Raw genomic sequence first — 72,089 nt, 5'->3', positions numbered from 1 at the left:
CCCGTTTCGATGGCGGGCAGGTGCCATGGGTTTCCTAGTAGTGCATTGAACTCGCTCTCCCCTTCTCCCTGTTCTTAGTCTCATCTCTGTTTCTCAGACTGGTTGTATTTCTGTTCTAAGTAATGGAAAGGGGGTTAGCCCGGTTAAAAAAAATTGCATCATGTTTTCTTACTGTTATTTGTAATGTGTTTATCCATAACAATGATTTTTGGAGTAATTCTAATGCCTTTTCTCTCATAATTTGCAAGGTACACACCAAAAGGGAGAATTTCGGCAGCTGTAAATCTGGACCTGGAAAAGCTACGTCAGGCTACCTATTCTGCACAACTCCGAACAAGATGAAACTTCACGGAGATTTTTTATGGAATATTTAAGAATTATTGGAGCAAATAACTACTAGAGGGGGCCCACCAGGTGGGCACAACCCACCTGGGCGCGCCAGGGAGCCCAGGCGCGCCCTGGTGGGTTGTGCTCAGCCAGGCCCACCTGTGGTGCCCATCTTCTGGTACATAGGTCATTTTGACCTAGAAAAATTAAGGAGAGGACTTTTGGGACGAAGCGCCGCCACCTCGAGGCGGAACTTGGGCAAGAGCACTTTTGCCCTCCGACGGAGCGATTCCGCCGGGGGAACTTCCCTCCCGTAGGGGGAAATCACTGTCCTCATCATCACCAACAACTCTCCCATCTTGGGGAGGGCAATCTCCATCAACATCTCCAACAACACCATCTCATCTCAAACCCTAGTTCATCTCTTGTGTTCAATCTTGTTATCGGAACTATAGATTGGTGCTTGTGGGTGACTAGTAGTGTTGATTACATCTTGTAGTTGACTACTATATGGTTTATTTGGTGGAAGATTATATGTTCAGATCCAATATGCTATTTAATACTCCTCTGATCATGAGCATGTTTATCATTTGTGAGTAGTTACTTTTGTTCTTGAGGTCACGGGAGAAATCATGTTGCAAGTAATCATGTGAACTTGATATATGTTCGATATTTTGATAGTATGTATGTTGTGATTCCCTTAGTGGTGTCATGTGAACGTCGACTACTTGACACTTCACCATATTTGGGCCTAAGGGAATGCATTGTGGAGTAGCAATTAGATGATGGGTTGCGAGAGTGACAGGAGCTTAAACCTCAGTTTATGTGTGACGCCCGGATAATTATGCTACAGTAACCCTACGCTAACGATGCCACGTCACCTCTGTTAGTGTTGATAATCTCGCGTCAGTTCAAAACCGGATCAAAATTCAAATTCAAAATATGGCAAACAACAAAAGTTTTCAAAAAAATTAAAACTAAAATGTTCGGGTTGTTTCAAATAAATCATAAGAAATTATGGTGGAGAGACCAAGCTTTGATAAAATGTTTAAAGGCTCTAAAGTAATTAAAACAGCAGCTATGACAATTAATTAAATGCCTTTTGAAAATAATAATAATGCAAACTAGTTTAATCAGGTGTCAAACTTTTTGGGGCAGTAGAATAAATTATAACATTAATTTAGGAGTTGTATTTATATTTTATAAAACAGAAATTAAAAGAATAAAATAGAAAAGAAAATAGATAAAGAAAAGAAAACAGAAAAGAAACAAAAAAAAGGGAAAGACAAAGCCCCCCTCCCCCTGGGCCATTCGGCCCAACTGGCCACCCAGGCCACCAGGAGGCCCACCCCGCACTCCCCATATCCCCCACCCCCCGAAACCCTACCCAACCACCCTCTCCCCTCGCTCTCTTCCCCCCCTCTCCCTGATCTGGACGCGCCGCTCCCGATCTCGTCGTCATCGCCGACGGCCGGCGCCGCCTCGCCGAGCCTGACCGCCCGGTGCCGCCCGCGCCCCTGGCGCCGCCGGCGCTCGTCCGGCGCCACCCGACGCCCACCTCATCGGTCGCTGGACTGCCCCGCCCCGCCTCTCTCGCCGGGCCGACCCGAACCTCACCGCCGTCCGCCTCGTCCTCCTCCCCGTCGGCGCCATCGCGCCTCGCCGCCAAACTCCCCTGCAACGGGGGTGAGAACCCCATTCCCCCTGCTTCCCTTTCCCCGCTGTCCGCACATCCACCGTCGTGCGTCGCCGCGCCCCTGTGCACTTCGCCGGGCCGCCGCCCACGCCGTACGCGCCCTTCCCGCGCGCGGCCCGCTACTGCACTGCCGCTGCTGTTTTCCGCGGCATCGCCCGCCGCTGACGTCGCAGCCCGACCGCCACCGGCCCACGAGCCCCGCCGAGGCCACGGCCTCGCCCCGCCGTGCCGGGCTATGGCCACCGCCGGCGCCCCCTGTTGCCCCGTTCGGGTGCACGGGCGCCCACGCCCACACCCCGTGCCCGTTAACCCTGTTGGCCACATGGGCCTATGACATAGGGGCCCACGCCCCAGAACGTTTAATAAAAAAATACTAATAAAAATAATAACTTAATTAATAAAATTAATAAATAAATAAATAAAGAAATAAAAATAAAAATAAAAACAATTAATTAATTAGTTAATTAATTAAGTTAATTAACCCTGTTTAAATTAATCTAATTAATTAGTTAATTTAATTAAACATTAATTAATTAGATAAACCCTAATTAACCTAAACAGAGAATGACAGGTGGGTCCCATTGGACCCACATGTCAGTTTGACTTAGTCAACCCCTGTTGACTGCTGATGTCAGCATGACAGCATGCTGATGTCATAAATCCAATTTCGAATTAAGTTAAATGATTAATTAAATTCCAGAAATTAGTAAATCTTTAGAAAATCATATCTTTTAAACCGTAGCTCAGATGGAAATACTTTCTACATGAAAGTTGCTCAGAACGACGAGACGAATCCGAATATGCAGTCCGCTCGTCCGCCAGACGTCCCTAGCATAGCAAACTTGCAACTTTCCCCCTCCGTTTCATCTGTCCGAAAAATGCAAACTTCGGGAAAACTTTCCCGGATGTTTCCCCCCTTTGCCGATATCACCTACTACCGCGTTAGGGCACACCTAGCACCGCGTATTGTCATGTTACGCTTTGTGTTGTTCTGATTGCTCTGTTGTTTATTGTGTTCCCCCTCCGTTAATTCTTTCCGGTAGACCCCGAGACTACCGGCGACCCCCAGTTCGACTACGGATTTGACGACCCCTACTTGCCAGAGCAACTAGGCAAGCCCCCCCCCCCCCTTGATCACCAGATATCGCCTATTCTTCTCTATACTGCTTGCATTAGAGTAGTGTAGCACGTTACTGCTTTCCGTTAATCCTATCCTGATGCATAGCCTGTCATTGTTGCTACAGTTGTTACCCTTACCTGCTATCCTACTGCTTAGTATAGGATGCTAGTGTTCCATCAGTGGCCCTACACTCTTGTCCGTCTGCCATGCTATACTACTGGGCCGTGATCACTTCGGAGGTGATCACGGGTATATACTATATACATTATATACATGACACATGTGGTGACTAAAGTCGGGTCGGCTCGAGGAGTACCCGCAAGTGATTCTGATGAGGGGGCTGAAAGGACAGGTGGCTCCACCCCGGTAGAGGTGGGCCTGGGTTCCTGACGGCCCCCGACTGTTACTTTGTGGCGGAGCGACAGGGCAGGTTGAGACCACCTAGGAGAGAGGTGGGCCTGGCCCTGGTCGGCGTTCGCGGATAAATAACACGCTTAACGAGTTCTGGGTATTTGATCTGAGTCTGGCCATTTGGTCTATACGCACTAACCATCTACGCGGGAGTAGTTATGGGTATCCCGGCGTCGTGGTATCAGCCGAAGCCTTCGTGACGTCAGCGACTGAGTGGCGCGCGCCGGATTGGACTGGAACGCCACTAGGCTAGGTCTGCTTCCGGCCGCGTACGCAACGTGCAGGTGTGCATAGGGCGATGGGCCCAGACCCCTGCGCGCATAGGGTTAGACCGGCGTGCTGACCTCTCTGTTGTGCTTAGGTGGGGCTGCGACGTGTTGATCTTACGAGGCCGGGCATGACCCAGGAAAGTGTGTCCGGCCAAATGGGATCGAGCGTGTTGGGTTATGTGGTGCACCCCTGCAGGGAAGTTTATCTATTCGAATAGCCGTGTCCCTCGGTAAAAGGACGACCCGGAGTTGTACCTTGACCTTATGACAACTAGAACTGGATACTTAATAAAACACACCCTTCCAAGTGCCAGATATAACCCGGTGATCGCTCTCTAACAGGGCGACGAGGAGGGGATCGCCGGGTAGGATTATGCTATGCGATGCTACTTGGAGGACTTCAATCTACTCTCTTCTACATGCTGCAAGATGGAGGCTGCCAGAAGCGTAGTCTTCGACAGGACTAGCTATCCCCCTCTTATTCTGGCATTCTGCAGTTCAGTCCACTGATATGGTCCCTTTACACATATACCCATGCATATGTAGTGTAGCTCCTTGCTTGCGAGTACTTTGGATGAGTACTCACGGTTGCTTTTCTCCCTCTTTTCCCCTTTCTATACCGGATTGTCGCAACCAGATGCTGGAGTCCAGGAGCTAGAGATCCCGAGGATGATTCTACATGGAGTTCGGCTTCGAGGAGTAGTTAGGAGGTCCCAGGCAGGAGGCCTTGCCTTTTCGATCGTTGCTACTTTTGTGCTAGCCTTCTTAAGGCAAACTTGTTTAACTTATGTCTGTACTCAGATATTGTTGCTTCCGCTGACTCGTCTATGATCGAGCACTTGTATTCGAGCCCTCGAGGCCCCTGGCCTGTATTATAATGCTTGTAAGACATATTTATGTTTTAGAGTTGTGTTGTGATATCTTCCCGTGAGTCCCTGATCTTGATCGTACACATTTGCGTGCATGATTAGTGTACGGTCAAATCGGGGGCGTCACAAGTTGGTATCAGAGCCAACTGCCTGTAGGAATCCCCCTTCCAAACTCCTTGGCTGAAGTTGAGTCTAGTCATTGCTAAACTTTTACTGACATGGCTGTGTGGCTTACGGGCCCACGTCGCCATTGGGTGGTATTAGGATCTTTTACTCCTTGTCTATACTCTGGGACTCTGATCTCTCTTCTATTCGGGTTAAGTGAATTTTACTAAATCTAACATTAGGATCTCTTTATCACTTTCACCCGGAGAGCCCCTTATTACTGATGATCATCTGTTGCACGTGAAGACCCTGAAGATACTCTCCACTGATGACCCGAGAACTTGTGTTCATCGCTTTTGCAATTCCCTTTCATCGATAAACTCCTGTGGATAACCACGTATACTCGCCATTCCTACAATGCTCCCAGTTGATCTTGTTATTACAAGATACCCCGAAATTCTCTTTGCTGCTCCGAGAATCCTTTGAGCTTACTGCCTTGCTGTTCTTTGCCACATGAATACCACTATGGATAATTTCTAGCACTTACCGAGTATCCGGTCATCCCCAGTTGATTCAAGTATTTCACAAAAGTGTTCAAAATATCATTCGATCTTCCGAAAATCTTCAGGAGCCTTTTTGCTCTTGAAATTCTTGCTTACTTGCATTATGATTAATTTTAAGTCTCGTAATCTTGTTGGCATCTCTTGTCATTATCTTTTTGAGTCCATTGATTCAATATGTTGCGAATGCTCGCAATCCTCAATCAGATCCTAGAATTCATCCTTCCGGCTCAGGCATCTTTAACATGAGCTGGATCTCGACCAATCAAATCGTCATCGATTGTACCCCTAAGGCTATTCAACTTATCCATCCCTAATCAGAGCATTGCTTCTGATCCCTTGACTTGGAATTCATAATTCCTTTGCATTTGAGCTTGTGAGTTAGTCAGTTGTTTCTATAGTCTGATCTCCTTGCATTCTTTCTTCCTCTGGTTGAGTACTGATGCTCACATCAGATCCCTTGTGGACCACCAGACCCTTTTGTCGGATTTTATCCGACAATGTCCTCCATATTAAATAAGCTGGTGAGCTTTTCCTCGGATACATAATGCCTTTGGTAAATTGTATCCTCTGCTTTGTCAACCATGCTCTACTTCTGAGCTTGTGTTATTTACTCCTGAAGTTTGTAGTATATCTTTCTACGATGCCCCGATGGGTTGAACCTATGCCTCCCTTAATCTGTGTGAACCCGAAAGATTTCGCGGGACATACTTATCTGGTATTGCACCAGGTAAAACTTTCGACAACTAATGTCATTATCAAAATACGAGAGGCGAATGGAAGGTTATGCATTGAAGAAGTGGGAGTCGACCTTGCACCTTTGTGTTCATGCCCATGGGCACGATGTAGATCCTATCATGGAAGCTTCTCTTATAATAATTACCCCCTTGTAATAAGTTCATCTGGTATCCGTGGACGTGGTTCCGACCATGTTTCTCCTTGATTCCGTTTCTCGTGCAAGTTTGAGCACTTGTCTTCTGCAGGGCAATACCCTAGTCCAACCTTTACCTTGATCTGTCGTCGAGTATTACCCCCTGGTATCTCGAGATTATCATGGAACTGCATAACTTCTTATGAGTTTTTCATCAAGTGCTACATTCTCACTGATTCCAATTTTCCACGGGCTCTGAGTTATTAGTCACTCGAGAACACCGATAAGCGAATCGATTCCGCACTCCGATTCAATAACTCTAAGTAATTCTTGTTGCTTACGAGTGTAATAATCCTTCAAGTCATTCCTAGCCTTATCGGCTATATCATTATCGTGCAAACTTTTAACTGTGCTACCCGGTCCTTCCCGGAACACAACTTTCGGTGATGAGCTAAGCTTACGTCGATCTTCCTCGTCATATTAGTTCGCCTTGAACAACAAGCTTGATTTCAAGTTTGTGCCTTCCCCTTGGTTCCATTAACCTATCGCTTCATCATTCCTTTGACTTGATGTCATCGCCTGATCGATTACATCTTCGTGGAGCCTCTTGACAAAATTTGCCGTGAACATCATCAACATTTTGACTCCTTCCAGGATATCAATGGAATTCTTGATGATAAGTGCCATCCTCGTTCCTTGGTAATTTGAGTTACCATCGACAACAACCTTTCATTCCTTTCATCACAAACTTGATCAAGTTATGGAGCTCCTTGCTAACCAGCCTATGTTATGTTCTACCTTGGAGTATTACCATCTTTTATGTCAAGGATATTGTGAGAATTTCTCCACCTCTTGAGAATTCTTGATATAGTAATACTTCTCGCCATCTCCATTTATTTTCTCATCCCCGTGTTGTTTCTAAACGAAATACCGACAAATGGTCTGTGATGTGTAAATTCTAAACTTCTAGCAACCCTAATGCTTTGAAGTTATTGGCCTATAGTTTCATTCTACGTCTATGGCTTAATGAATCATCATTCGAACATTGATCGTGCTACCTAGCCCATATTTCGGGTGCACCTTTCAACCAATGTTTAACTGTGTATGTTTTCCTCGAGCATACGTCATTAAGTCATTCGATCTAGCTATGTTATCTCCTTGTTGACATAGTTGGGGAAATCCATCTTTTGGAGATCTGAACGGATTGTCGCTGAGTCAATCAGTCACCTCCTCACCTCCCCTTGATTTAATGATGGACCCTTGTTCAGAACTCGCTTCCATAGTTCATTTCCCGAGAATCTTACAATGTCGTCTCGTCAATTTGTTTTGCACCTTTTCTTCTCAGGCATCCTGAGTCCGAGGTATCCAAACACCATTCATATCTGAATCTCGGTCATATATGATGGTTGGAACATTTTTCCAAGAGTTATAACACTGGTCTATTATGACCCAATAAGGTGATGATACCCAGCACACCTGGCGGGAGGACCTATTGTTATAAGTTTTCCTTTTTAGCAAGGTTAGCTATTCTTCCATGAGGAAATTGTAAGACTTACTCTATAAGTTGTTCCTGATGGATCCTTTTTGTTTCCAAAGTCTGATCTTCACCTGTTGACCATGTCAATGCTATCTCGAAGCATGTCTATGGTACTCCGATTTTCAACAGGAACATTTGAAGCCCAATGCTAAATGTTTCCTGCTCAATTATCCAAACACCGTTGTATGGGTAATGTCATGAAATTTCTCTCCCCTACCTAAAGAGTTTTCTACATTATATCCTGTCATGAATATCATGCTCAGCTTGTCCTTAGGAAGGATATACCCTTGAAATATGTGTTTAAACACATTTTCCTTTCCATTCTTCTGTTTAATCTGATAATCATATTTTCCTTTCCATTGGTTGGTTTAACGTTTCTGGTGATCTATATGATCTAAGCAGTAATATTCCTTGCTTATGTAAAACACCTCGGTGTACAACTCTGTCAGTAAGACCCTGTTACTATTGTTGGTGACATTCCGATAGCCACCGATGGACGAGAACTTTGCCTTATGGTCCGCCTCGTTTCAACGAGCAGGAAAATGGTTCTCTTCGTCCCTCGCCCTTGGTACCAACGTGTTGCCGACATAACTGACAGGGTACTCTCTGACATGCCTTGCTATCATGACCGTGCAACATGTCACTGCTCCTATAAAAAAAACCCCACATGGTGGGCCCATACCCCACAGTTCCACAGGATCGAAAACTGACTCTCCTGTACACCGTGTTGTCAGAGTTATTCCTCGCTCTTGACTTTGTATGTAATTCACGGGCCACCTGCCTAGTGATCTATACTCGTATTAGATGCAATGCTTATTCACATTGCTCTAAACCCCTTCAACACTTTGTTTCAGGCAATGAACGATTGCCTATGCGCTTGAAAACTTTTATTTTTGTACCTTCTTACTTTGCTCTCGATAATTTCTTAAGTTGCAATTCGAGAGATACTTTCCGCCACTTTCCCCGATGATGTTGACCAGATAGTAAACCCTGCAGAAGTCCGTTCTTCCAGAATACCCCCCTTACTCTGTCGTAAGTACGATGGAGTTCCCGAAGAAAGGACGACAACTTTATCATGATGACCTGAAACAGCAGAATGAAGACATCAATGTAATGGATCAACCTCTTCGAGAAGAACAACCAAGACCAAGAACGCTCCCTAGAATTTCATAACCCGAACCTCCCCCCTTTACTTCCCTCTTAAATCTCGGGACGAGATTTCTTGTAGTGGAGGAGAATTGTGACGCCCGGATAATTATGCTACAGTAACCCTACGCTAATGATGCCACGTCACCTCTGTTAGTGTTGATAATCTCGCGTTAGTTCAAAACCGGATCAAAATTCAAATTCAAAATATGGCAAACAACAAAAGTTTTCAAAAATTAAAACTAAAATGTTCGGGTTGTTTCAAATAAATCGTAAGCAATTATGGTGGAGAGACCAAGCTTTGATAAAATATTTAAAGGCTCTAAAGTAATTAAAACAGCAGCTATGACAATTAATTAAATGCCTTTTGAAAATAATAATAATGCAAACTAGTTTAATCAGGTGTCAAACTTTTTGGGGCAGTAGAATAAATTATAACATTAATTTAGGAGTTGTATTTATATTTTATAAAACAGAAATTAAAAGAATAAAATAGAAAATAAAATAGATAAAGAAAAGAAAACAGAAAAGAAACAAAAAAAGGGAAAAACAAAGCCCCCTCCCCCTGGGCCATTCGGCCCAACTGGCCACCCAGGCCACCAGGAGGCCCACCCCGCACTCCCCATATCCCCCACCCCCCCGAAACCCTACCCCAACCACCCACTCTCCCCTCGCTCTCTTCCCCCCCTCTCCCCGATCTGGACGCGCCGCTCCCGATCCCGTCGTCATCGCCGACGGCCGGTGCCGCCTCGCCGAGCCTGACGCCGCCCGGTGCCGCCCCGCGCCCCTGGCGCCGGCGCTCATCCCCGGCGCCACCCCGACGCCCACCTCGTCGGTCGCTGGACTGCCCCGCCCCGCCTCTCCATCGCCGGCCGACCCCGAACCTCACCGCCGTCCGCCTCGTCCTCCTCCCCGTCAGCGCCATCGCGCCTCGCCGCCAAACTCCCCTGCAACGGGGGTGAGAACCCCATTCCCCCTGCTTCCCTTTCTCCGCCGCCCCGCACATCCACCGTCGTGCGTCGCCGCGCCCCTGTGCACTTCGCCGGGCCGCCGCCCACTCGCCGTACGCGCCCTTCCCCGCGCGCGCCCCGCTACTGCACTGCCGCTGCTGTTTTCCGCGGCATCGCCCGCCGCTGACGTCGCAGCCCGACGCGCGGCAGCGCTCACCGTCGTCCCGCACCGCTCTACCGCACAGGCCCACGAGCCCCGCCGAGGCCACGGCCTCGCCCCGGCGTGCTGGGCTACGGCCACCGCCGGCGGCCCCTGTTGCCCCGTTCGGGTGCACGGGCGCCCACGCCCACACCCCGCGCCCGTTAACCCTGTTGGCCACATGGGCCTATGACATAGGGGCCCACGCCCCAGAACATTTAATAAAAAAAAGAATTAAAAATAAAAATAATAACTTAATTAATAAAAATTAATAAATAAATAAATAAAGAAAATAAAAATAAAAATAAAAGTAATTAAATAATTAGTTAATTAACCCTGTTTAAATTAATCTAATTAATTAGTTAATTTAATTAAACAGTAATTAATTAGATAAACCCTAATTAACCTAAACAGAGAATGACAGGTGGGTCCCATTGGACCCACATGTCAGTTTGACTTAGTCAACCCCTGTTGACTGCTGATGTCATAAATCCAATTTCGAATTAAGTTAAATGATTAATTAAATTTTAGAAATTAGTAAATCTTTAGAAAATCATATCTTTTAAACTGTAGCTCAGATGGAAATAATTTCTACATGAAAGTTGCTCAAAACGACGAGACGAATCCGAATACGCAGTCTGTTCGTCCGCCAGACGTCCCTAGCATAGCAAACTTGCAACTTTCCCCCTCCGTTTCATCTGTCCGAAAAATGCAAACTTCCGGAAAACTTTCCCGGATGTTTCCCCCCCTTTGCCGATATCACCTACTACCGCGTTAGGGCACACCTAGCACCGCGTATTGTCATGTTACGCTTTGTGTTGTTCTGATTGCTCTGTTATTTATTGTGTTCCCCCTCCGTTAATTCTTTCCGGTAGACCCCGAGACTACCGGCGACCCCCAGTTCGACTACGGATTTGACGACCCCTACTTGCCAGAGCAACCAGGCAAGCCCCCCCTTGATCACCAGATATCGCCTATTCTTCTCTATACTCCTTGCATTAGAGTAGTGTAGCATGTTACTGCTTTCCGTTAATCCTATCCTGATGCATAGCCTGTCATTGTTGCTACAGTTGTTACCCTTATCTACTATCCTACTGCTTAGTATAGGATGCTAGTGTTCCATCAGTGGCCCTACACTCTTGTCCGTCTGCCATGCTATACTACTGGGCCGTGATCACTTCGGAAGGTGATCACGGGTATATGCTATATACATTATATACATGACACATGTGGTGACTAAAGTCGGGTCGGCTCGAGGAGTACCCGCAAGTGATTCTGATGAGGGGGCTGAAAGGACAGGTGGCTCCACCCCGGTAGAGGTGGGCCTGGGTTCCTGACGGCCCCCGACTGTTACTTTGTGGCAGAGCGGCAGGGCAGGTTGAGACCACCCAGGAGAGAGGTGGGCCTGGCCCTGGTCGGCGTTCGCGGATAAATAACACGCTTAACGAGTTCTGGGTATTTGATCTGAGTCTGGCCATTTGGTCTATACACACTAGCCATCTACGCGGGAGTAGTTATGGGTACCCCGGCGTCGTGGTATCAGCCAAAGCCTTCGTGACGTCAGCGACTGAGTGGCGCGCGCCGGATTGGACTGGAACGTGCAGGTGTGCATAGGGCGATGGGCCCAGACCCCTGCGCGCATAGGGTTAGACCGGCGTGCTGACCTCTCTGTTGTGCTTAGGTGGGGCTGCGACGTGTTGATCTTACGAGGCCGGGCATGACCCAGGAAAGTGTGTCCGGCCAAATGGGATCGAGCGTGTTGGGTTATGTGGTGCACCCCTGCAGGGAAGTTTATCTATTCGAATATCCGTGTCCCTCGGAAAAAGGACGACCCGGAGTTGTACCTTGACCTTATGACAACTAGAACTGGATACTTAATAAAACACACCCTTACAAGTGCCAGATACAACCCGGTGATCGCTCTCTAACAGGGCGACAAGGAGGGGATCGCCGGGTAGGATTATGCTATGCGATGCTACTTGGGGGACTTCAATCTACTCTCTTCTACATGCTGCAAGATGGAGGCTGGCCAGAAGCGTAGTCTTCGACAGGACTAGCTATCCCCCTCTTATTCTGGCATTCTGCAGTTCAGTCCACTGATATGGTCCTTTACACATATACCCATGCATATGTAGTGTAGCTCCTTGCTTGCGAGTACTTTGGATGAGTACTCACGGTTGCTTTTCTCCCTCTTTTCCCCTTTCTATACCGGATTGTCGCAACCAGATGCTGGAGTCCAGGAGCTAGAGATCCCGAGGATGATTCTACATGGAGTTCGGCTTTGAGGAGTAGTTAGGAGGTCCCAGGCAAGAGGCCTTGCCTTTTCGATCGTTGCTACTTTTGTGCTAGCCTTCTTAAGGCAAACTTGTTTAACTTATGTCTGTACTCAGATATTGTTGCTTCCGCTGACTCGTCTATGATCGAGCACTTGTATTCGAGCCCTCGAGTCCCCTGGCTTGTATTATGATGCTTGTATGACTTATTTATGTTTTAGAGTTGTGTTGTGATATCTTCCCGTGAGTCCCTGATCTTGATCGTACACATTTGCGTGCATGATTAGTGTACGGTCAAATCGGGGGCGTCACATTATGCGCTATTCCGTAAGGGACCGATTGGATCCAAAAGTTTAATGCTATGGTTAGAATTTATTCTTAATACTTTTCTCGTAGTTGTGGATGCTTGCGGGAGGGTTAATCATAAGTAGGAGGTTTGTTCAAGTAAGAACAACCCTAATCACCAGTCCACCCACATATCAAATTATCAAAGTAGCGAACACAAATCGAACCAACATGATGAAAGTGACTAGATGAAAATCCCGTGTACCCTCAAGAACACTTTGCTTATCATAACAGACCGTTTTGGCCTGTCCTTTGCCTCAAAAGGATTGGGCTACCTTTCTGCACTTTTGTTACTACTATTGTTACTTGCTCGTTACAAATTATCTTGCTATCAAAATACTCCGCTACTTACAATTTGAGCACTTGCAGACACTACCTTACTAAAAACTACTTGTCATTTCCTTCTGCTCCTCGTTGGGTTCGACACTCTTACTTATCGAAAAGAGCTACAATTGATCCCCTGTACTTGTGGGTCATCACCCCTCTGGCTTCTTCCTCCATGACCTCCGGTGATGTTGGCTGAGGGAGTCCTGGACTAAGTGGTCCTCGGGCGTCGGGCCTGTTATCCGTGGACCGGACTCATGCGATGTGAAGACATGAAGACCGAAGATTGTACCTATGTCCGGATTGGACTCTACTTGGCGTGGAAGGCAAGCTTGGCGACCGACTATGTAGATTCCCTCTGATGTAACCAACTCCATGTAACCCTAGATCTCTCCGGTGTCTATAAACCGGAGAGCATAGTCCGGATAGGGGACATTCATTACCATATTCACATAGGCTAGACTTCTAGGGTTTAGCCATTACGATCTCGTGGTAGATCAACTCTTGTAACACTCATATTCATCAAGATCAATCAAGCAGGAAGTAGGGTATTACCTCCATAGAGAGGGCCCAAACCTGGGTAAACATCGTGTCCCCCGTCTCCTGTTACCATCGATCCTTGACGCACAGTTCGGGACCCCCTACCCGAGATCCGCCGGTTTTGACACCGATATTGGTGCTTTCATTGAGAGTTCCACTGTGCCGTCGCCAAGAGGGTTGATGGCTCGCCTTGTTCTCAAGGATAATATCATCTCCGGAGGAGCCCTTGCCCCAGGCCAAACCCTCCTGCTGGGCGGCTTCGTCATGACTGCCGGGTCGACCCTTAAGCCGACGATGACCTCTCAATTCATCGAAAATCGCCTCCGCGTTGATCCCGAATACTCCGCCCGGATGGATCCAGCGGACTTATCGTCGTTGAACGAACTTCTGAATCGCATGGCCGCCTTGGGGGTCCCTACAGACTACGATCGGGTTGGACTTAAACCCGACCAGAGAGAAATTAAAACTCCACCGATCACCCACCAGATAGCGGTAGTCGAGGAGCGGAGCAAATCTTCTACTATATTGAAGACGAACTATGTTCGGATTTCCGATCTTGAAGGGCCGGATATTCTCCGGCAGGAAGGCATGTCCCGTCCCCCGAACATGGAGTCGGACGATGAGCCTAAAAAATCAGTCGATATCCCGGAGCCCGAACTGCCAGGTCCGGGAGATCTTCAAACTCCGGATCCAAAATCGGGTCAGGGTTCGGATTTTGTTCCACCCACCCACCCGGACATAGACACTCTCATGAGCATCAAACAACAGCCTCAGGAAACGGTCCACCACTTCTGGGCCAGATTCCTCCTTGTCAAAGATAAGGTAAAAGATTGCCGTGACGAAGAGGCGATAGCAGCATTCTACAACAACTGCACGGACGGAGGTATCCTCAACGCCATCAATCGCCGCCACATACTAAAGTTCGCTGACTTAGCAACTATCGTACAAAAGTACAGCATAATGGAAAGCGCCTGGAAAACTCAGGCAACTTGCTGGGAACCGTCGATCCCAACCCAACTCATCCTACAGGCGAAGAGGACGCACCCCCGTGGCACGCCCAGCCGAACAGTCAAAAAACATAAACCCATCACGTTGCACGGCACTGTTCTGGAGGGATGGCTCAATGGCCCATGCAAAATACACACGACGCCGGATACTGTGGCAACCCACAGCCTTAGAGCATGTTGGATACTTCGGCAGGTAGCCAAGAGCGGCGAGGACATCCTTATCAAGGACACCCCAGAACAGCACCCTCCAGCAAACGACGACACTAGAGTATTGACAGTCTTCGAGACATTTGCTTCAAACAATAAGCGTAAAAGGGCACTGCGCGATCTCGCCGAAGTTTGCCAGGTCGCCGCAATTGACCCCTGGAACGACACGGCCATAGCCTTTAACGCTAGTGACGAACACAAATATAGAACAGTCTGAGCGCCAGCTGCATTAGTCATCAGTCCCATCATGGACGGTTTTCGACTTACAAAAGTCCTCATGGACGGCGGCAGCGGACTAAACCTCATTTACGAGGACACGCTCCACAAGATGGAAATAGACAGGAGCCGCATCGAGAAAAGCAGCACTACCTTTCGAGGTATCATTCCCAGTCGGGAAGCGCGGTGTGCGGGAAAAATTACACTTGATGTGGTATTCGGCACGCCGGAGAATTATTGGTCCGAAGAAATAACTTTCCAGGTGGCCCCTTTCAACAGTGGATACCATGCCCTGTTAGGGAGAGAGGCCTTCATGCGCTTTCAAGCCATACCTCATTATGGGTATATGAAGCTAAAAATGTCTGGGCCTAATGGAATAATCACCCTCGTTAGCGATCCGGATATAGCACTCCACGCCGAGAACAAAACTGCATCCTTGGCCCTCGAGGCATTATCTGAGGCCCTTGCGGCTAAAGAACTAACTGCACTACGCTCCACTGTGGATAGAGACGATGTTATCCTGGATAAACGACCCAAATCTACTTCCTTCAAGCCAGCTGAAGAAACGGTCAAATTTCAGGTCCATCCAACAGACCCGAAGAAGACATCCTCTATCAGAGCGCAACTTAGCCCCACAGTCGACGCAGCACTACGAGATTTCTTGCACGAAAACTGGGATATATTCGCCTGGCACCCCTCAGACATGCCAGGAATCCCGCGCGAGTTGGCTGAACACAGCCTCAACATACTAAAGGGATATAAGCCGGTCAAACAAACACTGCGGCGCTTTTCCGAACCCAAACGACAAGCTATGGGGGAGGAGCTAGCCAAACTCATCGAGGCCGGATTCATCAAAGATATTAAACATCCGGACTAGCTGGCAAACTTGGTAATGGTACCAAAGAAGGATAAATCCTGGCGCCTATGCGTCGATTTCAAAGACCTTAACAAGGCTTGCCCTAAGGATCCCTTCCCCCTTCCTCGCATTGATCAAATCGTTGATGCTACCGCAGGACACGACTCGCTGTGCTTCCTTGATGCATATTCCGGATACCATCAAATCAAAATGAAGGAGTCCGATCAGGCCGCAACAACATTCATTACACGATACGGGCCGTTTTGCTTCAACACCATGCTTTTCGGGCTCAAGAACGCCGGCGCCACCTACCAGCGCATGATCCAAACATGCCTCGAGAAACAGATCGGCAAGACAGTGGAGGCCTACGTGGATGACGTCGTCATCAAAACTAGACACGTCGGAACACTAACAGACGACTTGCGTCTCACATTCGACAACCTCCGCGCATACAACATCAAGCTTAACCCAGAAAAGTGCATCTTCGGCGTCCCCGCCGGTAAACTACTGGGCTTCATCGTTTCCAATAGAGGAATTGAAGCAAATCCAGCAAAAATCCAAGCTCTGTCACAATTGGCCACGCCAACCGAACTCAAACAGGTCCAAAAACTCACTGGGTGCGTGGCAGCTGTAAGCCGCTTCATCTCCAGGTTGGGGGAAAAGGCGCTGCCCCTTTATCGCCTTCTACGGCGCACCGATAACTTCGAGTGGACAGACGCGGCGACAGCTGGACTGGAAGAAATAAACGCCCTTTTGGCAAGCAACCCAATCCTGGTCGCGCCAAACATCGGCGAACCAATGCTCCTATATATATCGGCAACACACCAGGTGGTGAGCGCCGTACTTGTCGTCGAGCGAGAACATGACGGACACAAATTTCATCTCCAAAAGCCGGTATACTACGTATCCACCGTCCTCACACCATGCAAATCCCGGTACCCTCACTATCAAAAGATAGCATATGCAGTCTTCATGGCATCTCAAAAATTGCGACACTACTTTCAGGAGTGCTCGATCATGGTGGCTTCCGAAGTGTCCCTCAATGATATAATCAACAACCGGGATGCAACGGGCCAGATTGCCAAATGGGCCATTGAGCTCCTGCCATTCGACATCACGTACAAACCACGTCGAGCCATCAAATCCCAGGTACTGGCTAACTTCGTCGCCGAATGGACCGAGGCCGAACTCCCTAAAGAGTACGGCGTGTATTCCAACTGGGTTATGCACTTTGACGGCTCCAAAATGTTGGCAGGACTAGGGGCGGACGTTGTATTGACGTGCCCCACAGGAGATATCGTCCAGTACGTACTCCAAATATTATACACAGACTCAAACAACGTAGCCGAATACGAGGCCTTGCTACATGGCCTTCGGATGGCCGTATCAATGGGCATACAACGCCTGGAGGTGCGCGGGGACTCAAACCTTGCAATATCCCAAATTAATGGAGACTTTGATGCCAAAGTTCCAAAGATGGCAGCTTACCGCAATGCCATCTTAAAGATGTCGGCTCGGTTCGAGGGGCTCGAATTTCATCACATCGCCCGCGAAAGTAATCAGGCGGCAGACGTCCTCGCTCGCATCGGTGCTAAGCGCGACCCCGTCCCACCTAACATCTTCCTCGAAAGGTTCTTTAAGCCATCCGTGGTGTGGCAGGGGGGATAGCAACGACAGTCCCGTTCCGAACACAAACATAGATAGCAAACACGCCGATATGATCGGAGGCTCAGCCACCGAAATAACACCCTGGGCCCACCACATCATGGCAGTAATTGCCCCGTGGACCGAACCATTCTTAGCCTACCTTCATAGGAAGGAGCTCCCAGAAGATCAGAACGAGGCTCGCCGCATTGTCCGGCGTTCGAAGGCCTATAAAGTTCACGAAGGAGAGCTCTACAAGAAAAGCACTACCGGAGTCCTTCAAAGTTGCATCTCCGAGGAGGAGGGGCGGCAACTCTTGGCAGAAATTCATGCCGGTCTCGGTGGGCACCACGCCGCAGCCCGGTCACTTGTCAGCAAGGCCGTCCAGACAAATTTTATTGGCCTACGGCTCGAGCAGACGCACATGACCTCGTCCAGCGCTGCGTTGGATGCCAACTCTTCGCCAACCAAAGCCATATGCCCCCAACCGCCCCACAAACAATCCCCATTACATGGCCCTTTGCGGTCTGGGGCTTGGACATGGTCGGACCCCTTAAAGGGGGAAGCCATAAGAAAAAAATATCTGCTGGTCATGGTGGACAAATTCACCAAGTGGATAGAGGCTAAACCAGTTAAAACGGCCGATGCCGGACCGGTGATTGCATTTATATCCGATGTGGTGCACCGTTATGGTGTCCCGCACAACATCATCACTGATAACGGTTCCAATTTCACAGCCGATGAGGTGAAAACCTGGTGTGCTAAGCTGGGTATTAAGCTCGATTACGCCCCTGTCTACCACCCGCAAACAAACGGTCAAGTCGAGCGAGCCAATGGTCTTATTATGAGCGGCATCAAACCCAGGCTAGTGCGATCTTTGAAAGAATCAGACAAGCACTGGGGCGAGGAACTCGACTCCGTACTCTAGGGGCTGCGGACCACGCCCAACCGTACTACCGGATACACACCTTTCTTCATGGTGTACGGTGCAGAGGCCGTATTGCCCTGTGATATTATACATGACTCACCTCGAGTGCGTATGTACGAAGAGAAAGAGGCCGAGTTGGATCGGCAGGACAGCCTAGACGCCCTGGAGGAGGAGCGTGACGTTGGCCAAGCCCGTTCAACATTTTATCAACAGCAGGCTCGAAGATATCAAAGCAGAGAAGTACGAGCCAAGACTTACAACGTTGGCGAACTTGTTCTACGCTTGCCGGAGAAGAAAAAGGACAAACTCAAGCCCAAATGGGAGGGTCCCTTCATAATCGACGAAGTCCTCACTGGCGGAGCGTAACGTCGATGATGCATCAGACAATCGCCTAGAGCCGAACCCCTGGAACACGGCCAGACTCTGAAGGTTTTATGCCTAGCGCCGAATTATTTGTCCGTCCCCTTCTCCCCTGTAGTTTCCATTACTTTTTCTCTCTTTTCCAATTTTATTTATACGCTTTAAAGCTCTCATGCGGCTCGACCGAACACCGCTGACATACACATCTTTACATATGTACGCCCACTATACCTGGGGGCTTCTTGAACAGAAGCTTGTTAACATTATTTGCTGAGCGTCAAGCTCATCATACATACACGTCTTTCCCGTGTGTTTTTTCTTCACCATTATATGCATCGATATGACTTAAGTTTTGGCCAAGCTTGGTTGCCTGGCTCCTGTGCTTACCCCTGCGTTCCCGATTGTTCGGCTAGGTGGCAAAGGGAGCACCTCTGTGATTGTTACTGCCGGGTCATCCGGATGTGTAGCTCAGACTGGGTGAAGCCGAAAGCTAGCATTCTTAAGGGAATATTCGGTCGGTGGATGAAAAATATTCTTTGCACTCACTATATTGTGAACCCCCAGAAGCTATACACACTGTGATTTTTACATCACAATTCGGACATGTTTACTAATGCATGCACACCTACGGAAAGGAACCCTTAACGGAACTATTCTCCCTAGAAGATGTTTCTTACAATCTCAATGTAATATAACATAACTAGCCGGATACAACTTGTCTGTTCAAGCAACTGTGACCCCTACGCTTAGTTTTCCATGCATACCCCGGCCTATTCAGCCGTGACGATATTCGGAAATACTCCGCACCTTCGGGTCCGGTGGATGAAGCGAAAAGGTCTGCCATGACAAATGATATACAATTCAGCTAGAATTCCACATGGTGAGGACAGTACATAGTCACTTGGACTCAAACACTTCCTCCTCTATACCATCTAACAGGCAATCTAACTTACAATCCTGTTGGGAATATTTGGCGGCCACCTCTACTTGGTCATATACTAAACTAACAGGAATTTCTTCCCCATTTGGCCCTAACGGTCCAACCCGGGCCATGTGATTAGGATTCAGCTTGGTATATCACGTTTTCACTATGGCCCAGGCCTCTCGCGCACCCTCTCGGCAGGCCGATATCTTCCATAATCGGATACGCCGCCGCCCTCCCTTGAACAGCTCTACAAGCTCCTCCATACTTCCTGGAGGGGAGGCGGATGGCCATAAGGCCTTGGCAACACTCCGCATGGCCAGCCGAGCATGCTCGTGCACCTGCGACAGTCTTTGCAGCAGATCACTTGCTGATACGGACACCTCCTCTTCAGGACGACCCGTCAATATACCTGCAAACATAGCTATATCAGTTTCATTTATCTCCGAACTACTTAACAAAAAAACAAGTTCGGAAACATACTAAAATATGCCGCCCCGCAGCTTCTTGTTCTCCTTCACGGAGTTGGCTAGCTGGGCCCGCACATCTTCCAACTCTTCACCCAACGTAGTGTTGGAATCCTGTAGCTTGTTTTTCTCGTCCCTGACGTGGGTCAGCACACGCTCGACCGCGGCATGTTGCCTCTTTGCCTCTCTTTCTCCCTCTTGGGCGATCTTCAACCTCTTCTCAAGTTGATCAGGCGACCCTGTTATGCGATCAGTGGCAGTATTAGCACAGTTGGTATACAATTATTGTTCCTCGATGTAGGGGAACGTTACCAGTGGACAGCTTCTTGAAGTCTTCCAGTTCGGCGATAGCAGCATTTAGCTGCGCCCGTCACTGTTCTAGCTCTTGGGTTAGCAGGTTGTTCTTCTCTGTAAGAACCTGGTGATACAACGGTCCTTAAATCAGTTGTACCAACTGCTTTCAGTCCCGGGGGCTACTGGCATATGGCTATCCTATCCGGACAAAGAAAACTTACCCACACATCTGTAAAATGCTGCTGTGTGGCTCTATTAAGCCCGTTTCGAGCAGCTCGGATGTACGCATCAGCCGAGCTGAAGGCATTGAATGCCTCTTCCGAGAACTCAGGGTCTCATAAAATAGCCCTACAGCACTGATGATTCATGGCGCTCTCCACTTCCGAGTTGGTAACGGACATATTCTCCGAACCCTCGGCCGAAGGACAGTCCGACACCGTTCCTATATCGGCTTCCGCCTCTCCAATGGGGTCTAAATCCCGGGCGCTGGGAGTACGGCCGGCTGGACCCTCGGACTTAGTCTGGTGAACCTTTTTCCAGGTACCAAACAGATGTACAAGTTACAGTTGGATGTGACTACTAAAGTATACCTTCAAATCCTTACCTCTTTGACGAGGGATCGGTCGTGTCTTCACCGACCTTCCTTTTGGAAGCCTTGCTCGGCGCCGGAGCCGCTCTCTTTGGAGCTGCCACCGAAGTAGCGTGACGTGCCGAACGCCTCCCTTGTGGAGCATGAGACAGTGCGATGGGTGAGGCAGTGCGAGGAAGCTCTTGCGAGTGAGATTTTCTCTTGATGACTTATGTGGGAAGCAGGAAGAAGTCCAGGGTAATCGGCAATAATGGCCACTTCCGTGCCATCGTAGCTCGCCTGGTAAAACACCCCTTTCGTGAGTATCACGAATATATCCGGATCTTCTTCGAACCCAGGATCCAGCTCCCGGTTGTGGTTCTCAGGCTGTGGGGCGGGGCTGTGAAACCCCTCGGTGATTTTTCGCCAATGCTGTTATAAGCGGATTAGAAGTTTATCAAAGGTGATCTGGGAGGCAGAATGAGTAGAGCAGAAGGATTGGGGCTTACCCAACTGGGAGGATTATACATAGAACATCCATCTCTGCGATTTATGTGAAGAAATTCCTCTTCCTCCCCTTTGAACAGCTCGACCAGTATCTTGGCTAGAGCGGCAGGGGTGTCCGGACCTTTCCGACAACAGCGGGAGGCGTCGTCCTCCCCGTTGTAGTGCCACATCGAGAGCCCTCTATATTGAAGCGGCTGAACCCCTCGCACTAGGGAGATCGCCACTACCTCAACCATTGTTAATCCGGACTGGGCGAGCGTCTTTATCTTGCCCAGGAGCTGATGAACCTCCGCACTATCATCCTCTTCAAGGCTCCGGGGACGCCAACTATGGCGTTTCTTTAGCGGGACGCTTGCAAATTCAGGGAGACCCTTTTGAACTAGGTCGGGAAGCGCAATGTCCTCAATGTAGAACCATTCGGAAGGCCATTCCTTTGCTGCCCTCCTTGGTGTGCCGGACAGGTATCCGGTATCGGCGATGCGCCACACTTCAGCTCCACCCACTTCAAATATTGACCCCTCGTGGTTGCGCGGGACAAGACATAACAATTTTCTCCACAGTTCGAAATGGGCTTCAACACCCAGAAATAACTCGCATAGAGTGACATAACCTACGATGTGCAGGATAGAGGCGGGAGTTAAGTTGTGCAACTGGAGGCCATAATATTCTAGAAGCCCCCGGATGAAAGGATGGACGGGAAATCCAACGCCTCTTAGCAGGTAGGGGACGAAGCACACTCGCTCCCCCCGGATGGATTAGGGAAGTCCTCCGCCTAAGTCACGCCATTGAAGGAGGCCGACCCTGCTCGGACAGGGACCAGATCCGCGGGAGGAAGAAATCCCTGCGTTTGCAACTTTGCTAGTTGACTATGAGTCAGAGAGCACTTCTCCCACTCTCTTCTCTTTGGGCTGGAGCGGGAGGAGGAGCCGGGAATGCTAGCCATGACGGAATGGTTTTTCCTGGTAGTCTCCAGGGATTTTCTCGGTGCAGTGTCGCTTGGATCTAAGATCCAGTATCTTTAAATAGGCGCTCTGCCTTGCGTGGGCGGGGTGTTGTTCGCAAAAATACCCTAACTCTCCGCATTCGCTCGACATGTGGAGGACGAAGTTATTAGCGCACAGAAGCCGAGGGGAGTGATATTGGATCAACGGCCGAATATATTACTTGGAGAAGGAACCCGCCTTGCAACGCCGAAGACAATTTGCGCGCCGAACACCTCGTCGTTGAAGCCTGGTTCGGGGGCTACTGAGGGAGTCCTGGACTAAGGGGTCCTCGGGCGTCGAGCCTGTTATCCGTGGGCCGGACTGATGGGCTGTGAAGACATGAAGACCGAAGATTGTACCTATGTACGGATTGGGCTCTACTTGGCGTGGAAGGCAAGCTTGGCGACTGACTATGTAGATTCCCTCTGATGTAACCGACTCCATGTAACCCTAGATCTCTCCGGTGTCTATATAAACCGGAGAGCATAGTCCGGATAGGGGACATTCATTACCATATTCACATAGGCTAGACTTCTAGGGTTTAGCCATTACGATCTCGTGGTAGATCAACTCTTGTAACACTCATATTCATCAAGATCAATTAAGCAGGAAGTAGGGTATTACCTCCATAGAGAGGGCCCGAACCTGGGTAAACATCATGTCCCCCGTCTCCTGTTACCATCGATCCTAGACGCACAGTTCGGGACCCGTTACCCGAGATCCGCCGGTTTTGACACCGACATTGGCCCTCTCTGGCAGGGTGCCAGAGAGGGCCTAGATTGGTTTTTCGTGGCTACAGAGGCTTGCGGCGGCGGAACTCCCGATCTCTCTTCTGCTCCGGGTTTTTTAGGATTTATAGGAGCGGTTTGCGCCGGTTTCACGTCAAGGGGCCCCACGAAGCGAGGACAAGGACGGAGGGTGCGCCCTAGGGGGGTGCCCCCTGATACGTCTCCATCGTATCTACTTTTCCAAATACTTTTGCCCTTGTTTTGGACTCTAACTTGCATGATTTGAATGGAACTAACCCGGACTGACGCTGTTTTCAGCAGAATTGCCATGGTGTTATTTTTGTGTAGAAATAAAAGTTCTCGGAATGACCTGAAACTTCATGGAGAATATTTTTTGAATTAATAAAAAATACTGGAGAAACAATCAAGGCCAGGGGGACCACACCCTGTCCACGAGGGTGGGGGGCGCGCCTACCCCCCTAGGCGCGCCCCCTGCCTCGTGGGCCCCTTGGTGCTCCACTGACCTCAACTCCAACTCTATATATTCACGTTCGGGGAGGAAAAAAAATCAGAGAGACGCGTTTTACGATACGGAGCCGCCACCAAGCCCTAATCTCTCTCGGGAGGGCTGATCTGGAGTCCGTTCGGGGCTCCGGAGAGGGGAATCCATCGCTGTCGTCATCATCAACCTTCCTCCATCACCAATTTCATGATGCTCACCACCGAGCGTGAGTAATTCCATCATAGGCTTGCTGGACGGTGATGGGTTGGATGAGATTTACCATGTAATCGAGTTAGTTTTGTTAGGATTTGATCCCTAGTATCCACTATGTTCTGAGATTGATGTTGCTATGACTTTGCTATGCTTAATGCTTGTCACTAGGGCCCGAGTGCCATGATTTCAGATCTGAACCTATTATGTTTTCATGAATATATGTGAGTTCTTGATCCTATCTTGCAAGTCTATAGTCATCTATTATGTGTTATGATCCGTTAACCCCGAAGTGACAATAATCGGGATACTTACCGGTGATGACCGTAGTTTGAGGAGTTCATGTATTCACTAAGTGTTAATGCTTTGGTCCGGTACTCTATTAAAAGGAGGACTTAATATCCCTTAGTTTCCAATAGGAGCCCACTGCCACGGGAGGGTAGGACAAAAGATGTCATGCAAGTTCTTTTCCATAAGCACGTATGACTATATTCGGAAAACATGCCTACATTACATTGATGAACTGGAGCTAGTTCTGTGTCACCCTATGTTATAACTATTGCATGAGGAATCGCATCCGACATAATTCTCCATCACCGATCCAATGCCTACGAGATTTTCACATATTTCTCTTTGCTTAGTTACTTTACCATTGCCACTGTTACAATTACTACAAAACTATTGCTGCTACTTTTGTCACCATTACCGCTACTATCATACTACTTTGCTACTAAATACTTTGTTGCAGATACTAAGTTATCCAGGTGTGGTTGAATTCACAACTCAACTGCTAATACTTGAGAATATTCTTTGGCTCCCCTTGTGTCGAATCAATAAATTTGGGTTGAATACTCTACCCTCAAAAACTGTTGTGATCCCAAATACTTGTGGGTTATCAAGACTATTTTCTGGCGCCGTTGCCGGGGAGCATAGCTCTATTCTTCGAGTCACTTGGGATTTATATCTACTGATCACTATGAGGAACTTGAAAGACGAAAGAACTAAGATTTTTCCCTCAACTACGAGGGGAGGTAAGGAACTGTCATCTAGCTCTGCACTTGATTCTCGTTCTGTTTTGAGAAAGCTTGCGACACCTAAACCTGCTTCTGCTATTAATTCTGATATGTCGCATGTTATTGATGATGTCACTTCTGCTATGCATGATACTTATGATGAAACTACTTCTATGCTTGATACTACTGTGCCACTAGGTGAATTTCTTAATGAACAACTTGCTAGGGCTAGAGAGAATGAAATTATTGAAACTGATAATATTGATGAAAGTGATAATGAAGATTCTCCCCTAGATATGAATTGCCTGTTGTGCCTGAGGGTTATGTTATGGATGAAGAAACTGCTAGAGACTTTCTTGCTTGCAATGATAGAAATGATCTTAAGAAATTATTAGCTAAATTGAAAGAAAAATCTCTGAATGCTAGAATGAAATATGCCCCTGCTTTTGCTACTTCACCTATCTGTGTTACTGATAAGGATTATGATTTCTCTGTCGACCCTGAGATAATTACTTTGGTTCAATCTGATCCTTTCTATGGCTATGAATCTGAAACTGTTGTGGCACATCTTACTAAATTAAATGATATAGCCACCCTGTTCACTATTGATGAGAAAACTCGCTACTACTATATCCTTAAGTTATTTCCGTTCTCATTAAAGGGTGATGCTAAAACATGGTTTAATTCTCTTGATCCTGGTTGTGTGCGTAGTCCCCAGGATATGATTTATTACTTCTCTGCTAAATATTTCCCCGCTCATAAGAAACAAGCTGCTTTAAGGGAAATATATAATTTTGTGCAAATTGAAGAAGAGAGTCTCCCACAAGCTTGGGGGAGGCTTCTCCAATTACTTAATGCTTTGCCTGATCATCCTCTCAAGAAAAATGAAATACATGATATCTTTTATAATGGACTAACCGATGCTTCCAGAGACCACCTGGATAGTTGTGCTGGTTGTGTTTTCATGGAAAGAACAGTTGATCAAGCTGAATTGCTATTGAATAATATGTTGACTAATGAAAATAATTGGACACTTCCTGAACCAACTCCTAAGCCAACTCTGAAGAAAAGAGGTATTCTATTTCTCAGTCCTGAAGACATGCAAGAGGCAAAGAAATCTATGAAAGAAAAAGGTATTAAAGCTGAAGATGTTAAGAATTTACCTCCTATTGAAGAAATACATGGTCTTAATTTGCTGCCTGTTGAAGAAATACATGGTCTTGATAACCCGACACAGGTAGTCAAGGTAAATTATCTCTATAGATTTGATGAAGGTGATATTCCTCGTTATAAGTCTGCTAGCCAATGCTTAGATGAGTTTGATAATTTTATTATTAAAAAAGAAAACTTCAATGCTTATGTTGGTAGACAATTGAAATGCAATGCTTATATGATTGAACACTTGAGTGATTATATGTCTAGAGTTAAAGGTGAACTTAAACTCATTAGTAAACATGCTTCTATGGTTACCACTCAAGTAGAACAAGTGCTTAAAGCTCAAAATGATTTGCTCAATGAATTAAATAATAAGAAGAATGATAATGCGGTTAGAATTATGACTAGATGGGGTAAAATGACTCAGGAACCTTTGTATCCTGAGGGCCACCCTAAGAGAATTGAGCAAGATTCTCAGAGAACTAATGTTGATGCACCTAGTCCTTCTAAAAAGAAGAAAAGGAAAAATGATAGGACTTTGCATGCTTCTAGTGAACCTGTTGATGACACACCTGAGAATCCCAATGATATTTCTATTTCTGATGCTGAAACACAATCAGGTGATGAACATGAACCTAGTGATAATGTTAATGATGATGTTCATGTTGATGCTCAACCTAGCAATAATAATGATGTAGAGATTGAACCTGCTGTTGATCTTGATAACCCACAATCGAAGAATCAACGTTATGATAAGAGAGACTTTGTTTCTAGGAAGCACGGTAAAGAAAGAGAACCATGGGTTCATGTCGGGGAAACGACACCTATGGGATCACTAGGATCCCTTCTACTGTTGGCGGGCGCGGGGTTGTTCAAAGAGCGGGTCTGACAGGAAGCACACAGATCGTTTACGCAGGTTCGGGCCGCGAGGATGCGTAAAACCCTAGTCCTGCTTTGGTGTATGTATTTGAGTGTTCTTGAGTTCTTGAGCTAGCTATGGTGTGTGGGTAGCTCAAAAGATCCGAATCCTTCTCCTGGTCGCCTCGGGCCTCCTTTTATAGACAAAAGGGGTTGCCACAGTGGCACACAGGAGGTGGAAAGGTGTACAGTGGATGAGTCTATCCTCTGGCACCGTCGGACAAACACATTTAATGCGCTGCCGATGTGCCCCTCTTGCTTTATCGGGGATGGCAAGGAAGCTCATCCTAGCTGTCGCCGCCTCGCCTGGCCGCGACGTGCGTCCGAGCTGACGAGGCGTTGTAGCGCCACGTTGGCTGGCTGCTGGGCTGGCGCGGTGGCGGAGTCTTCACAAAGATCTGCATGCCACCACGGAGGTGCCTCCCGAGCCTAGGTTCCATTGTGGTTGATGGCGTTGGAGCCCTTAGCCCAAGGGTGGCGTGCTCCGCTGGCATCGGGCAAGTTGCCCCGGCAAGGCTCTTGCCGGGGGAGCCCACCTTGCCCTTCTGCTCTTTGTGCCTCTGGTCTTGGCATTGCTTTGGTTGTCTTGTGCCTTTGGCTTCCCTCCTCTGCCTGCTTAGTGTGGCCGTGGGCGCGGCTCCGACTGCCCGTGCACAAGTAAAGGGGTAAAAAGGAGAGCCCCTACTTTTGTACACTGACAGGAGCCCCCGGGTCTGGGCCACACATAAGCGCAACGCGTTGTTGGGACGGGCCCAGAATGGTGCGTGGGCAGGCGGGGCGGGATTTTTACCGCAGTAATTTCTTCGCTCGCTTGCGCTTCTCCACGACCCACGTTGAACGCGCATCGTGGAGGGTCGTGCGTGACGTGGGGGGCATGCATGGGGCGGCCGCTGCCCTCATGCGTCACATCGCAGTAAATGGGCAAAGAGGTGGCCGACGCCTTCCCCTTAAAAAGGAATAACCGCAGGCGCGCTACTCATTTAGCCTCCGTGCCTTCTCCAATCTCGGAACCGCCGTCCCCTTCTTCCTCCCTCTCTAGCTCTTGCCTTTGCTCGCCGCCGCCGCGCCTTCGTCGTCCTTCATCCTTCGCCTCTTGCAGCCGCCATGTCACCCAAAACCAGCAAAGGCAAGGGAGTGGCCAAGGACACCGGGGCGAAGGAGCCGCCGGAGAGCGAGTTGGCGGCGCGGCGGATGCAGTTCGCCTACTTCCCCTCGACGGTTGACGCGGTCCATCTCCGGGACTACTTCAAGCACCTGTGGGGGTGCAAGACGGGGGGGGGGGGGGAGACGACGGGGCATCCGGCCACGCGCGTCATCCCTGCTGCTTTCGCCGAAGCCGGCCCGAATCGGTACCCATTCTTCGTCGACTACTTTTCCTGCGGCCTCTGCCCCCCTTCTCTGATTTCTTTAATGATATCATGCACACCTTTGGCTTCCACCTTCTAGATTTCACTCCAAACGCCGTGGCGTGCATGGATCTTTTTGCGTATCTCTGCGAGGGCTTCGCCGGAGTGTTCCCCAACATGGCGCTCTTCCGCCACTACTTTTATCCTCGAATCCAAAAGGGAGGCGCCATCTCTGGTTGTGTCACCTGGATCCCAAGGACCAAAGGGACATACCCGGAGGGTGCTCAGAAGGAGAGGTGGGAGGAGTGGCGGTGCTGGATTGAGGAGGAGGATCCACAGGAATTCTGCCAGGTTCGCCAGGCGCCGCCGGTTCGCAGAAACGACTAGGGCGATGTCGATGCCGACGATGGGAAGCTCACGGTCACCACCACCAGGATTCATCGCGTCACCGTTGTCGGGCTCACCCTGGAGATGATTGGGCCGGACTTCATCCGCCGCCGAATTGCTCCTCTGCACAACAAGGGGAGGCTGGCCTGGCTTTTCAGGAATGCGGTCGACATCATGAGGCTTCGCCCCGGCCTGAATCGCAACTTCACGGTGATGGGGCACAACCACTTCTGCCAGCGGCTCTTCCAGCTGAACGTGAACCATGACGGCAAGGTCGAGAGGTCCGGCAAGGTTACAAAGGCCGGCAAGGTCACCAAGGGGCCCTTGTTTGGGTTGCCGGCGGGGGTGGTCCCGCTGAGCAATAACTCGCGCCAAAGCGACATCATCGCCATGATGCCGGACATCACCGCGCCCGCTTGGACAAGGCCAAGTCCAGGATGGCGGTGGTGGACAAGGCGGAGGCGGACCTCGAGGAGCGCGTTGCCGAGGCGCAGGCTTGGTTCCGCTAGGCCCACAAGGACTTGAAGGCCGCCCGGGACGTGCTGGCTGAGTGCAAGCTGGAGCTCGTCATGAAGCAGGCCGACATCGAGAAGGCCCAGGAACTGGCGAAGCAGCAGGCCGCCCAGGCCGAGGCTGCTCGGCACCAGCAGCAGGCCGCGCTAAACTCCCAGGAGGAGGACCTTGCTGCTCACGAGGAGAAGCTTGCTGTGACACTCTGCGGCAAGGACGAGGAGGTCGAGAAGCTCGCCGTGCAGCGGACCCAGGAGCTGGAGTAGAGGCACAAGGAGGCACTCAACGCCCAGGCTCTGGTTCACGCCGGCAAGGTGAAAGAGCTGGAGGTGGAGTGGGACGGGCTGAAGGACCAGGCCCTGAAGTTGACGAAGGAGAAGGACACGCTCAACGGTGCTCTGGTGGAGGCACAGGGCACGGTCCTCGGCAAGGCTGAGCAGCTCTCCAAGGCCAACAACTCCATCAAAGACCAGAAGCTGAAGCAGGAGGGTCTTGAGGAGACGCTTTCGGGGGCCAGGGCCCTGGAAGAGACCCAGACCAAGGATCTGGAGAAGGAGAGGCGGCTGCGGAGGAACGAGACCGCCAACCATGAGGATTTTGTGAAGGGAGAGAACCTCTGGATCAGCCGCCTTGAGGACATCGCTGGCAGGATCACCATGCAGCTGGCTACCATGGGGACGCCAAACGTGAGGTACGTCCCGGAGCCGTACGTGAGCCCCAACGCCAAGCTGATGCTGTTCTTTGAGGGTGTTCTTGGGGCCCTGGAGCTGTTCTGCTCCAACAGGGTGGCCTCGCTGGCCGATGAGGCCCGGAGGCTTTGCCGGGGTGCCATGTCCAAGGTTCTCACCAAGGTGGCGCACTGGAACCCCAACCTCGACTTCGACGCCGCGCTGGAGAGCTTGCCAGAGGATGCGGACCTCGCGATGCTTGAGGAGCATATCAAGCCCATCACCAGCCGCATCGACGGAATCCAGAGGGTAGAGGGCCAGCGTCGGGACTAGGCACCCCGTTCTTCATCGCCGCTGCAGGCTCATGACTAAGACAATTTCTATCTTTAGTTAGAACCGCGGCACAATTGATGTAATATAACTCTGCAGTACTTTTAATATCATGCATGCTATCTTCCCGTTAGACCTCCCCTTGTCTATCCGTACCCTACGCTTATTGAGATAAGGCTGCCAGCGCGTAAACCCATGCCGTGGTGCTTTAAGGATGGATCCTTAGCACCTTGCCGGAAGGGCGCTTGCTGTCGGGCAAGCCACCTTGCCGCTGCCAGAGCGGTTGCTTGAACTGTCGAGCGGACTCGAAGCAGGACAAGAGCGCTGCTGGCAACAGGTAAGCCACCTTGCCGCCACTAGCACGGCCGCATGAACTGTCGAGCGGGCTCGAGACAGAAACAAGGGCGTTGCCCATAACGGAAGGGTCCCATTGCGTGCAGGTTTCCCATACAAAGAACGAGATCTCTCGGGGAGGACACCCTTATATAAGTGGAAATAACCAAGATTTCGCGTGACTTAGCTTTTCTGTCGTGGCGCGGGCGTTTACTGCATCCGTAGATGGCGCCGCCCGTTTAGCCGTCTTCTTCCTTGGAGCGACGACCACGATGAAGCCGCTGCCCCAACCAGACCAGATTTCCACAACTGCGCCCCTACCTGGCGCGCCAAAGATGTCGGGGAAACGACACCTATGGGATCACTGGGATCCCTTCTACGATTGGCGGGCGCGGGGTTGTGCAAAGAGCGGGTCTCACAGGAAGCACAAAGATCGTTTACCCAGGTTCGGGCCGTGAGGATGCGTAAAACCCTAGTCCTGCTTTGGTGTATGTATTTGAGTGTTCTTAAGTTCTTGAGCTAGCTACGGTGCGTGGGTAGCTCAAAAGATCCGAATCCTTCTCCTGGTCGCCTCGGGCCTCCTTTTATAGACAAAAGGGGTTGCCACAATGGCACACAAGAGGTGGAAAGGTGTACAGTGGATGAGTCTATCCTCTGGCATCGTCGGACAAATGCATTTAATGCGCTGCCGACGTGCCCCTCTTGCTTTATCGGGGACGACAAGGAAGCTCGTCCCAGCTGTCGCCGCCTCGCCTGGCCGCGACGCGCGTCCGAGCTGACGAGGCATTGTAGCGCCACGTTGGCTGGCTGCTGGGCTGGCGCGGTGGCGGAGTCTTCACAAAGATCTGCATGCCACCACAGAGGTGCCTCCCGAGCCTTGGTTCCAATGTGGTTGATGGCGTCAGAGCCCTTGGCCCAAGGGTGGCATGCTCCGCTGGCATCGGGCAAGTTGCCCCGGCAAGGCTCTTGCCGGGCCTGCGGAGGCCGCCCCGGCAAGGGTCTTGCCGGGGGGCACACCTTGCCCTTCTGCTCTTTGTGCCTCTCGTCTTGGCGTTGCTTTGGTTGTCTTGTGCCTTCGGCTTCCCTCTGCCCTGCTTAGTTTGGCCGTGGGTGCGGCTCCGACTGCCCGTGCACAAGTAAAGGGGTAAAAAGGAGAGCCCCTACTTTTGTACACCGATAGTTCAGAAACCCATGCCTTTTCCTCCTAAACCTTCTAAGAAAAAGGATGATGAGGATTTTGAGCGCTTTGATCAAATGATTAGACCTATCTTTTTGCGTATGCGTTTGACTGATATGCTTAAAATGAATCCTTATGCTAAGTACATGAAAGATATTGTTACAAATAAGAGAAAGATACCGGAAGCTGAAATTTCCACCATTCTTGCTAATTATACTTTTAAGGGTGGAATACCAAAGAAACTTGGAGATCCAGGAGTACCAACTATACCTTGGTCCATTAAAAGAAATTATGTTAGAACTGCTTTATGTGATCTTGGAGCTGGTGTTAATGTTATGCCTCTCTCTTTATATCGTAGAGTTGATTTGAATAAGTTGAGACCTATTGAAATATCTTTGCAAATGGCCAATAAATCAAGGGATAATTAGATTTATGCCCCTAGTTGTGTCCCACTCGTCTGTTTTACCCCTAATTCCCAAAAGTCACCGGTTCTGTCCAAGTCACTTTGATCCTCTTATGCTTTTGCCCTTTGACCGTCTGACCGTTAGTTTGAAAACTTCATAACTAATTTATAAAAAATCAAAAAAATGCAGATAACATACCAAAATGTTCAGAAAAACATCACCTATATGTCAGTGTTATTTGCATTCATGGAAAAAGTGTTGGAAAGTGCACATCCGAGTTTTAGCTCTTTTGATACCACAATGAATAGTAAACTCTAAAAAAATTCGAAAAATATGGTGGCAAAGAACGACAAGTGTTCTAAGTGCTTGCCAAGTTTCATTAGGAAACGACATTCGTGGAAGTCGTGGCAAAAAAATAATCTATTTTGGAGTGCTAATTGTTTTTTTGCTGCGGCACCCACGAATGTTATTCCCTGATGAAACTTGGCAGGCACTTAAAACATTTGTCATTCTTTGCCACCAAATTATTTTTGAATTTTTTTTGAACTTTTTTAGATTTTACTATTCATGGTGGTAGCATAAGAGCTAAAACTCGGATGGGCACTTTCCAACACTTATTTTCATGAATGCAAATGACACTGACATATAAGTGATGTTTTTCTGAACATTTTGGTATCTTATTTGCATTTTTCTGATTTAGTATGAATTAGTTATGATGTTTTCAAACTGACAGTCAAACGGTCAAAGGGGAAAAGCATAAGAGGAGCAAAGTGATTTGGACAGAACCGGTGCCTTTTGGGAATTAGGGGTAAAACAGACGAGTGGGACACAACTAGGGGCATAAACCTAATTATCCCATAAATCAACTGCTATACCTGTCGGTATTTGTGAGGATGTTCCTGTTGTGGTTGCAAATGTTACTATTTTAACTGACTTTGTTATTCTTGATATTGCCGAGGACGATAGTATGTCGATTATCCTTGGTAGACCCTTTTTACATACTGCAGGGGCTGTTATTGATTGCAACTAACGCAATGTCACTTTTCATGTTAATGGTAATGAGCATACGATACACTTTCCGAGGAAACAACCTCAAGTCCACAGTATCAATTCTATTGGAAAACTTTCAACTATTACTATTGGAGGTTTTGAATTTCCTCTTCCTACTATCAAGAAGAGATATGATATTCTTATTATTGGGGATGTGTATATCCCCGTTGAGGTAACTTAGTGCTATTCGAAAATTCTCCGGTTTCATGCGATTCAGAATGAGTTTGTTAACAAGACTTGATCAACCTTGTTAGTGGATTCCTTTTGATGAACATGAGATGGATGAAGTTAGAAAGCACAACCTTCTGTACCCTCCTTTTACTTTCTGTTATTTAGATTAAATAAAGCAAAAATAGTATTTTCTGTCAGTTTTCTGAATTATCCGTGCAATAAAAAAATACCCCGAAAATAAAAGTTCTCCAAATGCCTTGAAAATGAAATATGATTTTTTTAGAATATTTGAGAATATTTGGCACTGAGAACACATCAAGGGGAGCAAGCACCTGGCCACGAGGGTCCAGGGCGCGCCCCTACCTCGTGGGCCCCTGGTGGCCCCCCTCCACTTATTCTAGCCACCACACACTCCTTCTTCCTTCCAAAAAAATCACCAACCAGCTCAAGCACGAGTTCTAGCTCATCTTGCTGCGACTTTCGATCTCCTTGCTCAAAGCTCTACTCACAAAACTGCTTTGGGGATTGTTCTTCGGTATGTGACTCCTCCAATGGTCCAATCAGTTTTTGTTCCAGTGCTTTATTCATTGCAAATTTTTCCTGCTTAGGTGACCCTGTTCTTGAGCTTGCATGTCAAATTTGTTTGGTCCCAAGTAGTTCTAATGCATGATATAGTCTCTAGGCACTTGTAGGAGTAGTTGCTATCAATTTTGTTGAGTTTGGTTCACTTTTATTTTAAGTTACTAAAAATTTCAGAAATTTTCAGAGATGAATGAAGAGATTTTTGAGGGGCTCTTCGAGCCGAAGCTCCAAGGATAAGCAAAGTGAAGAGGACAAAAGGCCCAAATATAATCTCCCTCGCACCACGGAGTTTCGGCCGTGTGAATGGCCTTGTGGTGATTTCTTGAGGGCAGCCGGGATTCATGATGATTTTTATTATTTGGCTGAGAATGCGGGCCTCACCGACTTCCTCCGCGACCAGCGCAAACAGTATCTCCTACTCACTAATATTTTCGTGCAAAATTTTCATTTCCATGCTAGGAGATCACCACCTTCGGTGGATTTTTATTTATATGATGAGTTTAAGGAGATGTCACTATTTGATTTCTGTCGGGTTTGTAAGATACCCTTTACAGGCAGCATAGAGGAACCACATCGTAATGATGTGGAAGGGTTTATTGATATGATTGCTGTAGGGGAAACGAGGAAAGTTTCCGATGGAAGAATTACTAGCATACACTTTCCTGTTCTGCGTTAATTTGTAATATTTGCTAGTAGATGTTTAATTGGTCGCGGGAACTGTGGAAACCTTAGTGCCCCTGATATTGTTATTTTGGGCCATGCCTTGTTTCGTGATAACACTTTTAGTCTAGACGCTATTGTTGCCAAGCGGTTAAATCTGAACCGTACGAAGGGCCCTATCTTGGGAGGTATCTTCGCCTCGCGCCTAGCTGCACACTTTAACATACCTATTAGGCATTATGAGAAAGAAGAAAAGTTGCTGCCTCCTATTTTTCTAGACTATAAAAGTATGGTAGCACATGACTTTATTGTTAAGAATAAGAAAAAGATGGTTAACTACAGACTGATATTTGATAAAGATTACTTTGAGACTATTACTTTGCCTGCTCCTTCTTTGTTTAACTTATCTTCAGGCAAGTATCTTGTTCTGCTGGAGGCATTTCATGCCTACCAGAGCCTCACACCAGCTCCAGAGCCAGAGCCGGAGCCACAACTTGATCCTCCACGTCAGTCTGTTTACCAGTGGGATCCGGAGGTGATCGCCTATCAGTGGTACCCCGAGGCTCCATCTCAGTACGACCCCAGCTACAACTTTGGATATCCGTCAGGCAAGCCATGGCCCTAGACCAACTTAGGCTAAAAGCCTAAGCTTGGGGGAGTACGTATTTCTCACCGACATTACATTCATGTTCACACACTGATGCTAGTTGTCGTTGCTCATACTTTTTCATTGTACTATCCATGCTAGTTTATTTTCTTTTCTCGCTTTCTTCTTGTGTGTTTGAACAACCTTCAGAAAACCCAAAAAAATTGTAGCTTTTAGCTAGTTTACTTTCAATGCTTGTAGTAGTAACAATTAAAAGAAAACCCAGAAATATTTCTCGTTCTTCCTTTTGCTTGTTGGGAGCTTTCCCGTGTAAATAGTTTTATTTCTTTTCTTTCCTTTGGGGGTCGAGAGGAGAAGACCATAGTGAAAATGTTGAAGTGGCTCTTATATGCATTATTGTTGATATAACCAAGAGCCCATATTACCTTGTATTCTCCTTTGTATCAGATGCTTGCAGATTCCAGCTTAGTCCAATGCACGTGCACTATTATTATACACATCGTTCGGTCGTGCAAGTGAAAGGCAATAATGATGATATATGATGGACTGATTGAGATGAGAGAAGCTGGTATGAACTCGACCTCTCTTGTTTTTGTAAATATGGTTAGTTCATCGTTCCTGATTCAGCCTATTATGAATGAAACATGTTTGCAATGAAAATTAGAGATTATAGTTGCTTATTCCATGCTTAATTAGCTAGGAGTTTATAATGGTTTACCTTGCGTGCCAACATGCTATTAAAATGGTTGTGATGTGGTATGATAGGGTGGTATCCTCCTTTGAATGATTCGAGTGACTTGACTTAGCACATGTTCATGCATGTAGTTGAAACAAAATCAACATAGCCTTCACGATATTTATGTTCACGGTGGATTATATCCTACTCATGCTTGCACTCAATGTTTATTAATTTTAATGCATGTTCATGACTGTTGTCGCTCTCTAGTTGGTGGCTTCCCAGTCTTTTTCTAGCCTTCACTTGTACTAAGCGGGAATACTGCTTGTGCATCCACTTCCATAAACCCCAAAGTTATTCCATATGAGTCCACCATACCTTCCTATATGCGGTATCTACCTGCCGTTCCAAGTAAATTTGTATGTGCCAAACTCTAAACCTTCAAATGAAATTATGTTTTGTATGCTCGAATAGCTCATGTATCAACTAGGGCTGTCTGTATCTTCCATGCTAGGCGGGTTATTCTCAAGAGGGGTGGACTCCGTTCCTCACTCACGAGAAAATGGTTGGTCACCGGGATGCCCAGTCCCATGCTCTAAGCAAATCAAATCGAAATAATTGCAAACAAAACTCCCCCAGGGCTGTTGCTAGTTGGAGGCACTCGTTGTTTCGAGCAAGCCATGGATTGATGCTTGTTGGTGGTGGGGGAGTATAAACTTTACCATTCTGCTTGGGAAACGCCTATAATGTGTGTAGCATGGAAGATATCGAGATCTCTCGGTTGTTATGTTGACAATGAAAGTATGCCGCTCAAAATATTATTCTTCTCTATTTCAAAATCGAGCTCTGGCACCTCTACAAATCCCTGCTTCCCTCTGCAAAGGGCCTATCTATTTACTTTTATGTTGAGGCATCACCCTCTTATTAAAAAGCACCAGTTAGAGAGCACCGCTGTCATTTGCATGCATTACTATTAGTTTATATTGGGTATGACTATGACTGGATCTCTTTTACCATGAATTACAATGTTTAGTCAGTCCTTGATCTTCAGAGGTGCTCTACATTTATGTTTTGCGGCCTCAGAAAGGGCTAGCGAGATACCATCTTGTTATATCATATTATGATTCTTTCGAGAAAGTGTTGTCATCCGAGATTTATTATTATTGCTCGCTAGTTGATTATGCCATTGATATGAGTAAACATGAGATCTAAATGTTATTGTGAATATGGTTAGTTCCTAATCTTTGCTGAAAACTTGAATGCTGGCTTTACATATTTACAACAATAAGAGCAAACAGAGTTTGTAAAAGTTTTTCTTTATCACTTTCAGTTTGTCAACTGAATTGCTTGAGGAAAAGCAAAGGTTTAAGCTTGGTTGAGTTGATACGTCTCCATCGTATCTACTTTATCAAACACTTTTGCCCTTGTTTTGGACTCTAAATTGCATGATTTGAATGGAACTAACCCGGACTGACGCTGTTTTCAGCAGAATTGCCATGGTGTTATTTTTGTGCAGAAATATAAGTTCTCGGAATGGCCTGAAACTTCATGGAGAATATTTTTGGAATTAATAAAAAATACTAGCGAAAGAATCAAGGCCAGGGGGCCCACACCCTATCCACGAGGGTGGGGGGCGCGCCTACCCCCTGGGCGCGCCCCCTGCCTCGTGGGCCCCCTGGTGCTCCACCGACCTCAACTCCAACTCTATATATTCACGTTCGGGGAGAAAAAAAATCAGAGAGAAGGATTCATCGCGTTTTACGATACGGAGCCACCGCCAAGCCCTAATCTCTCTTGGGAGGGCTGATCTGGAGTCCGTTCAGGGCTCCGGAGAGGGGAATCCGTCGCCGTCGTCATCATCAACCTTCCTCCATCACCAATTTCATGATGCTCACCGCCGTGCATGAGTAATTCCATCGTAGGCTTGCTGGACGGTGATGGGTTGGATGAGATTTACCATGTAACCGAGTTAGTTTTGTTAGGGTTTGATCCCTAGTATCCACTATGTTATGAGATTGATGTTGCTATGACTTTGCTATGCTTAATGCTTGTCATTAGGGCCCGAGTGCCATGATTTCAGATCTGAACCTATTATGTTTTCATGAATATATGTGAGTTGTTGATCCTATCTTGCAAGTCTATAGTCATCTATTATGTGTTATGATCCATTAACCCCGAAGTGAAAATAATCGGGATACTTACCGGTGATGACCGTAGTTTGATGAGTTCATGTATTCACTAAGTGTTAATGCTTTTGTCCGGTACTCTATTAAAAGGAGGCCTTAATATCCCTTAGTTTCCAATAGGACCCCGCTGCCACGGGAGGGTAGGACAAAAGATGTCATGCAAGTTCTTTTCCATAAGCACGTATGATTATATTCGGAATACATGCCTACATTACATTGATGAACTGGAGCTAGTTCTGTGTCACCCTATGTTATAACTATTGCATGTGGAATCGCATTTGACATAATTCTCCATCACCGATCCAATGCCTACGAGCTTTTCACATATTGCTCTTTGCTTAGTTACTTTACCATTGCCACTGTTACAATTACTACAAAACTATTACTGTTACTTTTGTCACCGTTACCGCTACTATCATACTACTTTGCTACTAAATACTTTGCTGCAGATACTAAGTTATCCAGGTGTGGTTGAATTGACAACTCAACTGCTAATACTTGAGAATATTCTTTGGCTCCCCTTATGTCGAATCAATAAATTTGGGTTGAATACTCTACCCTCGAAAACTATTGCGATCCCCTATACTTGTGGGTTATCACCCCCACCCTTGTGGTGGCCCGGAGACTCCTCTTCGGTATCTTTTCCTTCCAGTATTTTTTATATTTTCCAGAAAAATTCTCCGTTAATTTTCAGCCCGTTCCGAGAACATTTATTTCTGCACAAAAACAACACCACAGTAGTTCTGCTGAAAACAGTGTCAGTCCGGGTTAGTTCTAATCAAATCATAACAAATTCATGTAGAAATGTTATAAACATGGCATGAATACTTCATAAATTATAGATACGTCGGAGACGTATCAGCGTCCCCAAGCTTAATTCATGCTCGTCCTCGAGTAGGTAAATGATAAAAGAAATAATTTATGAAGTGTGAATGCTATCAAGTGCACAAGTTTGATTAATTAATGTTCCAAGCACTTTTTCTAGCATTATTCTTTATCATGAACAGTAGCTCATCTAATAAAACTTCTCATGATCAATTAACAAGCTATTCATAATTAAGGTATAGACCATAAACTTTCTTGAAAGCTAACAAACTATGTTCTCAGTCATCAAACAATTGCAATTCATTTATTTCCAGGAAGGTTCTATGTAAGATCTTGTATTTAGCAATTTCCACGTACTCAACTATTATTTAATCTTTCACAATTGCTAACACTCACGTGATATTTATGGGTTCAAAGTTTTAATCGAATGCAGAGAAAGATAGGGCTTATAGTTTTGCCTCCCAAACTTTTACCTCAAGGGTAATGTCAACAATAATACTTTATGCAAACCTACATCCGAGTAGATATATGTATATATCTACATTTCACCAACACATAGTGCTTGCCAAAGGAAAAAGTGTAAAAAGGAAAGGTGATGATCACCATGACTCTTGCATATGGGTAGAAGACAAAAGTAAAAGATAGGCCCTTCGCAAAGGGAAGCAGAGGTTGCCATGCGCTTTTATGGTTAGATGCACAAAAACTTAATGCAAAAGAACGTCACTTTATATTGCCGCTTGTGATAAATACCTTTATTATGCAGTCCGTCACTTTTATATCACAAGTTCGTATAAAGCTTATTTTCTTCACACTAATAGATCATACATATATAGAGAGCAATTTTTATTGCTTGCACCGATGACAACTTACTTGAAGGATCTTACTCAATCCATAGGTAGGTATGGTGGACTCTCATGGCAAAACTGGTTTAAGGGATGTTTGGAAGCACAATTAGTATCTCTACTTGGTGCAAAGAATTTGGCTAGCATGTGGGGGAAAGGCAAGCTCAACATGTTGGATGATCCATGACAATATAACTTCTATTCGGATATAAGAAAACATAACTCATTATGTTGTCTTCCTTGTCGAACGTCATCTTTTTAGCATGTCATATTTTCATGAGGGCTCACAATTACAAAAGATGTCCAAGATAGTATATTTATATGTGAAATGTCTCTTCCTTCAATATTCTTTCATGAATTGTTCAAGTGACCAATGTTGAGTTTGCTAACTTTCAATAAATTTTATGACATGTATTTATTATATGTGAAGTCGTTAGTCCCCATGGGATAAACATATGAAGCATATAAAATTTCAGATCTGTGATATTCAATTCATTCAACCATTTACTCATAGTATATAAGTGAAGGACAATGAGTAGTCAAATAATTGACTAGCCATGGGAGGACTCTCTCATTCACGATTTCAGATCCAATGATTTTATTCAAGTAACAAGTAAAATGAAAATATGCTCCAAGTAAAACACATATCATGTGGCGAATAAAAATATATTTCCAAGTAAGGTATACCGATGGTTTTGAAGACGAAAGAGGGGATGCCTTCCAGGGCATCCCCAAGCTTACGTGCTTGAGTACTCTTCCTTGAATTTTACCTTGGGGTGCCTTGGGCATTCCCAAGCTTAGGATCTTTCCACTCCTTATTCTCCTCGTATCGATATCTCACCCAAAACTTGAAAAGTTCAATCACACAAAACTTAACAGATCTTTGTGAGATGGGTTAGTATGAGAAAGACAAATCATTCACTTGGTACTGTCAAGACAAGATTCATAATTGTTCTCACACAATGCCTACTGTACCATATCATTTCTACAATTTATATTGAGCAATATAAGTCATAGAAACTAGAAAACAAGCAAACTATGCATTGAAAATAGAATCTGTCAAAAATAAAATGACTAGGGATTGAAACATAATGAGCATCATGAAGAAAATGACTAGCACATTTAAGTCTAACCCACTTCCTATGCATAGGGATTTTGTGAGCAAACAACTTATGGGAACAAGAATCAACTAGCATAGGAAGGCAAAACAAGGATGACTTTAGAACTTTTGACACGTAGAGAGGAAACTTGATATTATTGCAATTCCTACAAGCATATATTCCTCCCTCATAATAATTTTCAGTAGCATCATGAATGAATTCAACAATATAACCATCACAAAAAGCATTCTTTTCATGATCCACAAGCATAGAAAATTTATTACTCTCCACATAAGCAAAAATATTCTCATTCATAATAGTGGGAGCAAACTCAACAAAATAACTATTATGGGTTTGAAAATTAAAATCAAGATGACAAGTTTCATGGTTATCATTACTCTTTATAGCATACATGTCATCACAATAAGCATCATAGATAGCAAGTTTATTCTCATCAAAATCAATTGAAACCTCGTCCAAGATAGTGGAATAATTACTAAATAAAGTCATGACCTCTCCAATCCAGTTTTATCATAATAAGATTCAACATCCTCCAAAATAGTGGGACAATTATTATCTGAAGTTGACACTCTTCCATACCCACTTTCAATGATAGTCTTATTCATACTCCAAAGATATAAGTGAAGTTCATAGAGCATTCTAAAATTAATATAGACAACCAATATCCAAGCTCAAAATATATAAGTGAAGCACACAAAGCATTCTATAAAGTCATTCTCAAAGGATTTAAGTGAAGCACAAAGAGCATTCTATAAAGCCATACTCAAAAGATTTAAGTGAAGCACAAAGAGCATTCTATAAAGTCATAGTCAAAAGATTTAAGTGAAGCACATGAAGCATTCTATAAATCGACGGAGGACTATCTCATACTAGCATGGTGGATAGAGGAAAAGAAAAAGGGAAACAAACACAAAAGACGCAAATCATGTGAACAAAACAAAAGCCGAGGTATACCGATAATTGTTGAAGAAGAAAGATGGGATGCCGACCGGGGCATCCCCAAGCTTAGATGCTGGAGTATCCTTTAAATATTTAGTCGGGATGCCCAAGGCATCCCCAAGATTGAACTCTTGCCTGTCCTTATTCTTCTCATATCGGTAACTCCTCGTTCTTCGAACACTTCATCCACACAAAACATAACAAAAACTTTGTGAGATCTGTTAGTATAATAAAGCAAATCACTACCTTTAGGTACTGTTGTAAACTCATTCCAAATTCATATTAGCATTATATCTACTGTATTCCAACTTCACCATGGTTCATACCCCCTGATACAACCCATAGATTCATCAAAATAAACGAACAACACATAGAAAACAGAATCTGTTAAGAACAGGACAGTCTGTAGCAATCTGGATCTTTCGTATACGTCTGTAAGTTCAGAAATTCTACAAAAATAGAACACTCTAAAAAATTTGCATAGCAGTAACGTGTACAAATTTCAAGATTTTATCATGCTGTAGTAAAAAAATAAGAATTCAAACACTACAGCCAAAGTTTCTTTCTGCTGCACACACAAAACAAGCAATTTAAACATTCTAAAGCCATACCTTGGCACATTATTTTTATAATAAAATGAATATATACAAGGGGATACTTATTCTTGAGAAACTTCCATGAAAAATTCTACATTGTTTCGATGAGCATGAACACAAGTTTTCAAGGTCGACCCTCACTTCTCCAATGCATAACCTTCCAATCACTTCTCTTTTTGAAAAAGTGTTTAAGCAAAAGAGGCAAGTAATTTTTTTTTGGTATTTTGAATTTTCTATTTTTTTGTTTGCTTCACCCACAACTAAACAAAAAACAAAGGGAAACAGAAACTACTTAGTGAAGAAAGCAAACAAGCATACACGAAAATATTAACCCCACGCTATTGCTCCTTGGCAACGGCGCCAGAAAAGAGCTTGATAATCCTCAAGTGCAAGGAATCATCGTAGCACTTTCCAGTGGTGGAAGTGATAAGTAAGGAGTGTCAAAACCGGAAGGAGCTAAAGGTAAGATCAATATTTTCTCAAGTCCTATCTGCCACTGATACGACTCTACGTACACCGAACGTTTGCTTCCAACTAGAAACGGGAAATAAAACTATGTTGTGGGTATGAAGAGGATAACTTTGCATGATATCCGAAAACTAAAAAATAAAAATAGGTGTTGTTATCATAAAGTTAGAATATATTACTATATATTATTAATAGCGTGTGTGGAATAATGATGGATCGGTGTGCGGAATTATCCTAGGCAATTGTTAACAAGATCGGTAGTCGTCATTGCAATTTCATATGAGGGAGAGGCATAAGCCAACATACGTTCTCTTCTTGGATCATATGCACTTATGATTGGAACTCTAGCAAGCATCACAACTACTAAAGATCATTAAGGTAAAACCCGACCATGGCATTAAAGTATCAAGTCCCCTTTATCCCATACGCAACAATCCCCTTACTCGGGTTTAAGCTTTTGTCACTCTAGCAACCCACTATAAGTGAACTATGAACGTATTGCAACACCCTACAGCGGGAATCCTTCACGTGTGCGCGGCACGGAAGGCACCATAGGACACCACCAAAATAAAACATACAACTCAAACCAATCTAGATCATCAATCAACCCAAAAGACAAAGAAAATCTACTTAAAGCATCATAGGATGGCAACACATCATTGGATCATAATATGTGGCATAAAGCACCATGTTCAAGTAGGGGATTGCAGTGGGGTGCGTGAGATTGGACCGCGTAAAAGAGATGAGGATGGTGATGTTGATGAAGACGATCACCGCGGTGATGGTTCCCTCGATGGCACTCCGGTGCCACCAAGAGAGAGGGGGAGCGGTTCTCCCCTTTCTGCTTCCTCCTCCATGGCCTCCCCCTTAGCTGGGGAAAGGTTCTCTCTCTGGTCCTTGGCCTACATGGCGATGGAGACCCCTCCGGCTTCCTCCTCCATGACCTTCGGTGATGTTGGCCCTCTCTGGCAGGGTGCCAGAGAGGGCCTAGATTGGTTTTTCGTGGCTACAGAGGTTTGCGGCGGCGGAACTCCTGATCTCTCTTTTGCTCTGGGGTTTTTGAGGATTTATAGGAGGAGTTGGCGTCGGTTTCATGTTAGGGGGCCCCACGAGGCGATGACACGGACGGAGGGTGCGCCCCCACCCTTGTGGTGGCCCCGAGACTCCTCTTCGGTATCTTTTCCTTCCAGTATTTTTTATATTTTCCAGAAAAAGTCTTCGTTAATTTTCAGCCCATTCTGAGAACTTTTATTTCTGCACAAAAACAACACCACGGTCGTTCTGCTGAAAACAACGTCAGTCTGAGTTAGTTCTAATCAAATCGTACCAAATTCATGAAAAATTGTTATAAACATGGCATGAATACTTCATAAATTATAGATACATCGAAGACGTATCAGCATCTCAAAGCTTAATTCCCGCTCGTCCTCGAGTAGGTAAATGATAAAAGAAATAATTTATGAAGTGTGAATGTCGGTATACAAATGTTGCGGCTCTCCTTTTGACCCCTTTACTTGTGCACGGGCAGTCAGAGCCGCGCGCTGCGGCCACACATAGCAGGGCAGAGGAGGGAAGCCGAAGAGAAGCCGAAGCACAAGGCGACCAGAAGCAACGCCAAGACCAGAGAACACAAAGAGCAAAGGGGCGAGGTGGACCCCCCGGCAAGACCCTTTCCGGGACAACCTCCGCGCCCCGGCAAGAGCTTTGCCGGGGAAACTTGCCCAACACCAGCAGAGTGAGCCACCCTTGAGCCCAAGGGTTCCAAACGCCGTCAACAACTACATTGGAACCAGGGCTCCGGAGGAACCTCGTGGTGGCATGCAGATCTTTGTCAAGATCATAAATACACAGGATCAGATGAGGACCAGAAGATGGCGACCCTCGGCGGGATCCTAGCCGACAAAATCCACAAGACCCCCGGCAAGCGCGTTGCCGGGGACGACTGCAACGCCACGGCAAGACCCTAGCCGGGCCCCCGGCAAGACCCTTGCCGAGGGCATCAGCGGGGCCACAGCCAGGCCTGCGCCTGCCAAGACTCCACCGTCGTCCCCAAGCAGCAATTAGCTCAACCAGCTGGGCAGGCACCTGCGTGGCGACGGGCGGCCTCTACACCGACTCAGCAAGCACCTGCGTGGTGGCATGCAACCCTTGGTGAAAGCTCCACCACCGTGCCGGCCCAGCAGCCAGCCAACATGGCGCGGCAACGCCTCGTCAGCTCGGACGCGCGTCGGAACCAGGCGAGGCGGCGACAGCTGGGACGTGCTTCCTTGCCGTCCCCGATAAAGTAAGAGGGGCACGTCGGCAGCGCATTAAATGCGCTTGTCCGACGGTACCAGAGGATAGGCTTATCGACTGTAGACCTTTCCACCTCTTGTGTGCCACTGTGGCAACCCCTTTTTTCTATAAAAGGAGGCCCAAGGCGCTCAGGAGAAGGATTCGGATCTTTTGGGCAAGTTACACCCCGTTGCTAGCTCAAGAACACAAGAACACTCAAATACATCCGCCAAAGCAGGACTAGGGTATTACGCATCTTTGCGGCCCGAACCAGGGTAAATGATCCGCGTGCTTCCTGTCAGACTTGCTCTTTGCACAACCCCACGCCCGCCAACCGTAGAAGGAATCCCAGTGATTCCATAGGTGTCGATTCCCTCGACATCTTTGGCGTGCCAGGTAGGGGGCGCGGATGTGGAAATCTAGTCTGATCGGAGCAGCGGCTCCATTTTGGCCGTCGTTCCAAGGAAGAAGATGACCAAGCCTGAAGGCACCATCTGCAGATGCGGTGGGTGCCCTCGCAACGACAGAAAAGCTAAGTCATGTGAAACTTTGAGCAATTTCTCTCTATATATATATGGTTATTATCCTCGAAGGTCCTGCCCTATGTATGGAAAACCTGCACTTAAGGGGGGCCTTCTGAGATTGGCAACGCCCTTGCTCTGTTTCGAGTCCGCTCAACAGCTCAAGCGGCCGTGTCGAGAGCGGCAGGGTAGCCTTCCGCAATTAGCGACGCTCTCGATTCTGACTCGAGTCAAGCTCGACAGTTCGAGCGGCCGCGTTGAGGGCGGTAAGGTGGCTCGCCTGGCAGCAAGCATACCCGGCAGGCTATTGGGGATCCATCCTCAAGGCGCCGTGGCCTGGGTTACGCGCCGGCAAGCCTACCCGATTAACGTAGGGTGAACATACAAAGAGGGGATTGAACAGGAAAGTAACGTGCATAATATCAAAATTAGTGCAGACTTATATTACATCAAGTGTTAATGCGGTTCTAACTAAAGATAAAAAATTTCTTGGTCATGAACCTGCAGCGGCAGTGAGAGACGGGGTGCCTAATCCTGGCGCTGGCCCTCTACCCTCTGAATTCCGCCGATGCGGCTGATGATGGGCTTGATATGCTCCTTGAGCGCCGCGAGGTCCGCATCCTCCGGCAAGCAATCCAGCACGGCGTCGTAGTCGAGGTTGGGATTCCAGTATGCCATCTTGGTGAGGACCTTGGTCATAACACCCTGGCAAAGCCTCCGGGCCTCATCGGCCAGAGAGGCCCCCCGGCTGGAGTGAAGCTGCTCCAGGGCCCCGAAGAAACCCTCAAAGAACAGGGTCAGCTTGGCGTTGGGGCTCACGTTGCGCTCCGGGGTGTACCTCACATTGGGCATCCCCATGGTAGCCAGCTACGTGGTGATCCTGCCGGCGACGCCTTCGAGGCACCCGATCTAGCGATTCTCGCCCTCCACAAAGTCTTTGTGGTTGGCAGTCTCATTCTTCCGCAGCTGCTTCTCGGCCTCCAGATCCTTGGTCAGGGTCTCCTCCCGGGTTTTGGCCTCCGACAGCATCCCCTCGAGACCCTCCAGCTTCAGCTTGAGGTCTTTGATGGAGTTGTTGGCCTCGGAAAGCTGCCCAACCCTGCTGAGGACCGCGCCCTGCGCCTCAACCAGAGCGCCGTTGAGCGTATCCTTCTCTTTGGATAGCTTCAGGACCTGGTCCTTCAGCCCATCCAGCTCCACCTCCAGCTCCTTCACCCTGTCGGCGTGAACTAGAGCCTGGGCATCGAGTGCCTCCTTGTGCCTCTGCTCCAGCTCCTGGGTCCGCTGCACGACGAGCTTCTCCACCTCCTCATCCTTGCCGCGGAGCGTTGCGGCAAGCTTCTCCTCACACGCGGCAAGGTCCTGCTCTTGGGAGTTCAGCTCGGCCTACTGCTGGTGCCGAGCCGCCTCGGCCTGGGCAGCCTCCTGCTTCGCCAGTTCCTGGGCCTTCTCGATATCGGTCTGCTTCATGACGAGCACCAGGTGGCGCTCAGCCAACGCGTCCTGGGCGACCTTCAGGTCCTTGTGGGCCTGGCGGAACAAAGCCTGCGCCTCGACGCATACCCCTCGAGGTCCGCCTCCGCCTTGTCCACCACCGCCATCCTGGACTTGTCCATGTCCAGGCGAGCGTGGTGAAGCGCCCGGAGCTTCTGGAAGTTGGCGCCCATGGCCTGGAGGAGCCGCTCTTCCTGGGAACCGCCGCCACCGGAGCTCGGCTCGTCAACGACCTCAAGCCCGGCGGCGGCTTGCACTTCATCATCGAACACCTCCCCTTCGACGGGCGCCCTGGTGCTCGCCGTCCCTGGGAGGTGGACGAACAGGTTGTCGCTCACCCTCAGGTACATGCCTGAGGCAGAGGCAGCGGAGGAGGAAGGTTGGTCGTCAACCACCTCCTCCTCGGCAGCGGCCTTGTCGGCCTCCCCGGCGGGCCCCTTGCCAGCCTCCTCGGCAGCGGCCTTGCCGGGCTCCCTAGCAGGCCCCTTGGTGGCATCCTCAGCAGCGCCCGGGCGGCCTCCTCGGTGGCGATCTTGTCGGCCTCCACCATGGCATCCTTGGCGACATCCTCGATGACGGTATCTATGTCCTCTGGATACCGAGAAGGGGATGAGGCAAAGCCAAGACCAAGATTCAGAAAGAACAAAAAAAGAACAGGGACGGAAGGCAAGTGACTTACCCATGCCGGGCTGGGAAGCAGAGGTCCCCTCCCCGCCAACATTTGGTGCTGAGGCGAAGCCACCAGCGCCCGAGTTTGCCTCCTCCTCCTCCGTGTGCATGGGCTCGGTGCTTGGCGCCCTTTCCGGGGACGCCCCTCGGGGCGGCATGGTCGATGGGGGCGGCGTGTTGGGGGTAGCCCTCTATGGCTCCTCCTGCTGCTGTCCTCCTCCTGCAATCACAACAAGGTCAGCACCAAGGGATCATGCCCCCCACACACATTGACGAATGGCGAGTGATGAACTTACGCTGGTGCCTGTGCCGGGGGCTGCTATCCGGGCTGCTCAACACCACCAGCGGTGTGCCGAAAGCGCCTGCCGGGGGCTGGCCGCCCGCCGAAGCCCTGGCCCTTTTCACCATCTGGGCCAGCGTCTCCGCATCCCTGCAAAGATGAAAACGAATCAAGATAAGTGGCACGGTCTGAGGGGACGGAGATGACAGAAAGGGACAAGATACTTACTCGTCCTCCACCTCCTCCTCTGCTGCCTTCCTCTTCCTCCTTGGGCTGAGGGACCCGAAGTCGAAGACGGCCTCCGCGTCAATGTTTGGCGGAGGGGGGGGGGGAAGAAGGTGGGGTCTGAACACACTTGGACGAAGAAGAGGCAGCTGCCATCTTCTTCGCCACCGTGGCCCTCACCAACTTCTTCACCGCCGAGACCCTCGTTTGGCACGCGAACCCCTCCTGGGCTTGCCGCGGTTGCACGGCCCTACCAGGCCGGTCCGGCTTGCCAGAGGTGGCCCGCCGTAGAACTCGCCCTCTCCCCATGACCGGAGGGTCGACAGCCTCGGCCTCCTCCGACGACGACTCGTCGACCACATCTTCAACGAGAGGGCCCCCGGTGCCGGTGCTGCTGGCTTCCCCAGCGGACTCCGCCCACTGGGCAAGCTCCTTCTCCTCCGCGGCTGCCGCAGCCTTATCTTCCACGCCGCCGGCGCTACCGGCCTCCTTGGCGAGCTTCGCCTCCGCCGCCCTGGCGGAAATGTAGTCCAGCTCCACCTGGGTGGTGTCCTGGACGAGCCGCGGCTCATCATAGACATACTTCTCCTCCAGTGTGTTAAAAAACTCCTGCATCTGATCCTCCGGCGGCTCGGCCCAATTTGGGACGAGGCCGTGCACGTTGAACTCCGGCATCATGGCGATGATGTCGTTTCGATGCGAGTTGTTGCTCAGCGGGACCACCCACGTCGGCAACTTAAACAAGGGCCCCTTGGCGACCTTGCCGGCCTTCGCGGCGGCTTCGCAGCCTTGCTGGACCACTCGACCTTGCCGTCGCGGTTCACGTCGAGCTTGAAGAGCCGCTGGCAAAAGTGGGCCTTCCCCATCACCGTGAGGTTGTGGGGCGAAGCCTCATGATGTTAGCCGCATTCGTGGAGAGCCAGGCCGGCCTCCCCTTATTGTGCAGCGGGGCGATTCGGCGGCGGATGAAATCTACCCCGATCATCTCGAGGGTAAGCCCGGCCTCGGTGAGGCGAAGAATCCTGGTGGTGGCAACCGTGAGCTTCGTATCGTCGGCATCAACATCGCTCCAGTCACTTCGGCGAACTGGCGGCGCCTGGCGAACCTCGCAGAATGCTAGTGGATCCTCCTCCTCAATCCAGCACCACCGGCCCCGCCACTCCTCCCACCTCTCATTTTGAGCGCCCTCCGGGTATGTCCCCTTGGACCTTTGGATCTAGGCGACATAGCCGGAGATGGCACCCCCTTTTGGATCCGAGGGAAGAAGTAGTGGCGGAAGAGCACCGTGTTGGCATGCACCCCGACGAAGCCCTCGCAGAGGTGCGCAAAAAGAGCCATGCACGCCATGGAATTTGGGGTAAAATACAGAAGGTGGAAGCCATAGGTGTGCATGATGTCGCTGAAGAAATCAGAGAAGGGGGGCAGAGGCCGCAAGAAAAGTAGTCGATGAAGAACGGGTACCGATTTGGGCCGGCCTCGGCGAAGGCAGCAGGGACGACACGCGTGGCCGGGTGCCCCGTTGTCTCCCCCCCATCTTGCACCCCCACAAGTGCTTGAAGTAGTCCTGGAGTTGGACTGTGTCGACCGCTGTGGGGAAGTAGGCGGACTGCGTCCGCCGCGCCGCCAACTCGCTCTCCGGCGGCTCGTTCATCTCGGCATCCTTGGCCACTCCCTTGCCTCTGCTGGTCTTGGGTGCCATGGCGGCTGCAGGAGGCGAGGAATGAAGGATGGCGAAGGCGCGGCGGCGGCGAGCGAAGGCAAGAGCTTGAGAGGGATGAAGAAGGGGACGGCGGTTCCGAGATTGGGGAAAGCACGGAGGGTAAATGAGTAGCGCGCCCGCGGTTATTCCTTTTTACAGGGAAGGCGCGGGCCACCTCTTTTCCCATTAACTGCGTGTGACGCATGCATGCGGGAACCGCCCCACGCATGACCCCCACATCATGCACGACTCTCCACATCGCGCGTTCAGCACGGGTCGTGGAGAAGCGCAGCGAACAAAACAGTTACTATGGGAAAAATCCGGCCCACCTGCCCGCGCACTGTTCTGGCCCTGGCCTAACAACGCGTCACGCTTATGTGTGGCCCAGACCCGGGGGCTCCTATCGGTATACAAAAGTAGGGGCTCTCCTTTTGACACCTTTACTTGTGCACGAGCAATCAGAGCCGCGCGTTGCGGCCACACTTAGCAGGGAAGAGGAGGGAAGCCGGAGAGAAGCCAAAGCACAAGGCGACCAGAAGCAATGCCAAGACCAGTGAACACAAAGAGCAAAGGGGCGAGGTGGACCCCCCCTGGCAAGACCCATGCCGGGACGTCCTCCGCGGCCCCGGCAAGAGCTTTGCCGGGGCAACTTGCCCAACGCCAGCAGAGCGAGCCACTCTTGAGCCCAAGGGTTCCAAACGCCGTCAACAACTACATTGGAACCAGGGCTCGGGAGGCACCTCCGTGGTGGCATGCAGATCTTTGTCAAGATCATAAATACACAGGATCAGATGAGGACCAGAAGACGGCGACCCTCGGTGGGATCCGAGCCGACGAAATCCACAAGATCCCCAGCAAGCGCGTTGTCGGGGACGACTACAACGCCACAGCAAGACCCTTGCCGGGCCCCCGGCAAGACCCTTGCCGAGGGCATCAGCGGGGCCACAAGCAGGCCCGCGCCTGCCAAGACTCCACCGCCGTCCCCAAGCAGCTGTTAGCTCAACCAGCTGGGCAGGCACCTGCGTGGCGACGGGCGGCCTCTACACCGACTCAGCAAGCACCTGTGTGGTGGCATGCGACCCTTCGTGAAGGCTCCACCACCATGCCGGCCCAGCAGCCAGCCAACGTGGCGCAGCAACGCCTTGTCAGCTCGGACGTGCGTCGAAACCGGGCAAGGCGGCGACAGTTGGGACGTGCTTCCTTGCCGGCCCCGATAAAGTGAGAGGGGCATGTCGGCAACGCATTAAATGCGTTTGTCCGACGGTACCAGAGGACAGGCTTATCGACTGTAGACCTTTCCACCTCTTGTGTGCCACTTTGGCAACCCCCTTTTCCTATAAAAGGAGGCCCGAGGCGACCAGGAGAAGGATTCAGATATTTTGGGCAAGTTACACCCCGTAGCTAGCTCAAGAACACAAGAACACACAAATACATCCACCAAAGCAGGACTAGGGTATTATGGATCTTCACGGTCCGAACCTGGGTAAACGGTCCGCGTGCTTCCTGTCAGACCTGCTCTTTGCACAACCCTGCGTCCGCCAACCGTAGAAGGAATCCCAGTGATTCCATAGGTGTCGATTCCCCCGACAGTGAATGCTATCAAGTGCACAAATTTGATTAATGAAAGTTCCAAGCACTTTTTCTAGCATTATTATTTATCATAAATAGTAGCTCATCTCATAAAGCTTCTCATGATCAAGTAACAAGCTATTCACAAATTAAGGTATAAACCATAAACTTTCTTGAAAGCTAACAAACTATGTTCTCAATCATCAAACAATTGCAATTAATCTTATTTTCAGGAAGGGTCTACGTAAGAGCTTTGATTTAGCAAATTCCACATACTCAACTATCATTTAATCATTCACAATTGCAAACACTCATGTGATATTTATGGGTTCAAAGTTTTAATCGGACACAGAGAAAGATAGGGGCTTATAGTTTCGCCTCCCAACATTTTACCTCAAGGGTAATTGAACAATAATACTTTATGAAAACCTACATCCAAGTAGATATCTATATCCACATTTCACCAACACATAGTGCTTGCCAAAGGAAAAAGTGTAAAAAGTAAAGGTGATGATCACCATGTGTCGACGTCCTGGGAACGGGGGTCCCCAGACTTGCCTGCCTGCGGCCCACGGCGTGCTCCACCAGCGGCCCTGTACGGCCCATCTTCATCAGCGAACACTCAAGACCCTCGCGAGGGGCAAGGCCTCGCGAGGCGGATGACGCAAGACCTCCTTGGGGGTAGCCTCACCGGATTGGCTCGCGAGGGGCGGAGAGATCAAGGCGAGGGGCACCTCGCGAGGTCCCTGTGATGCAAGCCATGACGACCAAGGCCAGGCGGGCGCCAGCGCTCGCAGTGTACTTGTTTCCTCTTTGGTGCTAAAGGGGAAAGCGCAGGCGAGGAGTCCTGAGGCATCAGGCAAAGGTTTCCATATCGGTGCAACAAGACCAAGACCAGCAGGACGGCAGGATGGAGGTCACCGTGGAGCCCAGGACGGCGTCACCACCAGAGCCTTTGGCAGGCGAAGACCACCTTTAGTCAGGATAACTTGTACTGGTTGTCTCCCTTCAAATTTGGCCGTTGTTGGATCCCTTCCCGCCTACATTTGGGAAGAGGACCATGGCCTCTATAAATAGGACTAGCTACCACAGTAGGGAGACGGATGGATCGAGGACTGATGACCCACAAGTATAGGGGATCTATCGTAGTCCTTTCGATAAGTAAGAGTGTCGAACCCAACGAGGAGCAGAAGGAAATGATAAGCGGCTTTCAGCAAGGTATTCTCTGCAAGCACTGAAATAGTAGGTAACAAATAGTTTTGTGATAAGATAATTGGTAACGAGCAACAAGTAACAAAAGTAAATAAAGTGCAGCAAGGTGGCCTAATCCTTTTTGTAGCAAAGGACAAGCCTGGACAAACTCTTATATAGAGAAAAGCGCTCCCGAGGACACATGGGAATTATCGTCAAGCTAGTTTTCATCACGTTCATATGATTCGCGTTCGGTACTTTGATAATTTGATATGTGGGTGGACCGGTGCTTGGGTGCTTTCCTTACTTGGACAAGCATCCCACTTATGATTAACCTCTATTGCAAGCATCCGCAACTACAACAAAAGTATTAAGGTAAACCTAACCATAGCATGAAACATATGGATCCAAATCAGCCCCTTACGAAGCAACGCATAAACTAGGGTTTAAGCTTCTGCCACTCTAGCAACCCATCATCTACTTATTACTTCCCAATGCCTTCCTCTAGGCCCAAATAATGGTGAAGTTTCATGTAGTCGACGTTCACATAACACCACTAGAGGAGAGACAACATACATCTCATCAAAATATCGAACGAATACCAAATTCACATGACGTTCACATAAGACTTCTCCCATGTCCTCGGGAACGAACGTAACTACTCACAAAGCATATTCATGTTCATAATCAGAGGAGTATTAATGTGCATAAAGGATCTGAACATATGATCTTCCACCAAATAAACCAACTAGCATCAACTACAAGGAGTAATCAACACTACTAGCAACCTACAGGTACCAATCCCAGACTATGAGACAAGAATTGGATATAAGAGATGAACTAGGGTTTGAGAGGAGATGGTCTGGTGAAGATGTTGATGGAGATTGCCCTCTCCCGATGAGAGGAGTGTTGGTGATGACGATGGCGATGATTTCCCCCTCCCCGAGGGAAGTGTCCCCGGCAGAACAGCTCTGCCGGAGCCCTAGATTGGTTCCGCCAAGGTTCCGCCTCGTGGCGGCGGAGTCTCGTCCCAAAAGATTGCTTATGAATTTTCTTCGGACGAGAGACTTCATATAGCAGAAGATGGGCACCGGAGGGCCAACACGGGGCCCATGAGGCAGGGGCGCGCCCAGGGGGTAGGGCGCGCCCCCACCCTCGTGGACAGGTGGAGGCCCCCCGACGTATTTCTTCCGCTCAGTATTTTTTATTATTTCCAAAAATAACTTTCGTGGAGTTTCAGGACTTTTGGAGTTGTGCAGAATAGGTCTCTAATATTTGCTCCTTTTCCAGCCCAGAATTCCAGCTGCCGGCAGTCTCCCTCCTTATGTAAACCTTGTAAAATAAGAGAGAATAGGCATAAGTATTGTGACATAACGTGTAATAACAGCCCATAATGCAATAAATATTGACATAAAAGCATGATGCAAAATGGACGTATCAACTCCCCCAAGCTTAGACCTTGCTTGTCCTCAAGCGGAAGCCGATAACGATAAATATGTCCACATGTTTAGAGGTAGAGGTGTCGATAAAATAAAATACGGACATGAGGGCATCATGATTATTCTCATAACAGCAACATAAATGGATATTGTCATATGATTTCTTATGCTCAAGTAATAATCTATTCACAATGCAAAGTATGGATCAGAAACTTTATTGAGAACTAACAAACTATAATCTCAGTCATTGAAGCAATTGCAATTTATTATAACATCAGAAAGAGTCTATGTCAGAGCTTTCTAGCAAGTCCACATACTCAACTATCATTTAGTCTTTCATAATTGCTAACACTCACGCAACACTTGTGGTTACGGAGTTTTAATCGGACACAGAGAAAGATAGGGGCTTATAGTTTCGCCTCCCAACCTTTTATCTCAAGGTTAATGTCAACAATAATAATTCATGCTAACCCACATCCAATTATATATATATATATATATATATATATCAGGATCTTTCCAACATCCTGTGCTTGCCAAAGGATAAAATGTAAAAAGGAAAGGTGAAGATCACCATGACTCTTGCATAAGGTAGAAGACAATAATAAAAGATAGGCCCTTCGCAGAGGGAAGCAGAGGTTGCCATACGCTTTCAGGGTTGGATGCACAAAATCTTAATGCGAAAGAACGTCACTTTATATTGCCACTTGTGATATGAACCTTTATTATGCAGTCCGTCGCTTTTATTTCTTCCACATCACAAGATCGTACAAAGCTTATTTCCTCCACACCAATCCATCATACATATTTAGAGAGCAATTTTTATTGCTTGCACCGATGACAACTTACTTGAAGGATCTTACTCAATCCATAGGTAGATATGGTGGACTCTCATGGCAAAACTGGTTTAAGGGTTTTTTGGAAGCACAAGTAGTATCTCTAATTGGTGCAAAGAATTTGGCTAGCATGAGGGGGAAAGGCAAGCTCAACATGTTGGATGATCCATGACAATATACTTTATCTCAGATATAAGAAAACATAACCCATTACGTTGTCTTCCTTGTCCAACATCAACTCTTTAGCAGGTCATATTTTAATGAGTGCTCCCAATCATAAAAGATGTCCAAGATAGTATATTTATATGTGAAACCTCTCTTTCTTTATTACTTCCTATTAATTGCAACGATGACCAAAGCTATGTTTGTCAACTCTCAACAATTTTTAATCATCATACTCTTTCTATGTGAAGTCATTACTCTTCATAAGATCAATGTGATCTCTTTATTTCTTTTTATTCTTTCCTCTTTTCTTTTATTCATTCAAGATCATGGCAAAATAATCAAGCCCTTGACTCAACACTAATCTTTATTATATAGCTCACGGACTCGATTACATAGAGAGACATTAAGCAAAACTCAAAACTAGATCATATCAAAACTTTATTCTACTAGATCAAGATACTACTAAAAGGATTGAACTAAGAAAAAGGTAAATATAGGAGTGTGATGGTGATACGATACCGGGGCACCTCCCCCAAGCTTGACAGTGCCAAGGGGAGTGCCCATACCCATGTGATTATGTCTCCTTTGCTGGTGAAGGGATTGTTGATGATGTAGGCTTGTCGTCCATCTTCCAAGGCATAGGCTCACCATCATAGAAGGATGATTGAGTCTCCGGGATCATTAAATATGCAGCCAAACTCATCCTCTTGAATCTATATTCATACTCACAGTTTTGGTTTTGCAGGTCATAGATTTGGGCTTGGAGGTGCTCGATTTTCTCGTGGAGCTTGAAGATGGCCTCCCCAATGTCCTTGGCATCCAGCTTGTGGTTGTTGGTGAACTCCGTGATCATTATGTGATTGGAGTCAAGTCCACGCTCAACCATCTCCTGGCACTTGAAAACTTGTTGCTCCATTGCCTCAAGCCTCGCCTCCACGCTTCCGGTCCTCCGTGGTCCCTCAACATCGCGGATGTGCAGCACCCCCTCACGCATCTCAATGGTTTGAGGGTGTTGCAGCACCTCCGTGAGGTAGGGGTTGATGACCTTCTCGAAGAACTTGTCCTTGGGGGCACTTGGAGACGTCATGATGATCTAGATCTGTCAGAAAAACAGCTCGAAACAAGAACAGAGGATATTTGCGTGATACGGGAGTTAAAACCTTCAGGAAATTATATAATAAATTTTTACCGACCAAAATACGTATCGTGCAAGAAAACGGAGTCCGGAGAGCACACGAGGTGCCCACGAGGCAGGGGGCGCGCCCAGGGGGGTAGGGCACGCCCTCCACCCTCGTGGAGGCCTCGTGTCCTTCCCGGACTGCTTCTTATTTTTCTATTTTTCTAAATATTCCAAAACGGAGAAATATTGCCATTAGAACTGTTTTGGAGTCGGTTTACTTACCGTACCACATACCTATTCCTTTTCGGAGTCTGAAATGTTCCGGAAAGTGTCCCTTATGTATTCCTCCGGGGTTACGGTTTCAATAACATTGGTTTCAATATTTATAGGATTACCTGAGATATAATGTTTAATTCTTTGACCGTTCACCACCTTCGGATTCGTGCCCTCGAAGTTGTTGATTTTTATGGCACCGGAATGATAGACCTCCTCGATAACATAAGGACCTTCCCATTTAGAGAGAAGTTTTCCTGCAAAAAATCTTAAACAAGAGTTGTATAGCAATACGTAATCACCTACATTAAACTCACGCTTTTGTATCCTTTTGTCATGCCATCTTTTAACTTTTTCTTTAAACAATTTGGCATTCTCATAAGCTTGGGTTCTCAATTCATCAAGTGAGCTAATATCAAATAACCTCTTCTCACCGGCAAGTTTGAAATCATGATTGAGCTCTTTAATAGCCCAATAAGCCTTATGTTCTAGTTCTTGAGGTAAGTGACATGCTTTTCCATAAACCATTTTATACGGACACATACCCATAGGATTTTTATATGCAGTTCTATAGGCCCATAGTGCATCATCAAGTTTCTTGGACCAATTCTTTCTGGATCTATTAATAGTCTTTTGCAAAATTAATTTGAGCTCTCTATTACTCAATTCTACTTGACCACTGGACTGCGGGTGATAAGGAGATGCAATTCTATGATTAACATCATACTTAGCAAGCATTTTACGGAAAGCACCATGAATAAAATGTGAACCCCATCAGTAATTAAATATCTAGGGACTCCAAACCTTGGAAAAATAACTTCCTTAAGCATTTTAATAGATGTGTTATGGTCAGCACTACTATTTGGAATAGCTTCTACCCACTTAGTAACGTAATCAACAGCAACTAAAATATGTGTATATCCATTAGAGGCAAGAAAAGGTCCCATATAATCAAAGCCCCAAACATCAAATGGTTCAATAACAAGTGGATAATTCATAGGCATTTCTTGACGTCTACTAATATTACCAATTCTTTGACATTCATCACAAGAGAAGACGAACTTACGGGCATCCTTGAAGAGAGTAGGCCAATAAAAACCGGATTGCAATACCTTATGTGCAGTTCTATCTCCAACGTGGTGTCCTCCATAAGCCTCGGAGTGACACTTGCGTAGGATCTGTTCCTGTTCATGCTCAGGTACACAATGTATAATAACACCATCTACTCCTTCTTTATAAAGATGTGGGTCATCCCAGAAGTAATGTCTCAAGTCATAGAAAAACCTTTTCTTTTACTGGTATGTGAAACTAGGTGGTATAAATTTAGCAACGATGTAATTAGCATAATCAGCATACCATGGAGCAGTACGAGAAGCATTTATGACATTTAGTTGTTCATCAGGAAAGCTATCATCAATAGGTAGTATGTCATCAAGAACATTTTCTAACCTAGACAAATTGTCTGCAACGGGGTTCTCAGCTCCCTTTCTATCAACAATATGCAAATCAAATTCTTGTAGCAAGAGAACCCATCTAATAAGTCTAGGTTTAGAATCTTTCTTTTCCATAAGATATTTAATAGCAGCATGATTCGTATGAATAGTTACTTTGGAATCAACAATATAAGGTCTGAACTTATCACAAGCAAATACGACTGCTAAGAATTCTTTTTCAGTAGTAGCATAATTTCTCTGAGCATTGTCTAGAGTTTTACTAGCATATTGAATAACATTTAATTTCTTATCAACTCTTTGCCCTAGAACAGCACCTACATCATAATCACTAGCATCACACATAATTTCAAAAGGTAAATTCCAATGAGGTGGCTGAACAATAGGTGCAGAGATCAATGCTTTCTTAAGTATTTCAAATGCTTCTACACAATCATCACCAAAGACAAATGGTATATCTTTTTGTAATAAATTAGTCAAAGGCTGAGAAATTTTTGAGAAGTCCTTGATGAACCTCCTATAAAATCCGGCGTGACCAAGGAAACTTCTTATACCTTTGATGTCCTTGGGACATGGCATCTTTTCAATAGCATCAACCTTGGCTTTATCAACCTCAATACCTCTTTCAGAATCTTTATGCCCCAAGACAATACCTTCATTAACCATAAAGTGGCACTTTTCCCAATTCAAGACAAGATTAGTTTCTTCACATCTCTGCAAAACTCGATCAAGGTTTCTCAAGCAATCATCAAAAGAGGATCCATAGACGGAAAAATCGTCGATGAAAACCTCACAACTATTTTCACAAAAGTCAGAGAATATAGCCATCATGCATCTTTGAAAGGTAGCAGGTGCATTACATAAACCAAAAGGCATACGTCTATAAGCAAAAGTACCGAAAGGGCAAGTAAAAGTGGTCTTTGATTGATCATCGGCTGACACAGGTATTTGAGAGAAACCAGAATAGCCATCTAGAAAGCAAAAATGTGTATGTTTGGATAATCTTTCTAGCATTTGATCGATAAAAGGTAAGGGGTAATGATCCTTTTTAGTAGCCTTATTTAGTTTGTGGAAATCAATTACCATCCTATAACCTGTAATAATTCTTTGCGGAATCAATTCATCTTTATCATTAGGGACTATGGTAATACCTCCCTTCTTAGGGACACAATGGACAGGACTTACCCACTGACTATCAGCAACGGGATAAACTATACCTGCCTCAAGGAGCTTTCTTACCACTTCTTTCATTTTAGGATTCAGTCGTCGTTGGTGATGACGAACTGGTTTGGCATCTTTCTCCAAATTTATTTTGTGTTGACATAGAGTGGGACTAATGCCCTTAAGATCATCAAGAGTATATCCAATAGCAGCGTGGTGCTTCTTCAGAGTTTTCAATAATCTCTCTTCTTCATGCTCTGAAAGGTTAGCACTAATAATAACAAGATATATCCTTTTCTCATCAAGATAAGCATATTTAAGAGTATCCGGTAATGGTTTAAGCTCAAACACGGGATCACCCTTGGGTGGAGGAGGATCCCCTAGGATTTCAACATGCAAATTGTGTTTCAGGATGGGTTCTTGTTTAAGGAATACTTCATCAATTTCCCTTCTTTCATTCATAAACATATCTTTTTCATGGTCTAGCAAATATTGTTCTAAAGGATGACTAGGAGGTACGGCAATAGAAGCAAGACCAATAATTTCATCCTTACTAGGTAATTCCTCTTCACGGTGTTGTCTACGAAATTTAGGGAAATTAAACTCATGAGACATATCACCCAAACCAATAGTAACAACATCCTTTTCGCAGTCTATCCTAGCATTAACGGTGTTCAAGAAGGGTCTACCAAATATAATGGGACAAAAGCTATCTTGTGGGGAACCAAGAACAAGAAAATCAGCAGGATATTTAGTTTTCCCACACAAGACTTCAACATCTCTAACAATTCCAATGGGTGATATTGTATCTCTATTGGCAAGTTTGATGGTAACATCAATATCTTCTATCTCAGCAGGTGCAATTTCATGCAAAATTTCTTTGTATAAGTCATGAGGTATAGCACTAGCACTGGCACCCATATCGCATAATCCATGATAACAATGATCTCCTATTTTAACAGAAATGACAGGCATGCCTGCCACGGGTCTATGTTTATCTTTAGCACAAGGTTTGGCAATTCTAGTAGTTTCATCACAGAAATAAATAACATGCCCATAAATATTATCAGCCAAGAGATCTTTAACAATAGCAATATTAGGTTCAACTTTAGTTTGCTCAGGAGGTATATAAGTTCTAATATTGCTTTTACGAACCATAGTTGAAACTTTAGCATGATCTTTTATCCTAACAGGGAAAGGTGGTTTTTCAACATAAGCAGTAGGAACAATAGGATCATTATAAGTCATAGTCTTTTCTTAAACTTTAATAGGTGCGGCCACTTTTACTTCTATGGGAGGATGATATTTAAACCACTTCTCCTTAGGGAGATCAATATGAGCAGCAAAAGATTCACAGAAAGAAGCTACTATCTCAGAGTCAAGTCCATATTTAGTGCTAAATTTACGGAAAACATCGGTATCCATAAAAGATTTAACACAATCAAACTTAGGTTTCATACCTGACTCCTTACCTTCGTCGAGATCCCAATCTTCAGAGTTGCGTTAAATTATTTCCAATAAATCCCATTTGAATTCAATAGTCTTCATAGTAAAAGAGGCAGCACAAGAAGTATCGAGCATGGTCCGATTGTTATCAGTAAGCCAAGCATAAATTTTTTGAATAATCATTTCTCTTGAGAGCTCATGATTGGGGCATGAATATAACATTGATTTAAGCCTCCCCCAAGCTTGAGCGATGCTTTATCCTTCACGAGGCCAAAATCTATATATATAATTGTGATCACGATGAACAAGATGCATAGGATAAAATTTCTGATGAAATTCCAATTTCAATCGTTTGTAGTTCCATGATCCCGTATCATCACATAGCCTATACCATGTCAATGCATCTCCCTTCAAAGATAAAGGGAAGACCTTCTTATTAATAACATCACCGGCTATACCTGCAAGCTTAAATAATCCACAAACTTCATCCACATAGATTAGGTGCTCATCAGGATGCTTTGTTCCGTCTCCTGCAAAAGGATTAGCTAGCAGTTTTTCTAACATACCCGAACGAATTTCAAAGTAGACATTTTCATTTTCAGTAGGTTCACTATGTTGAGGAGCAAATCTTTGCTCTACTGGTAGGGATGAAGATACCCGAACAAGCCCCTCAGAGGATTACTTTCCATAGTAACAAGTGACAGTAAATTTCAGCACACTATATAAATTTTTCCTTACCAAATTCCACCTACCAAAGGCGCTTCACTCCTCGGCAACGGCGCCAGAAAAGAGTCTTGATGACCCACAAGTATAGGGGATCTATCGTAGTCCTTTCGATAACTAAGAGTGTCGAACCCAACGAGGAGCAGAAAGAAATGATAAGCGGTTTTCAGCAAGGTATTCTCTGCAAGCACTGAAATAGTAGGTAACAAATAGTTTTGTGATAAGATAATTGGTAACGAGCAACAAGTAACAAAAGTAAATAAAGTGCAGCAATGTGGCCCAATCCTTTTTGTAGCAAAGGACAAGCCTGGACAAACTCTTATATAGAGAAAAGCGCTCCCGAGGACACATGGGAATTATCGTCAAGCTAGTTTTCATCACGTTCAATGATTCGCGTTCGGTACTTTGATAATTTGATATGTGGGTGGACCGGTGCTTGGGTGCTGTCCTTACTTAGACAAGTATCCCACTTATGATTAACCTCTATTGCAAGCATCCACAACTACAACAAAAGTATTAACGTAAACCTAACCATAGCATGAAACATATGGATCCAAATCAGCTCCTTACGAAGAAACGCATAAACTAGGGTTTAAGCTTCTGCCACTCTAGCAACCCATAATCTACTTATTACTTCCCAATGCCTTCCTCTAGGCCCAAATGATGGTGAAGTGTCTTGTAGTCGACGTTCACATAACACCACTAGAGGAGAGACAACATACATCTCATCAAAATATCGAACGAATACCAAATTCACATGACTACTAATAGCAAGACTTCTCACATGTCCTCAGGAACAAACATAACTAATCACAAAGCATATTCATGTTCATAATCAGAGGAGTATTAATATGCATAAAGGATCTGAACATATGATCTTCCACCAAATAAACCAACTAGCATCAACTACAAGGAGTAATCAACACTACTAGCAACCTACAGGTACCAATCCCAGACTATGAGACAAGAATTGGATACAAGAGATGAACTAGGGTTTGAGAGGAGATGGTGCTGGTGAAGATGTTGATGGAGATTGCCCTATCCCGATGAGAGGAGCGTTGGTGATGACGATGGTGATGATTTCCCCCTCCCGGAGGGAAGTGTCCCCGGCAGAACAGCTCTGCCGGAGCCCTAGATTGGTTCTGCCTCGTGGCGGCGGAGTCTCATCCCGAAAGATTGCTTATGATTTTTCTTCGGACGAGAGACTTCATATAGCAGAAGATGGGCACCGGAGGGCCAACAGGGGGCCCATGAGGCAGGGGGCCGCCCAGGGGGTAGGGCGCGCCCCCCACCCTCGTGGACAGGTGGAGGCCCCCCTGACGTATTTCTTCCGCTCAGTATTTTTTATTATTTCCAAAAATAACTTTCGTGGAGTTTCAGGACTTTTGGAGTTGTGCAGAATAGGTCTCTAATATTTGCTCCTTTTCCAGCCCAGAATTCCAGCTGTCGGCATTCTCCCTCCTTATGTAAACCTTGTAAAATAAGAGAGAATAGGCATAAGTATTGTGACATAATGACAACCCATAATGCAATAAATATTGACATAAAAGCATGATGCAAAATGGACGTATCAAGGACCATTCAGATCATCCTCAAACACACAAGCTCACCGAGCTCAAGGACACCTCTCCTCAGGAGGCTGTTCTTCCCTTGTACTTGTTCATCCTCAGCCCAAGAGGCAATCCACCACACCACACTGGAGTAGGGTATTACACCACATCGGTGGTCCGAACCAGTATAAACCCTGTGTCCCTTGTTCTGTGAGTTCGACGTGCTGAGCTTTGAGATCGCGGTGAGTGTGTGAGCTAGAGGAGGGAGAGATCTTCATGCGCACCCAAGTGTTCGAACCTTGAGGGTTTTGCTGGAACCCGAAATCCGACATTTGGTGCGCCAGGTAGCTTCCGTCGACCCACGCTCCACCACCACTGCGCCTTGCCCCCATGGCCGGCGTTGCTCCTCCGGCTGGGATGACGGACGGCCACGACGAAGCCAAGGGGCTTAGAGCCTTTGCCCCCGCCTTGCGATGGGTACAGTGGCCGCCCAAGTTCAAGCCGGAGATGCCGCCGCGTTACGATGGCGCGGCGGACCCGTCAGCCTACCTGCTGGCGTATGAACAGGCTGTCCTGAAGGCTGGGGGCGACGACAAGGTCATGGCCAACTGGCTTCCCATGGCCCTCGCTGGTGCACCTCACGCCTGGCTGCTCCCGGGATCCTCGGTGGAATCTTGGGAGGAGCTGCGCGGCCTCCTCGTCACGCGCTTCGCGGCACCGGCGCCGCTCGCCGTCGCGGCCCTCCTTGGCGGCTCACAAGCACCGCCCTCGGACCGTCACACCAAGCAGTTCTTTCGTCGGATCGGTGCCGCTTCCGTGCAGCAAGGGGCTCCCCTGGGTTGGGCTGCGCCCAAGGCCGACCTCACCTTCGACTGGGGAGATCACCCCGCCACCACTGTCGGCTTGGGCGTGTTCCCAATGCTTTGCATGCCCACCATTTGCAACGTAGCTGTCACCAAGACCCTCATCGACGGCGGCGCCAGCCTCAACGTGCTCTTCATGGAGGCTTTTAGCCTTCTTCACGTACCACTTGAACGGATCCGCCCCGGCAAGCCCTCCTCTGGAGTCGGCGGCGGCTCCTCCAGCCTCCTGTGGCAGATCCACCTCCCTGTGACCTTCGGCACCCGCGACAACTACCGCACCGAGCTGATCGACTTTGACATCACCCGCATTGGCCTCCCATACAACGCCATCCTCGGGTACCCGTCTCTGGCTTAGTTCATGGCGGCAACCCACCCAGCCTACAACCTCATGAAGATTCCCGGGAGCAAGGACGTCCTCATCGTAGTTGGGGACACGAAGGAGGCTCTGGTGGCACTCAAAGTCGCCCTCAAAACCGTCGCAGTGGCGCGGCACGTCGACGAGGCGACCCCTTCAGCTAAGGAGGCCGCACCAGCAAAGAAGAAGCAGTTGTTCACTCAAGATCGGGCCGAAACTAAGCAGGTGCCAGTCGAGGAAGATGGGTCCTCAGGAGCCACCTTCACCATAGGCGCCAACCTCGACCCGGATCAAGAGGAGGAATTGGTGAGGTTCCTGCGCGCGAACAAGGATGTATTCGCCTGGGAACCCAAGCAGCTAGTAGGGGTCCCAAGAGGGGTGATCGAGCATCATTTGAGGGTGTGCCCCAATGTGTGCCCTGTAAAGCAGAAGGCGCGGCGACAGTCCACAGAGAAGCAGTCCTTCATCGTCCAGGAAACCCGCAAGTTGGAGGCAGCAGGTGTCATTTGCGAGGTTCGATACCTCGAGTGGCTGGCGAACCCTGTCGTCGTACCAAAGAAAGGCAGGAAGGAGCGCATGTGTGTTGACTTCACCAACCTTAACAAGGACTGTCCCCAAGACCCATTCCTGCTGCCATGCATCGACCAGATTGTCGACTCCAACGCCGAGTGCGACCTGCTGTGCTTCCTGGACGCGTTTTCAGGCTATCACCAGATCAAGATGGCAGTGGAGGATGTGGAAAAGACAACGGCCTTCCTGACCCCGTGTGGGGTGTACTGCTACACTTGCATGCCGTTCGGGCTGCGCAACGCAGGCGCGACCTTTCAGCTGCTGATGCACATCGCCCTGGGTCAGCAGCTCGGGAGGAACGCCGAAGCCTACGTCGACAACATTGTGGTAAAATCTCGGGAGGTGAGGACTTTGATTCAAAACCTGGAGGACACCTTCACAAGCCTGCGCCAAGTGGACCTGCGGCTCAACCCAGAGAAGTGCGTGTTCGGTGTCCCCTCCGGCAAGCTGTTGGGCTTCCTCGTGTCCCACAGGGGGATCAGGGCTAACCCGGAGAAGGTCAAGGCGATAGAAGACAAGAGCCCGCCACAAACTCTCAAGGAGATGCAGAAGCTTGCGGGCTGCGTGACCTCGCTGGGGCGCTTCATCTCCAAGCTGGGAGAGCGCGCCCTGCCATTCTTCAAGATGATGAAGAAGAAGGGCCCATTCGAGTGGACCCCGAAGGCTGACCAAGCATTTCAAGACTGCAAGAGATACCTGACCAGCCCTCTGGTGATGGTGGCGCCCCGCCCTCTCGAGCCCCTGGTGCTTTACCTTGCCGCCACTCCCTACTCCGCCAGCGCGGCGCTGGTGGCGGTCCGGGAAGAGCGCCAGGCCAAGAGACCGCCGCGCCATGTCGCACCTCCAGACGAGGCGGTGCAGCACCAAGAGGATACCGTAGAGGCTGCAACAACGTCAACGAATGATCAGGCCCAGCAAGGTGGCGTTCTCGGGCCTGCAGAGGCCCCAATGGATGACCAGGCTCCTGAGGACCCGTCGCCTCAGGAGGCGCCCCAACCTCCGGCAGACGCAGGCTCCATCGACGCTCCAGCCCTCATCAAGCACCCGGTGTACTTCGTTAGCACGGTACTGCGGGATGCGAGGGCACGATATCCCATGCCACAGAAGCTTCTACTCGCGCACCTCGTGGCCTCGTGTAAACTGCAGCACTACTTCCAAGGTCACCCAATCAAGGTCGTCGTGGCCTACCTGCTGGAGAGGGTACTCAGGAGCCCCAACACCGCTAGAAGAGTCGCCGAATGGAACATCGAGCTGCAAGCATTCTAGCTGGAGTTCAGCACAACTAGGGTCATCAAGGGAGCCGCGCTCACCGACTTCGTGGCAGAATGGACGGACGCCCCGGGGTTTGAAGCAGGCGGGGACCGATCCCACTCGCTAGGAAGTGAAGCACCGGATGGCTGGGTCATGTATTTTGATGGCGCGTTCGCACGCCAGGGCGCAGGAGCTGGAGCAGTGCTCATCTCGCTTACTCAGGACAAGCTCTACTACACCGTAAAGCTCTGCATCCAGCGAGGCGAGAAGGTCTCCAACAACATCGCAGAGTACGAAGGCCTCATCGCCGGCCTTAAGGTCGCGATGGCCCTGGGGGTGAAGCGCCTCACCATTAGGGGCGACTCGCAGCTCCTCGTCAACTTCTCCAACAAGGTATACGAGCCGAGGGACGAGCACATGGAGGCATACCTCGCGGAGGTACGCAAAATGGAAAAGCATTTCCTGGGTCTAGAGTTACAGCACGTGCCACGTGGCACCAACAAGGAGGCCGACGACATTGCCAAAAGGGCGTCCAAGCGACAACCCAAAGAGCCTGGCGCCTTTGAGGATCGGCTCTTCAAGTCTTCGGCAGCACCTCCGCTTTCGGAGCCGGTGCCGCCTTGGGAGGAACTCCCCCAATCACCTGCCTCGGGAGCCCCGGCCTGCGGCCCGAACTCGGGAGCATGCCTACTCCTGGCGGTCAAGCCTCAGGAGGGGTGCTGGACCAAGGAGTTCAAGGAATACCTGACGCAAGGTACACTGCCGGAGAAAGAGGAGGACGCGGAGCGCGTGGCACGACAGGCCACGGCATACTGCATCCAGGATGGTGAGTTATACACGAAGCGGCGAAATGAAGTTTCCTTGTGATGCAACTCCAGGGAATAGGGGAACGAGTTGCTAGCTGACATACACGGCGGAGACTGCGGGCACCACTCGTTGTCACGAACCCTCGTCGGCAAGGTGTTCCGCAGTGGGTTCTACTGGCCTACGGCGCTCAACGACGCGACCGAGCTGGTGAAGTCCTGCGAAGCCTACCAATTCCAGGCCAAGCAGATCCATCAGCCAGCTCACGGCCTCCAGACCATCCCGCTCTCGTGGCCATTCGAAGTCTGGGGGCTGGATATCTTAGGCCCGTTCCCTCGAGCGCATGGGGGCTACCGCTACCTCTACGTCGCCATCAACAAGTTCACCAAATGGGCGGAGGTAGAAGCTGTCCGCACCATACCGGCCGGATCTGCGGTCAAGTTCATCAAGGTCCTCGTGAGCCGGTTCGGGGTCCCTAATCGCATCATCACCGAGAACGGCTCAGAGTTTACTAGCAATCTCTTCAAGACATACTGTCCTAACCTTGGAATGCAGATCTGCTACGCTTCGGTGGCACACCCCAGGAGCAATGGTCAAGCCGAACGCGCCAACGCAGAGGTCCTGAGAGGCCTCAAGACCAGGACCTTCAAGAAGAAGCTCGAGCCTTGTGGCAGGGGCTGGCACGACGAGCTCCAGTCCGTGCCGTGGTCCATCCGCACCACCGCCACCAAGCCAACAGGCGAGACCCCATTCTTCCTCGTCTACGGAGCAGAAGCGGTTCTCCCTCACGAGGTCAAGCATCGCTCCGCACGGGTCCTAGCGTTTGATGAGACGCAGCAGGACGCCATGCGGGGGATGGACCTTGTGCTGGGGGAGGAACGTCGCCGTGAAGCCACGCTTCGAGCGGCAAGATACCAGCAGGCACTGCGGCGGTATCACTGCTGCAGCGTCCGCTCCAGGACGCTCGAGGTGGGTGACCTCGTCCTAAGGCGGGTGCTCTCCAGGGAAGGGTTGCATAAGCTTTCGCCCATGTGTGAGGGCCCGTTTAGGGTCGCCCATGTCTCCAGGCCGGGCGCCGTGCGCCTGGAGACGCAGGACGGGGTTCCCATCCAGAACGCCTGGAACATCCAGCACCTCCGGAAGTTCTACCCATGAACCAAGGCCCCATGCCTGTGAAGGTCTCCGCTCGTGACACTCTCACGTAATAATGAGTGGGGCTGTACACGCCCTGGAATCTCAAGAGTGCCGGCCTCGGGCCTCGGGGGCTCCCTCCCACGTCCTAGTGACAGCACTTAGCTCCGCGCTGGTTAGAAGACTAGACTAGGTGCCAGACGCGGCTTTTCATTTGCTTTCCGTAGTTGGCTTGCCCCTTTTTAATGGAAGTTCGCATTCTGGTGTTTCTTGTCACCTTGGTTCGATCGCCTTTTCCTCTGTTCTTCCCTTGATTCTTTGTTTTGGCCCATACTCTCCCTGATATGCCTCACGAGGGGGCTAGACAGGTGCACTCGTGATCGTTTTTCCTATTCTTTGCGAGGCACCCTCGCTCGAGCTCGCAAGCTGGCGCTCCTCCCTTAATCCGTGCCCCTCGGGTACCATGATGCGGAGCTCTGGGTCATGGCCAGCCATGCCTATGACCTGGGCTTGGAAGAATAAGAGTTTCTTAACAAATTTTGCAGTTCCTCGACGCCTCCCAAGCCAACGGCAAGGAGGCCTCATCAGGTACTAAGAGAGGCGCGCCTCACGAGGCGGAAACTACTTCAGACACGTCAAGCTAAGTTATCTCTACACGCCTACATAAAATGCTGATGCTGCAACACGACACAGGAACGATAAACATAACATAGCGACTTGGAAATCACGGTTCGTTGCACGCCCCTGCAGGGCCCCATACTTGTTTCTTTTTTAATGTAGGAAGAAAGGAAAGAACAAAACAAAAGCGGCGCGCGCCCCCCCAGCGGTTCGCGAGGGTGGGCCGTTGGCGCTCTCCTGGACATAGCCAGACCCCTCCTCGCGCTTCACTGGGGTGCTGCGATGAGAGGACCCGCTACCGCCCTCGAAGCGGGCACGGCGGCGTGGCGGCTGGTCATAGCCGCCACTGCTGGAGTTGTCGCAGGAGGAAGAGTCGCCGTAGCTGGACGAGCCACGGCCGGTGCCGAGGACAAGTCCACCTTCACCCTCGTCACGACCATCTCCAAGGCCGAGCACCTCGCCGCCATCGTTGTCCTCAGGGCAGCACCTGACGCGGCGACCATCTTCCCCGAATACCCTCATGTAGAGGGCCGTGTTGCCATCGTACTTGAAGTGGAGGGTACACCGCCTGCCCAGGCCGCGTGCACGGGCAAACGCCTGCCAGCCCCGGGCCAAGGCTGCGTTGCCCGCGACGGAGACCTCCATCGCGACCCACGAAGCCTTACTGTAGCAGCCGTCCACCTGCAGCTAGAGACTGCTTCGACCCGTGGCCGGCAGTTCGCCGGCGAAGAAGCGTGGGAGCTGAAGCTAGGTGCCGGCCGGGTTCTCCGACCACACGACGAACTCCGGTAGCACCTCCGCTGAGTGGAAGCGTGGCCGGGGAGGCCGCGCAACCATGGCGCGCCTCACTTCATCGACGGGGCTGCCACGACTTGGGCCACTCCCACCGCGCGAGGAGGCGCTGCCGCGGCCGCAAGGGGCCACGACGGAGGTCGCGCCGTGCTTACGCGGGCGACCGCGCCCCCTCTTGGGCGGCGGCGACCCGGGCCCCTCCTGGCGGGCCTTCCCCTTCTTTGCGGCCAAGAACCTCTTTGTAGGCGCCATGGGTGTGGCTGCAAGCGATGAAGCATGGAGGAGAAGCGAGCGGAACAGGAAGAGATGGGCGACAGGGCTCCGCCCCCTCCTCCTCATTTATAGCAGGAGAAGGCCAACCGGCGACCCCCACGATCACAGGTAATGATGGTTTTTCTCTGCATGCAGCAGGGACTCGTCAAGTCGGGCAGTTGCCGAGGCAGCGTGGGGAAGCGGAGACGCCCATGTCCCATCAATTGCCCCATGTCAGCCGAGGCCACAGGCTGTTGGGGCCCGCGGCACTCCGCACTTGCCCCTTGGCTTCTCCTTGAAGCCAAGTACGAGCGCGCTTTGGGCCCGGGGGCTACTGTCGGCGTCTTGGGAACGGGGGTCCCCAGACTTGCCTGCATGCGGCCCATGGCGTGGCTCCACCAGCGGCCCTATACGGTCCATCTTCCTTAGTGAACACTCAAGACCCTTACGAGGGGCCAAGCTTCACGAGGCGGACGACGCAAGACCTCCTCGGGGGTAGCCTCACCAGGCTGGCACGCGAGGGGCGGAGAGATCAAGGCAAGGGGCACCTCGCGAGGTCCCTGTGATGCAAGCCATGACGACCAAGGCCAGGCGGCGCTAGGCGGGCGCCAGCGCACGCAGTGTACTCATTTCCTCTTTGGTGCTAAAGGGGCAAGCGCAGGCGAGGAGTCCCGAGGCATCAGGCAAATGTTTCCATATTGGTGCAACAAGACCAAGACTAGCAGGACGGCAGGAAGGAGGTCACGGTGGAGCCCAGGACGGCGTCACCACCAGAGCCTTTGGCAGGCGAAGACCACCTTTAGTCAGGATAACTTGTACTGGTTGTCTCCCTTCAAATTTGGCCTTTGTTGGATCCCTTCCCGCCTACATTTGGGAATAGGACCAGGGCCTCTATAAATAGGACTAGCCACCACAGTAGGGAGACGGACGGATCGAGGACCATTCAGATCATCCTCAAACACACAAGCTCACCGAGCTCAAGGACACCTCTCCTCAGGAGGCTGTTCTTCCCTTGTACTCGTTCATCCTCAGCCCAAGAGGCAATCCTCCACACCACACCAGAGTAGGGTATTACACCACATCGGTGGCCCGAACCAGTATAAGCCCCGTGTCCCTTGTTCTGTGAGTCGACGTGCTGAGCTTTGAGATCACGGTGAGTGTGTGAGCTAGAGGAGGGAGAGATCTTCGTGCGCACCCCAGTGTTCGAACCTTGAGGGTTTTGCCGGAACCTGAAATCCGACACCATGACTCTTGCATAGGGGTAGAAGATAAAATTAAAAGATAGGCCCTTCGCCTAGGGAAGCTGAAGTTGCCATGTGCTTTTATGGTTTGATGCACAAAATCTTAATGCAAAAGAACGTCACTTTATATTGCCGCTTGTGATAAAGACCTTAATTATGCAGTCCGTCGCTTTTATTTCTTCGATATCACAAGTTCGTATAAATCTTATTTTCTGCACACTAATAGATCATACATATTTAGAGAGCCATTTTTATTGCTTGCACCGATGACAACTTACTTGAAGGATCTTACTCAATCCATAGGTAGATATGGTGGACTCTCATGGCAAAACTGGTTTAAGGGATGTTTGGAAGCACAAGTTGTATCACTACTTGGTGCAAAGAATTTGGATAGCATGAGGGGGAAAGGCAAGCTCAACATGTTGGATGATCCATGACAATATAACTTCTATTCGGATATAAGAAAACATAACTCATTATGTTGTCTTCCTTGTCCAACGTCAACTTTTTAGCATGTCATATTTTAATGAGTGCTCACAATTACCAAAGATGTCCAAGATAGAATATTTATATGTGAAATCTCTCTTCCTTCAATATTCTTTCATGAATTGTTCAAGTGACCAATGTTGATTTTGCTAACTTTCAATAAATTTTACCACCTATACTTAATATATGTGAAGTCATTACTCCCCATGGGATAAGCATATGAAGCATATAAAATTTCAGATCTATCATATTCAATTCATTCAACCATTTACACATACGACATAAGTGAAGCACGTGAGCAAATGACAAACTACTCCAAAAAGATATAAGTGAAGGACAATGAGTAGTCAAATAATTGACTAGCCATGGGAGGACTCTCTCTCATTCAAGATTTCAGATCCAATGATTTTATTCAAGCAGCAAGTAAAATGAATATATGCTCCAAGTAAAACACATATCATGTGATGAATAAAAATATAGCTTCGAGTAAGGTATACCGATAGTTTTGAAGACGAAAGAGGAGATGCCTTCCGGGGCATCCCAAAGCTTAGGCGCTTGAGTCTTCCTTGAATATTACCTTGGGGTGCCTTGGGCATCCCCAAGATTAGGATCTTTCCACTCCTTATTCTCCTCGTATCGATATCTCACCCAAAACTTGAAAACATCAATCACACAAAACTTAACGGAACTTCGTGAGATGGGTTAGTATGAGAAAGACAAATCATTCACTTTGGT

This window comes from Triticum aestivum, chromosome 4D, assembly GCF_018294505.1.
Source record: "Triticum aestivum cultivar Chinese Spring chromosome 4D, IWGSC CS RefSeq v2.1, whole genome shotgun sequence".
Lineage (NCBI taxonomy): Eukaryota > Viridiplantae > Streptophyta > Magnoliopsida > Poales > Poaceae > Triticum > Triticum aestivum.
Note: the sequence above shows the minus strand (reverse complement) of the source record.